At 40.9% G+C, this 72,089-nt stretch overlaps 2 protein-coding genes across 5 annotated transcripts; one reads left to right on the forward strand and one right to left on the reverse strand.

Annotated features, from left to right (window-relative positions):
* Window positions 1-7,172: 7,172 nt before the first annotated feature.
* On the reverse strand, window positions 7,173-24,802 carry ECHDC2 (enoyl-CoA hydratase domain containing 2). 3 transcript variants are annotated; one of them, XM_063427205.1, is made up of 10 exons: window positions 24,491-24,802; window positions 21,201-21,268; window positions 19,966-20,053; window positions 14,290-14,376; window positions 13,539-13,631; window positions 13,136-13,192; window positions 12,244-12,431; window positions 9,445-9,495; window positions 8,955-9,002; window positions 7,173-7,311 (listed from the first exon to the last, which is right to left on the reverse strand). In XM_063427205.1, the coding sequence occupies exons 1-10, from the start codon at window positions 24,612-24,614 to the stop codon at window positions 7,234-7,236; spliced, it is 882 nt and encodes a 293-aa protein (XP_063283275.1). In that variant the 5' UTR covers window positions 24,615-24,802; the 3' UTR covers window positions 7,173-7,233. The 3 variants fall into 3 exon arrangements, with proteins under 3 accessions (XP_063283275.1, XP_063283276.1, XP_063283277.1); XM_063427206.1 differs by lacking the exon at window positions 24,491-24,802 and adding an exon at window positions 24,107-24,454; XM_063427207.1 differs by lacking the exon at window positions 24,491-24,802 and adding an exon at window positions 24,040-24,048.
* Window positions 24,803-25,143: 341 nt separating this feature from the next.
* Window positions 25,144-54,652, forward strand: SCP2 (sterol carrier protein 2). Of its 2 annotated transcripts, XR_010084075.1 has the most exons (17): window positions 25,144-25,267; window positions 27,840-27,891; window positions 33,808-33,879; window positions 35,120-35,251; window positions 35,799-35,863; window positions 36,799-36,925; window positions 38,573-38,636; window positions 38,988-39,074; window positions 40,353-40,503; window positions 41,258-41,405; window positions 41,509-41,616; window positions 45,997-46,153; window positions 48,466-48,556; window positions 52,306-52,435; window positions 52,704-52,783; window positions 53,748-54,312; window positions 54,343-54,652. XR_010084075.1 is itself a non-coding variant. In XM_063427838.1 (16 exons), the coding sequence occupies exons 1-16, from the start codon at window positions 25,217-25,219 to the stop codon at window positions 53,841-53,843; spliced, it is 1,611 nt and encodes a 536-aa protein (XP_063283908.1). In that variant the 5' UTR covers window positions 25,144-25,216; the 3' UTR covers window positions 53,844-54,652. The 2 variants fall into 2 exon arrangements, 1 of the variants encoding a protein (XP_063283908.1); XM_063427838.1 differs by having other exon boundaries at window positions 53,748-54,652.
* The last annotated feature ends 17,437 nt before the right edge of the window (window positions 54,653-72,089 follow it).

Consider the following 72,089-nt stretch of genomic DNA (forward strand, 5'->3'; position numbering starts at 1 on the left):
GTACAAATAGCACTTTGCTATTTCCAAACCATTATTTTTTTAAATTAAAGGAACACTATAGGGTCAGCAACACAAACATGTATTCCTGACCCTATAGTGTTTAACCCTTTTAGGTGGCTTGCCCCCCACACCCTATAAAAGTTTAAAACTCCTCTTATTTCCAGTGCCGCGCGGGTCCAACTGCGCTGGCTCCACCCCCTTTGAAATATCATTAATGGACGATTTTTTCCCATAGGGAAAGCATTGGATTGGCTAAACTTGGCACGGGGGCGGGGCCAAATACCGTTTTGGCCAATTTAGGACCTTAGGAATTTATGATCAATGCATCTCTATGAGAAAAATTCAGCTTCCCTATGCAGGGCGTGGGGACGCTGAACGTCAGGGTTGCTTTTTCGGCAGCACTGGCCCAGGAAGCACCTCCAGTGGCCATCTAAGGAGTGGCCACTTGGAGGTGTCCCTAGAGGCAATGTAAACACTGCCTTTTCTCTGAAAAAACCCTGAAGGGAACTATTATACTCACCAGAAACATAGAAACATAGAATGTGACGGCAGATAAGAACCATTCCGCCCATCTAGTCTGCCCAGTTTTCTAAATACTTTCATTAGTCCCTGGCCTTATCTTATAGTTAGGATAGCCTTATGCCTATCCCACGCATGCTTAAACTCCTTTACTGTGTTAACCTCTACCACTTCAGATGGAAGGCTATTCCATGCATCCACTACCCTCTCAGTAAAGTAATACTTCCTGGTATTATTTTTAAACCTTTGTCCCTCTAATTTAAGACTATGTCCTCTTGTTGTGGTAGTTTTTCTTCTTTTAAATATAGTCTCCTCGTTTACTGTGTTGATTCCCTTTATGTATTTAAATGTTTCTATCATATCCCCCCTGTCTCGTCTTTCCTCCAAGCTATACATGTTAAGATCCTATAGAAACATAGAACAACTACATTAAGCTGTAGTTGTTCTGGTGACTATAGTGTCCCTTTAACGAAAGTTACTTTGTAACACTGATATCTGTCATGAAATGCCTGAATAACCCTTCAAATGTATATATTTTTTTAAAAAAATATATATATATTTGTGGTCAGGGACAATAAGCCGAGTTATGTAAGCGGTGCACAAGTCGGTTGTGGTGTGCCGAAACTGACATTCGGGTAGGCCTGTAAAAAGAGGGCCCACCAATTTAAATGGCTTGATAAAGGGAGTGGTGGGTGGGGTGAACCAGACAGTCTCAGCCCAGAGGCTGTGTATTTATAGCAATATCCCCATAACCATTATACCACCAATCTATGCCAAACGAAAAAAAAATATTGGTGATTTTTTTTGACACACATGGCAATTTAAGAATACATGTACTGAGAACTTTAGGGGTTACTGCCAAAGAACACCCCAATATGTGTTCAGCAACATTTCCTGAGTACAGTGATACCACCCATGTATAGGTGTGTCGGGTTCTCTGGGGGCTAAAAGACCTTATTTGGAGGGTGCGCATCCCAGTTTTCCAACTTGGAATTTTCACAGCTGGCCATCATGCATCCATGTCCTATTTGGAACATTTTTGAAGCCAGCCAATGTAATTTACCCCATCAAACCATATATTTTTTGAAAAGTAGACACCCTAGGGTATTTCAAATGGTGGTATTTTAACACTTTTCATGCACTAATTCTACCACCAGGCTTTGTCAAACTTTTGGGTAGTAATTTTTTGTGTCATTTTTCTCTTACATAGTACTTTAGGCGTGGATTCTCAGTTCCTGTTATGTGTTACTGACAAGGAACACCCCAATATGTGTTCAGCAACATCTCTCGAGTACAACAGTACCCCCAATGTACAGGTTTTATGGGTTTTTGCAAACTTACAGGGGTCAAATGTAGGGCTTTTCCATGTTTGCACATTGAAATTTGCCAGATTGGGTTGCTGGCCCCATGTTGCCTTTGAGACCGTATGGCAGCCCTGGAATGAAAATTAACCCCATCATGGCATACCATTTGTAAAAGTAGTAAACCAACAGTATTCAAAATGGGATATGTCCAGTCTTTTTTAGTAGCCACTTCGTAAAAAAACCCTGGTCAAAATTAGCGTTTATATTTGTTTTTTTGAATATTTCACACATAAACTGCCATCTCACTGGTAGGTTCCCCCCCCCTTATTGTTTTTAGGGCCCCCACCAACCGCCACAGGCTGCTCACTGCTTACTAGACATGCCCCTACTCTTGGTATAGTGAGTAGGGGCATAATTTTTACTAATACTAAGTAATCTTTACTTAGTATTAGTACATTTAGCTGAAAGACCAATTTAGGTCTTTCAGCCTTTTAGTAGATAGCTCCCTGATACCGTGGGAATTAGGGAGTTATCTACTAAGCGGCTGCAAGATGCAGCCACAGCAATGAATAGGATCGGAGTTTCATTCATTAGAATGAAATTCCGATCCGAACAAAGTGCCGAATTGCGTTCCAACACGAATGGAAAAATTGTTAGAAGGCAATTCGGCAGTTTTGCCGGTGTCCTGTCTAAGTGACAGGAAGCATCGTGAGAACAGGGAGGAAAGCTAAGGATCATGGGAAAATTGCTGTGACCACCGGAAACGAAGCACACTTTGCTCCTCCGCTGGTCACTGCGTAGGAAACCTCCAGAAGAGAAATAGTCCCTACTTTTTCTTAAGTTTTATAGAAAACTATAGCAGATAGGAAGAAAAGAAGAACAGATCCTGAGAGAGGGAGAGAAGAGAAATCGATTGGGGAAAGGTAAGTTCAGCATGACAGTGCCGCTTTAATATATATATATATATATATACACACACACACACACACACACTTGTTTCCTATGTATGTATAATTTTAGAATTAAAGCATTTTATATTATGCATATGATTTCATTATAAATGTACAGGCATACCCCACTTTTAAGTACACAATGGGACCAGAGCATGTATGTAAAACGGAAATGTACTTAAAGTGAAGCAATACCTTTTTTTTTACTTCCCAATGCATGTACGACATTGCAATAGTAATTTACAGGCATAACTGATACTGCAGATTTCCAGTGATTTATTTAGTGATTTCCAGTGGGCTTTTATTCAGTTACAACAAACAGTAAAAAGAAAAATCTAATTCCAAATTGTACCATTTATCTTTCAATGTTTTACTCCTCTGACAATCTTGAACTGGGAGGAAAAGTAAAATAAATCTGCCCAATGGGCCATTTTCTGCCAATACAGTGCCAATTTGTATTTGTTAGCAGCTTAGTTGCACACTTTGTTTAGAAACACCTCTTCATCGGTTTAAGCATTTATGGTTTAACTTTGAATCCTCAGAATTGTGGCTAATGTAGCTAAGCTGCTAAGTCATAGTTATAGAAAATGGCAGGGTAAACCCTTTCACTAGATGGCAGGCAATTGCAGAATATGGACAATGTAGGGGCAGCTAGCTGTGTTCAGCTAGGAGTAGACATTATAAATTTGAGATGATTAACCTGTGCCATGTCAGAAGGTGTAAAAGGTTCTTGCCCCAAAGACACTGAACTGAGCTGCTCAGGGCGAGAATAGAACCTTCCATTTCCTGTTCACTCGTACTTGCGAGGCACCTTTACGTACACTTGTGGGTATGTCTGTACTCGAGAGTGTATGTAAAGCGGGGTATGCCTGTATATATCTCAAAGTACACTTTAAAGCATATATATGTATAATATAGTATAAAATGCTTTATTTTATAATATATTATACATATATAATGTTTTACTTTTTAGCTCCATAGACTCCTATTGCAGCCATGTGATCATGGTGATCACATGACCCTGGAGGGCTGGGATGGCCGGAGCTGATGCAGGTGGAATCCTGGGGTCTCTGGCAGTCCCCCCCGACCGTGATCGCCGCGGTCCAGGTAAGTCAAGGGCTCCTTAACAACTTTTTTGTCGGACGTACCTAGTACGTCCACAGTCGTTAAGGGGATAGAATGTATTTATAACGTAATTCTAAATGTATTTTGATTTAAATACATATGTATATTAATATCAAAATAGAGTTAGAGGGGGCGGGGCCTGACCGCTGCAGGGAGAGGATGCAGACCTGGTTAGCTCCTGCAGCAACAATTAAGCTGAATTAAGCCACCTAAACGGGACCTAATCGGCCCAAAAAGGCTACCAACCGGCAGGTGACATCCAGGGGCACACAACCATGCCACCCAAACGACTGAATTGGTATACACCGCCTGCCCTACCTATGAGGCCTACACGCGTGGTCGGCGCGAGGGAGACGGCCGCTCCCCCGCTGACACCCACGGCTGACAAGCGGAGACCAGACCCTCGTTCCCCCCCCTCTGGACCGGTGGGGGTTATCCCGGTCTACCCTCGAGAGACCCTGGCACGACCCGGCGAGAAAGCTGAGGAGACACAGGGGCCTGCAACAAGCGATGGCACTACACCTAAAATGGCGGAGACCGCATGCTCCCCCTGTACTCACAGCGAGCAGCAAGACATAGGGCACCGGCTGGACAGGGCCTTCCAGGCTTTCTGTGACAAGCTGGAAGCCCTTATGTTCCCGGAGAGCACTAGGGCAGTGCCTGCCATCTAAACACATACACACCCAAACGAGACCGCACGGGTGCAGGCACAGACACCTCATGTAGAAGGTTGGCAGCAGCGAGACACTCGCCAGCAGCAGGAGACCGAGGACCGGTCAGATGGCAATAGGAGAAGGCAAGTAATCGTGCAGAGGCACACTAACCTGACCTCCCACCAGCCTCACAGAGAGGGCTTGTCCCCAACGAATATGACAGAAGTGCTAGAGGAGAGGGAGACCTCACAGCATGTACCCCCATCAACGACCATTAACTTTACCGCCAAGTACAGCGCACTTACAGCGGAGACTTTACACGCACGTTCTGCAGTAAAGCCACAACAGCACCAAGTACAAGCCAGAGAGCTCACCTCAACGGCAGTACCAGGGAGTACCCCTCCAGCGACAGTCCCTACCTGCAGACCCACAATAAACCGGGACAGCCTGCAATGCTCAGCTTGGAAACAAGACTCTGTGCACCTCCAGTCGGGAATTGGTTAAACTGTCCTCACCGCATGGACTTAATGGCCATCCACCTTACCCACTGTAAAACAGGGGATATGGCATTCAATTCACCTGGAAAATGAACGCTATCCTGTCTCTCACCACCTTTTATTTTCTCATGTGATGCAAATGTACAGCATATACAGTAATTGCAAGTATACACCCACAACTCATTCAGCGTGTCCTAAAGTATCCAGCATAATGCTACCTATATTGCTCTACTTTACTCAGAAAGCACTCATATGTGGAATACCATGGCACACACACACAGCTCTTAGGTGAAATGGTGTCTCACTGTGTGCTTATAGATAAATGCAACATACCCTGCCAAGCTACTCACACACATGAATAAGCCTATTAGCTAATTGACTAAATCGACTTGATGTTTTTCTTTAATCTAAGTTTCAACGTTCTCGTATGGTCACACAAGTTTAGGTGATCCACACTGACCGCTTAATGTGTATTGTCGTAATGTGTAACCTGTCTGCTTAATTTAAAATCAGAACAACTTTACAAGTTTCTACCTAGCGTCTGACACAGCATATTAACCTACTGCGTAGAAAACAAAAGCGTTGTTTTTATTTGTTATGTTTCTCAAACTCTCTAAGCGATGTACATCATTAATGTTCATGTTCTTACTTAAAAATTGTGTACCCCTATGTTCAAACTATGCCTAACGTGCTAGAGGACTGCCTTTGGGGTACCTCATAAGCAACTGTTATAACTATGCGCACTTCAAAAATAAAGAATTAAAAAAAAAAAAAAAAATAGAGTTAGAACAAAGGTAAACTTTTTTTTTTAATGCAATGGTTTTTTCATATATATATATATATATATAAATAATTATTCGAAGTATTTTAATATTATATATAATGAATTTTAAAATACACGTAATAATGGTGTATGTGTTCGTGTGCATGTAAAAGTACTTTGAATATATATATATATATATATATATATATATATATATATATATATATTTGTTCCAAGTACTTTATAAACTTTTATTAACTTTAACTTTAAAGTTTTTTGTAGGCATTAGGGGGACTGCCTGAGAGCTTAGGCAGGCCCCCTGCAGGCATTGCGCAAGCCGGCTATTCCGGCCATGTGATTGCGAGGACCCCAGCTTTGTATTCCTGGAACTACAGTAACCCTTTAACCCAGTATGTACTAACGAATTACAAATATGACCTTCTGAGAAAACTTTAGTATAAATTACAACATAAATAATGCCTATATTTCACATAGGCATGATTACTTTTTCTTTGCCACCAGCCCGTAAAGAAATACATTTAAAAGTGTGGTCGAAAAAAATAAAAATAAAAAAATCTAACACTGCATATTTTTCTGATATTTTGGTTAATGTAAAAGTTGCCTAAAGGGAACTGGTAAATTAAAATGTATTATTTGCTTATGACAAGAGTACCCATAAACCTAAAGGGAATCCAGACATGTGTCCCGTGCTCATTGCGGCTAGAGAGGCAATAACAGCTCCAACTCACCAATGAGGGCCACCTAGGGACATTGAGGTTCTTATCAGTTACACAGAATTTTCAATTCATATATGTCCAAATAGTATAGGTTTAGACTCTGGGCCCCTTTGTTGCCCTCTATAAACCCCTGTTCTGTAGAGACTCGATGTTCTAAAAATGTCCACATTTGGGAAGCCTCACCAAATTCTGGACACTCGACAGATACTTTTCTCCATACTGGTGTAAATGGAAGCACGTAGCTTCAAGATTTACATTAAGCAGTTAACAAAATGTAATTCTTAACTTCCCTGTACTGTTTTCAAAAGGAAATAGACCAACAGGAAATTGTTCACGTTTATTGGTAATTTTGTGCAATTTTTACACTGTATAAAAGTCATAGAGCAATCGAGAGTTTACACTTTATAAATATATATATAATATAGAGAGAATAATGGTAGTAAAAGGCTGCCAATTTTCATCTACAAAAGGTGTAAGGAGAAGAAAAAAAAAATTTATATAAATTTTGTTACAAAATGTAGATTTTAGTCAGTCAATCTGTTTAGTGGCAGACACGTTTAAACAATGAACAACCCACTTACAAATAAGTTGTAATGTTTGGTAATAAAACTACTAAAATATTGCATGTTTGAAAAGTCAACAGATAGAAATGATCCTTTATTCTTTACTGAACAAGCGCCTGGCGTTACTCTCCGGTATATTGTGGTTTTCGTTTTTCAATGAAAGCCAACATTCCTTCCCGACGATCTTTAGTCGGAATGACCTGTCAGGAAAACAAAAACGATTTCATAAACAATCTAGGGGAGAGAAACATTTTTGGGGCTCACAACATTAATCACTGCTGTGTGAAATTCTTGCGTGATACGAAAAAAAAAAAAAAAAAAAAGTAATCTGATGTTCGCCATCACGGCAGATTTCAAATATTGAACAGGAAGACTATTTGTTTTGGTATTCGTTTTAAAAGAATATTTTCAGAAGTTGCACAATGGACTTCCTTTCTTAAAGTCATGATGTTAAGTACTATCTAAGAGTGTTCCTGATTTTTATTTGGTTTTTTTCTCCGCTCTGAAAATACTTACAACTCTGGGACATAAAGTAAATGGATATTCCTATGTTAAAGGCAATTTAAAGAGCCACATTTAAACACAAAGTCCATGTTAAACTATGCACTAAAATGGCCAACAACCACCAATGCAAAATAATAATATAAAAAATGTATTAGGTATTATATTTTATGTGCCATTTCCTACACATTAAACCTGCAGACTTAATTTTTGCCTACACCAATTTGGACCCTTTCATTCTGGACTACTGAGTTAAAACTGTTGGACATCTTAAATTTAGCACTGCAAAGGGGTTATTAGCAGATATTACAGTTATCTGGGCATTGCCTCAGTTCTGCTCAGAACAGCTCACAGGAAGCTTTGCTGTACTTCCTGATAATATGTACAACTCAGTGGCGTACATACCGGGGTCGCAGGGGTCGCGGCTGCAACCGGGCCCGGCCCATCAGGGGCGGTGACCCCTGTGACCGCGGTATGTACGCCAGTGCATGCAGATACACATACACTTAAAGGACCACTAGACACCCAGATCACATCAGCTCAATTAAGTGGTCTGGGTGCTAGGTCCCTCTAATTTTAACCCTGCAGCTGAAAACATACTGAGGGTATGTCCAGCCTCTAGTGGCTGTCTCATTGACACTGAAGGAGCTGAAGAGGAAGCACTCAGGGGAGAGTGCTCCCTCGCGCGCCCGCCGGGTGACACCACTGGACCCCAGAGAATCCCCTCAGCTCTCCCACAGGTAAGGAGGCTGGGGGGATTAAATGTTTTACAAAAAGTGTGTGTGTGTGTGTGTGTCTGTCTTAAGCACTTACCTTTCTCCAGCGCCGGGGATCTCTCCGACCCGGTTGCGCATGCGTGGCAAGAGCCGCGCACGCATTCAAACCACCCATAGGAAAGCATTACGCAATGCTTTCCTATGGAGGTTCGGTGTCTTCTCACTGTGATTTTCACAGTGAGAATCGCGGAAGCTCCTCTAGCGGCTGTCAATGACACAGCCACGAGAGGCTGGATTACCCTCAGTGAAACATAGCAGTTTCTCTGAAACTGCTATGTTTTCAGCTACAGGGTCAAAATTAGAGGGACCTGGCACCCAGACCACTTCATTGAGCTGAAGTGATCTGGGTGTCTGTAGTGGTCCTTTAAGTGTATGTGTATCTGCATGCACTGGCATACATAGCGCGGTCACAGCCCTGCGACCAGGTGCACGCCGCCATGTGTTGCAGCCCCCATCTAAATTCTAAAGGAGTACATGATTCCCAGAGCAGTTTACCTTAAAGCTCACACCCCTTTCAGCCACCGCAAGCTTTAAATAAAGTATCTCCATCATGGATTGTCACTTACCTGTCCATAGCACAGCGCCTCTATGGCCATTCCTGATGACATATCCACCTGTTTAAAAAGATGATAATCTGTGACATGCATTCACTCTACAGCCACCTTAAAACTAATTAGCCATTTAAATTTGATTAACAATTGGTACTAATTTTAAAGTCAAACCACCTGTAACATACTATAAGATTTTAACGAGTCAGTGTACTACACGGTCAACTTGTGGCTCTGCAGCTAGCATGGATCGTGACATTAGAGTTAACCAGTGACACAGAATCGGAATCACTTGCCACCTTTCTCGATGATAATGTCTGTGTGTTTATGAGGGGCACCGGAATCAAATAAATGAGGAATTGCTTGTGAACTGCCCTGTTTAGTTAATTGCATTCCCAGCTGCAGCATATGAATTATGCACATCGTAGGTTTGAATGAAACAAACATTTTAGAAATCCGGAGTAATGTTAAACTAAATTACGGTATGCCAAAACAGACACAATGTTACCTCAATTCCTTTGTTCATTGCAAGTTTTGCCATTCTCACAGCTACAGGAGCCTGGAAAGGGTAAGTATTTATTATTATGGTTAGTATTCATTACTATTGGTAGTAATATAGCATCTACTTATTCCCTGTTACTTTTGAGAATGCACATATTTTGACTACAAGTTGATTTTCTGGCTCATGTACACATCGTTTTTGATCCTCTGGATATCTGTATGTAATGATTGTCTACACCAGGAAGCAATGTAAACACTGCATTTTCTGGGAAAGTAGTATTTACATGAAAATGCCTGCAGGAACAAACTATACACACCAGAACAGTGTGTCCCTTTAAGTTACGTTAAGCTGCCTTTAGAGCAACCGGTGGTCCGCGGACAGGCTCCGGTCCGAAGAATTTGCCGGTCTGCGAAAGCCTTCACTCTACTATACTGTCGGGTGAAAGCTTTCACGGACCAGCAATAAATTGCAGCAAAATATTTCCCCGGTGCTATGATCATATGACAACTGTGCCTCCTTCTCCCCTGCAGGACAAGAGGGGAGATCAGAGATCTCCCTCTCCGGCCCGCTAGCAGTGTAATGCTGCAGCCGACACGGGTGGGAGGAAGAGAGGACCCGAGGAGCTTTAACCTGCAGCTACGCCTGGTTCTCCTCTCGCGAGTTTGGAGCATTGCCTTGGTTACCAACGGCAACGTTCCGAATCTCACAAGAGCGAACTCTAGCCTGAGCTGCTAGAGTTCACCATCACCACTTGGAACACCAGAGATTAGTACTGTCCCCGCTCCCAGGCAAAGTTAAGCAGGGAGGGTTGAATATCAAATTTATTCATCTACTCTCCAACCCCACATAACCACAATAATTCACACACACACACACACGCTACACTGACCCCCTCACACACATACCATTGTTTTTTATTTCTGGCCGACGCCGGTCCACAAAATATTTCTCCTCTTTTCGCCCGCAGTGTTGAAAGGTTGCAGAACACTGCTTTAGAGGCTCTATATATTCAAGCATCTCACTTTGCAACATTGTTTCTGCCTATCCCAATTCCTTACAGTGTGAGATTCTAAAAAGTCAAGAGAGTAGTAAGGGAGTACAATCCAAGACTCTGGATCTACATGCAGGGCTCATGGCCTGACCTCACAAAGGCCTATTACGAGCTTCAAATAAAGGGGGTAACCCTTACAACACATATCAATATAAAAGGAAGGAATCCCTAATGCCTAAGGGGTCTTGAATAGAAGCTCTGTTAATACAGAGGGGGAAAGGGGTCCCTACCTTTATTGATTCTAGGGACGAAACATTACAACAGTAACTAGAACTGTGGGAAGAAAAAGTGCAGGGGTCCGTGTAGATGTTCTCGGGTGGAGTTGGGTTCAACTTGTTCAAAATATATTGAAACAAAGCAAGGCCTTCAAACTGCACTCCAATATAACACAAGCTAACATGCCCTAACAAATGCCCATTACCACAAGGCAAAGGTAGGAATTTAAAAAATGGTAAATAGGGGGGGTAGGAATATGGGGACCCCACTAGGAGTCTATGCACGGTCTATATGGCAGAGACTACCCCTAACCATACCTCGACACCGTGGATAAATCCACTAGTACCTACCTAAACCAAACTTTCCCTGCCTGGGATAAAACTAAAATGCTATGTACACAAAATCATAGTGCTAATAAGTGCTCCTAAGTTTTGAGTGAAAATGTGAAAAGTTGCACGACGCGCATTTCGGCATGTCAGCCAGTTTCTATACCCTATGAAAATAAGTAATTACTTGGCTGGCTCTACCTTCAACTTGGGGGTGTGTCTGAATCTTATTACGTTCACTCCCCCTATCCACCAGTTTACCATAGAAGCACATTAGAATTCAATGAGGTGGGTACGGCCATTTGTCAATATACACCTACAATGCGTCCTGATTGGGCTATAGTGCTGGTGGGGCAGAGTTCGCCTCCAGAGTCCTGCCACTTTATTTCTCATAGAGGACCAAACCAGTTTCCTCCCACACACGAGGGAGGCAGGCGACAAATCCACCTTCCACCCTCCCACTTAAGGCACGGTGCTACTGGGGCAGGGCCATCCCTCAGACCCCTCTCTCCCACTCCTCAGTGGGGATCCCAAGCTGCTCCACTCCCACAATCGAGAGGAGGGGGGCGGTAGATTAGTATGTCACGCCTCCCACACCACCCGAGTCGTGCTTCGTGATCCCGCCTGCTCGCTCATAGGTGATCATTTACTGTGGAGAGGGTTGAACCACTCCTCCAAGTTATACCCCTTAGTGTCCCGATGTAGGGAGGGCCAAGATATATTCTAAGTTACAAAATATCTACACAGGTTTTGCTACATTTTGTTTGCTCTACAATAAATGGAAACCATGTCTATGTATCCTAATAGTGGAGGCAAAATCCCTATGAAGATATACAGGACTAACAATACTGTACATATCAATCCGAACATGCAATAATATACACGTCTCACTGAATGTATGCTGACCCTGGTTATGTGGATAGTTTAGTAAATACACCCTCCACACAGAAGCTCCAAATAAAGGATATTCCCAAAAGAAGCAGAAATGAGGTGGGATGAGGCTTTCTTCTACTTTTAAACTTTTATATTTATTCTAATACTAAAACGAATTGGTTGTGTTATTTTATCACATTTGAGATCTGTATATATTGGTATAAGCGCTTGAAGTTTCGGTTAAAGTGACTTTCCCTCTTTTTTCCTGCAATTAATACGGTTTTGACATCTAAGGATTCGCTAAGTCCAAGAAATGAAAGATTGTGATATTGCACATACTTGTGGGACTATTTCTTGTGCCAGCTTTAGTGCCCTCTTATACGCAGCGTCCCCATCCTCGTTTTGTGGTGCCATGTCATTCACCAGCCCGATACTCTGTGCCTGTGCCCCATCGATTTGCCTGCCGGTGAAAATTAGCTCTTTGGCAACACCAATTCCAACCAGACGTGGGAGCCGCTGTGAACCACCTGGAAGGCAGGAAGTGTTCGATAATGAGATTATTAATATTAGCATTTATATATAGCGCCAACATATTCAGCCTTACAATTCTAGAACGGGGATCTTTGATAAAGTTTAAATAAAGAAAATCACAAAGATAAGAAGTGGAAAACGCTCTGTCTACGAGCTTACAATAAAATCACTTCTGGCAGAAAAATACAATAACTGGTAATTGTGAATTAAGATTATGCAAGAGAGACATTGACTCAATTTGAATCATATGAATTCCTGCTTCTTACTGCCTGCATGATGCAATAAAACACATTAGGAAACTTCTGACATTCGCAAGACAGTGTTGTAATCACAAGGTTAGGTCCCCTTACAGACAAAAATAGCAATTAGATTATACATTAGTTCAATAGTGCGTTTGTTTATGGTTCTCCACAAAGTACATTTAATGTGATAAACAAACATATGATAATGCAGGATACCCAATAAACTCCATGTATACATCCTACCTGGTGTCCTAGATTAATTTTGCTGGAAGTGTAATGGGGCTGGGAAGGTTTTTTCCTGCACAAAATAGACATCCTAATACCAAGCGAGCGATGTTAGTGAAAAAGTAACAAAGCATTCTGACCGTTATGCAGACAGTATATCCAATAGAGGCAAAGAGGGCCCTACGCAGAACTCCATATGTACACGAAGTGCATACAATGCAACAATTTGTTACCTGCTCCTGGTAGCAATCCTCGTGTGGTTTCAATCAGTCCCAATTTTGCAGAAGAAGCTGAAAATGTGAAAAAATAAAAAAAGTATTTCCTCAAATGCTCAGTGATTACAACTTTAGTATTTCACTCTAGAAAACAAAGTACATTTATAGGAATCATACATTGCAAAAAGATGTAGTAAAATCCCCCATGAAAACATTTTTTTTTTTAAATTATATCAAATAATTTAACAAGGCAAGGTACATTGCTAATTTCTGTGTAACTGTTACTCACTAACCCTAGAATTGTGAAGGAACGGAAAGGACATCGTACAATTTAGGTCAACATTTTAGTCTAACACTTGTAATCTTATTTTCAGTTTCCCCAGTAATGTGAGCACAGCCCTTGGTTTAGATAAATACTTACCGGCTATCCGGAGATCACAAGCCAGAGCCAACTCTAGTCCCCCTCCAAGAGCATAGCCATCCACGGCAGCAATGGTCGGCATTGGGAGACTCTCTGGAAAGTACGACAGTTAGATTTATACAACACATGGGATTGCAATTCAGATATGAACATTTCTGAATTCTGCATTGTATGAAGTTGGGATTGACTAGATGTCAACAATTACTCTTGCCCATTAACCCCTTAAGGACACATGACATGTGGGACATGTCATGATTCCCTTTTATTCCAGAAGTTTGGTCCTTAAGGGGTTAACATACTCTACTAATGGGGAGGGCGGTTACTACATCCGGTCAGCTGCAAGAGGAAAGGTGGAGTAACCAACTACAACTCTCTTAATGGTTCGATTGCCATAGGCTAGAAAGAGAATTTGAGTTGTAGTCCAACAATAAGTGAGAGACTTGAGTCTGACACCCCTGTCAACCTTCTTGGTTTCTACTCCATCTTCTGAAGTTGGTATAGATATGTAATGGTTAATTATATAGCAAATTATTCATTTGGAAAGGTGATCCCTTTATATGATTTTATACTAGGAACATGTAAATTCCACATTCTTACACTTTTAAGCATTACCCCAACAGAATGCAGAGTTCCAAAGTATCCCAATACAAAAATGTCAAAGTATCATCTTGGCCTACACTGCAGTCTTCTATGATGCAATCTGTCTGTGTCCCACTCTGCAAGTCCAACCAGAAAGGTTCTAATCACTCACCAATCTCGCTCATCAGCCCTCTTAGCCTATGTACAAAATACGACGCTTCAGCATTGTCCATCTTTGCTCGCTCTTTCAGATCCGCTCCTGCAAGTAAAAAAATAAAATAAATTATATACATATACACACACACACACACACACACACACGCATATACTATGAATGAGACCTAAAAAGACCTAGAAAAACAAAATATAAAATATTTATCACTACAGAGTATTTGCTTTGTACTGCTGTATGCTGGGAAATAAGGTACTTGGCATATGAGATATATTATATAAAAAAAAAAAAAATAACTCACTTGTTCGTGTGGTTTCAACTATATTACTGTCACTTTAAGATTCTGAGTTTATTCACTTCATTACGGTCACTTTAAGACCTAGCACTTTATTCACTTCATTGCTTATACTTGTATGTATTTTCTTATACTTATATGTATCTTCAGGTTTATTGATATTGGGTTTTGATATGTATATAAGGGGTACTAATGAATCTATGTTTAGAGGAGAAATATATTATATGCTTGATGTATGTTTAATTTATTTTCTGTATTGATAATGCCAGCTCACAGACATTTACCAAATAACACTTTTATTTAGAGCATATTTGGGTTATAATAGTCTTTGTTCATATAGATGCTTAGCCATATGGAAATGTGAGTTGTTGTCTTGTACGGTGGGATCGGCATGCTCCGGTTGCTAAGTAGACGCGTCCCGACACGTGTTAAATGGACGGAGCCTCCGAAGTACTCCACACGCCGTCAGCGGTCCTATGGGCAGCCAATTGCCGAACGCCATCGGCAGTTGCCCCGGCAACGCGGATATACTTTATGTGGAGGCGGACCATTCCTATGACATGTGGGTAATCACTCAGATGATATTGATATGAGCCCAAGCTCCAGAGTAGCCAGACCAACCCACTTAACGAGCAGCTAGGGGTGGTGACTAATTAAACTTACCTGTTTGTTCTGTATAAAAGCCAGTCATTTGTATGATCATTCTTTGTATCCTGATGAAAGTTCCAAGCTAGGAACTGAAACGTTGACATTTGTGACAATAAATACTATTGTTCTTAAATCCAGGAGTAACGGCATTTCTCTATAGAAATGCCGGTACTCCTGGATTTAAGAACAATAGTATTTATTGTCACAGATGTCAACGTTTCAGTTCCTAGCTTGGAACTTTCATCAGGATACAAAGAATGATCATACAAATGACTGGCTTTTATACAGAACAAACAGGTAAGTTTAATTAGTCACCACCCCTAGCTGCTCGTCAAAATAATCTTAGACTCCTCCTATAGGAAACCTATGTGCCTGGTGCTTGTCAGCCAAAAATATAGAAAAAATATCCAAGATAGCACTCCAAGGACTTAATAATGTATTATTATTAATTTATTATTATTAAGTCCTTGGAGTGCTATCTTGGATATTTTTTTTATTTTTTATAAATTCTTTATTTTGAAAGATTTTTGTTTTATGGGGTGGGGGTACAGAAAAGAAAACAGGGAGTTAGCTTGTGGTACAGTATTTGCAGAATATATATGTACTGTTATGGCTGCCAAACATCACAAATATACGTGCTAGTCAATCGTTGTTAGTTTCAGCATATATCAATTGCCAGTATACTATTACTGTCTTTTTAGCGATGTTCGATCTTTTTCCTTGCATTATAAATTCTTCGTTACGGACTGAAGTTTGAGTTACAGGTATGGTATTAGGGTGGGGGTACAGAAAGAAAGGAATGTCTGGGAACAAGGTTATTTGATACAGAGTTGCATTGTGGACATTAACATTAAGAAGCATTTAGTTGAATAGCTTGTGAATTTGCGGTCTGCTTGGTCTTTTGTTATCGTTTTTGGTCACAGTGTTTTTGTGGGGGAGCGTGTCCGCTCCGTTGCTCTGGTTGTGGGTAGGTTCGTGGTGTGTGTGGTCTAGTAGTGACTTGTCTGTTTGTATGATAGATGAGTTGTAAATTGAACTCTAGGGTACCCCTAGCGTCCTTGTTTTCGGGGGTTTTCTCAATCTTGGTTCGTGCTGTTCCCATTTGGGGGTTTGTGGGGAGAGAGTGAGAGTGGGGGTGGGCCGAGGGTATGGTGTGTGGGGTCGGGTGGTCAGTATGGTTAGATTGTCCTTATTCTGGGTGAGTGAGCCTTGTGTTCTGTGGGCTATACTGGTCGAGTTTGTGGGCTCTCAGTGAGGGTTTCTTCCTTGTCGGGTTCAATGGCTGTATGTGAGTTTTGGTGGCCTATGCCCGACTGGGTGTGTGTAAGTCTGTCTCCGGTAGTCCCCAGCTGTATGGTCGCGGGTTTTCTCTGTTTTGAGGCACTTTATCTAGCGGGTTGGGGTAGTCGTGAGCGTTTGGGTTGTGTGCGGCTGGTGAACTTGTGTGAAGTAGGTTGCGTGTGATGTGGTGTGGGTGTCAGATCCCCGTAGGGTGTGTGTGAGTGAGATGGGGGGGGGTGTGGTATGGGGTGAAACGAGGGGTGATGTGTTGTGGGTTATGGGTAGGGAGGGGGATCTTGTAGTATTCAGGGCTGTGCGCCTCGGGTGGGCTCACCCGCCTGGTCTGTTTCTCTGTGTTAAGTTGTTTCAGTTAGGTGGGAATTCGTATAACCATGGGTCCCAAATTTTGTTGAAGTATTTAGTGGTGTCATGTATAAGGGCTGTGAGTTTATCCATATTCATGGCTTCGTTTATTTTTCGTGTTATCTGCGTTATTGTTGGGGTGTCTGGGCTTCCCCATGTTTCGGCTATTGCCCTCCTGGTGGCTAGCGCCAATTTGGCTATGAGTTTGTTCTGTGCTCTAGGGATATCTCTGAGTGGTCTGGATAACAGCCAGAGCCATGGGTCCATCGGGATGGTTGTGTGAAGTGCCTGTGTCGCCTTTTGTGCTATTTGCTGCCATAGTGTGGTTACCCTAGGGCATTCCCACCATGTGTGTAGATATGTACCCCTACTCCCACATCCTTTCCAGCAGAGGTCGGAGTTAGTTTGTTTCATTTGTTTTAAGCGTAGCGGGGTGAGGTACCATCTGAAAACGGTTTTATAAGCTTGTTCTTTGTGGTTGACACATATTGATATTGTTGCGGTGGCTTCCCAGATGTCTACCCAGTCGCCTTGTTCTCTCGTGGGGCCTAGATCTCTTTCCCATGCTGCCACATAAGGCATAGAGCCTTCCCGTGTGTGTCTACTTAATAGGGAGTATATCTTCGATATTTGTCCCCTTTGGAGTGGGTGATTTATGCATGCTCTTTCTAGTGGTGTGAGAGGGGTGATTCTTGCTTGTCGTATGATTGGGGTTTCTACATAGCTACGGATTTGTAGATAGCGGAACAAGTCTCTAGTTATGAGGGGAGTTTGTTGTGGGAGGTCTGTAAAGGGTATGATGTTTTGGTTTTTATAGAAGTGGTGGATGCAGGTTAGGTTATTGTCTTCGAAGTGGGCGAAGTCCCTCGGGGACATACCTGGTGTGAAGTTCGTGTTCCTGAGAATGGGCATTAGTGGAGAGGGGCGTGAGATAAGTTTGTGCTTTTCAGTGACTTTGTCCCAAGTTTTGATCATGGTTAGTATTGCCGGGGAAGTGGTGGGGGTCGGTGGTCTGGCGTCTTTCGGGAGCCATATTTGTAGGGAGGGGAAGTCTGATCCAAATATGTTGTGTTCCAAGTCCACCCACCTTTTAGCGCCTGGGGTGGCGTGGATTTGGATTGTTTGTGTCAGTTGACTTGATTGGAAGTACTGGGTGAGGTTGGGGAGACCCAGTCCTCCCTGTTTGTTTGGGACGTACAATGTCCTGCGAGCTATTTTTGCCCTTTTTCCAGCCCATATAAATTTATCTATCTTGGTTTGCAATTTTTTGAAGTCTGAGGTGTTAATCGGGATTGGGAGGGTTTGAAATAGGTATAAGAACCGTGGGAGGAGGTTCATTTTGATGGATGTCATCCTACCGATCCATGAGATTGCCATGTTGTTCCACTTTTCGAGGTCTTGTGAGGCGGTTTCGATCAGGGGCGTATAGTTTAGGTTTTAGGTTTGTGTGAGGTCTGTTGGGAGTGTGATGCCCAAGTATTTGATGGCTGTGTGCTGGTATGTGAATGGGTGACGTGATTGGAGTGTGGGTTTGTTTACCCGGATCGGGAGGGCTTCTGTTTTCTCGAGATTGAGTTTATAGCCCGAGACTTCTGCGTATTTCGCCAGTTCGCTTGATAAGGGTGGGAGGGAGTGTAGTGGGTCCGTAATTGTGAGGAGAACATCGTCCGCATATGCTGCGATCTTATACGTTTCTCCCCTGATGTTAAGTCCCTGAATTTCTTGGTGATGTCTGAGGGTCTGGAGGAGTGGTTCGAGGGAGAGGGCGAACAGTATTGGGGATAGTGGGCATCCTTGTCTTGTGCCGTTCTTAATGGGGAAGGTGGGGGGTGTGGTAGAGTGCAGGAGGAGAGTGGCTGTGGGGGATGAGTAAAGGGATCTTAGTGCGTCGATGAAGGGTATTGGGAAGCCGAATTTCTGTAGTGTTGCAAAGAGGAAGGGCCAAAGTAATCTGTCGAAGGCTTTTTCTGCATCAAGGGATAAGAGGAGGGTTGGGAGGCGTCTGTGGTCTGCGTACCAGATGAGATCGAAGGTGCGTCGGGTGTTGTCACTGGCTTGTCTGTGTGGGATAAATCCCACCTGGTCAGGATGGATGAGGAGGGGGAGCAGGGGGTTTAGTCTCTCGGCCATTACTTTTGTGAAGAGTTTTACGTCGACATTTAGTAGGGAGATTGGTCTAAAGTGTCCGGGGTCAAGGTGGGACTTGCCAGGTTTTGGTAGGAGGCATATGTTTGCTTGTAGCATGTCGGAAGGGAGAGGGTCTCCTTGCATAAGTGAGTTGAAGAGTTTGCTTAGATGTGGGATAAGTGCTGTCGCAAAGGTCTTATAGTAGAGGCCTGTGAACCCATCTGGGCCTGGACATTTGTTGGGTTTGAGAGTTTTGAGTGCTTTTGCTATTTCTTCCGATGTGATTTCTGTTGATAATCGGTGGGCTCCTTCAGGCGTTAGCGAGGGTAGGGTGAGTGAGTCTAGGTATTTGTTGATTTTAGTGGTCAAGAGTGTGGGGTCACGTCTGTGTTGGGGGCTATGGTCATATAGGTCTGTAAAGTATTCTTGGAATATAGTAGCTATTTTGTCTGGTGACTCCTGTGGTGTCCCATCTTTTGATTTAATTTTGGTGATATTTTTACGGGCTGCTCTGCGATTGAGTTTGCGGGCGAGTAGTGTATCTGCTTTATTGGACTTTTCATAGAAAAGTTGGCGGGTCCATTGGAGGGCTTTGGTGGTATCTGTGGACATAAAATCTTTTATCGCGGTCTGGAGTTGTTGTATTTTAGCCAATAGGTCCGGCGTGGGTTGAAATTTGAAGTTGCTTTCTAGTTGGCGAAGTTCTCTTAGATTATTTTCTAGTTTTGCCAAACGTTGCTTTTTGTGGTGAGCGGCTTGACTTATTAGGGTGCCCCTAATCACTGTTTTATGTGCCGCCCATAGGATTCCCGGTGAGGTGGATATTTTTTCTATATATACACACACACACACACACACACACACACACACACACACACACACATACATATATATATATACACATACATACATACATACATACATACACACACACACACACACACACACACACAAATACTCACCAGCACAGAACACGTCTTTCACGGCACTTCGGACAACCACGACACGGACGCTGGAGTCATGTCGGAGACTGTCTACAGTATGGAAGAACTAGGACACAAAAAAAGAACGTTATTTCTTAAAATTCGTCTACAACTTGTTCTGTAAAGAATGTCCAAATGATACAAGAGCACTGCTTACAGGGTGGCAACAGTGGTAAATGCGAGGACCCCCTACACAGCCTCTCTGATATCCACACCTGTCAAGCACTTTAGCCATACAGAAAAGAGGCCCATATTCAGAGGGAACCTTTATCAGGATAGGAAGAAGGAGAGAGCTCAAGTGGGACAACTAACGCTGATGGAGAACAAGATAAGAGGATATTGAGTAAAGGCATGAGGAGAAGCTTTAGACCGTGAATATTAAAGTAACACTCCTAGTAAGAAGTGAGAAATGTAAATGTTGTGATGGGGTGGACACAGATGAAGGCAAGAGACAAGCCAAATTGAAATAGTTCATATGGAGGTGAAGCACACACAAAAAGAGAAGATCGCTTTATATGGAGGGGGTAGGAGGCAGAATTAGATGAAAACTAACATTAAGGCACAAGTGGTGTCTATAGTTGCCAACTGTCCCAATTTTGCAGGGACAGTCCCAATTGTTGGACTCCTGTTTTGTAAATGTGGGTATCTGGAACTTTCCCGGACTGGACCTTTTTTTTTTTGCGATCAGTACTATTCAAGGAAAACTCAAATTAAACATGCATGTATTTTTCGAGGAGATAATGATAGATATAATAAAAAAAAAAAAAAAGCTTGTAAAAATCTTTGCAAGCCATTTCCTCTTCGCCAGCACAGATTATTTTCCGTTTCCCAGGGAGTACTCGAATTAGAGGTGCTGGAGCCACAATCACGCACGCACACACAATAGTGACTTTGCTATGCGTCTCAATGAGCGGTAGTACTGCTCAATGAGAAAGGGGGAGGCAGGTGCGTGTGCTAGCACAGTGCGCCTGCTGCTTCCGTTAGCTCAGGGGAGAAGGATGAAAACCTTCATAGCTCCTTGACTGACAGCTAGAGAGGTGGTTCTGTCCTCAAATTGTAAAAGTGCTGATGTGAAGAAAATGACAGACGCCAGACAAATAAAGGGCTTTAGCAACACACACACACACAATAAGAAATGAAAACAAAACAAATAATCTTGCAGTTCCCCTCATACGTTTCAGCTGCCCTTTAACATGTACAATTAATGGTAGTACCTCGTTAACAAATAGTTTTCCCAGTGAGTTCCGAGCATGAGGTCTGCACATCACAATTTCCGCAATACCTGTAAAATAGCGATAAATAAGCAGTTAGATATAGACAACCACGCTGTCACACAGAGAATCAAATGAACAGGTTCTGCAGTAAAGCTTAACAATGACAGCAACAGTGGCAGACAATACGGAGTTTTCAATCTAAACTACAATTCCCATGATGCAAAACCAAGCTTCCCTAGAAAATCACAGCTTGTTTAGCTAGACAGCCACCTAGGGCCTATACGTCACAGACAATATACAGCAAAGCTTTGACCTGCTTCATAGGCCGATGAATAAGTGCAAAGAGTACGAATGAAATGTGAAACGCAAAGGGGACATGGTCTAGATTTAAATTGTAGTAGCACATATGGAACATTGGTTTTAAAAAAATAAAATAAAATTTTTATATATAGGTTGAAGATTTTATTTGTCCTAAAGAGTCTTGCCTCAGTCAATCCCTGAAACCACTGACTGCACATTACAGAGCTCAATACGTAAAATAGTCCTTTAAACCTTCACTGCCTCATGTTGATTTCACAAGATAATTTTCAGGTCACAGAGACACTTTACATACAGTGCATTTAGAAAATATTCAAACCCCTTTATCCCCCCTCCCCCCCACGTATGTTGCAGCCTTATATTACAATTGCTTAAATCAGGGGTCCCCAATTCATTTTTTCGCGTGGAACCATTTGACATAGTGTATCTACTCAATGTCATAATCAAAAAGCAAACACACACACACAAAAAAAAATTTCTGAAAACTTAGCAAATTTGTTAAAAAGAAAACAGAAATATCACATTTACATAAGTACACAAGTATTCAGATCCTTTGCTAGGACACTGGAAATTTAGCGGAGAGGCATTCCATTTCTGTGGATCTTCTTTGAAAGGTTTCTACACTTTCTTTGGAGTCCAGCCATGGCTATTCAATTAATTCTAAGGCCTCACAGCTGTAAATGCATCTCAATCCAAAAACAAAGCCATGAGGTTAACGGGACACTATAGTCACCTAAACAACTTTAGCTTAATGAAGCAGTTTTGGTGTATAGAACATGCCCCTGCAGCCTCACTGCTCAATCCTCTGCCATTTAGGAGTTAAATCCCTTTGTTTATGAACCCTAATCACACCTCCCTGCATGTGACTTGCACAGCCTTCTATAAACACTTCCTGTAAAGAGAGCCCTATTTAGGCTTTCTTTATTGCAAGTTCTGTTTAATTAAGATTTTCTTATCCCCTGCTATGTTAATAGCTTGCTAGACCCTGCAAGAGCCTCCTGTATGTGATTAAAGTTCAATTTAGAGATTGAGATACAATTATTTAAGGTAAATTACATCTGTTTGAAAGTGAAACCAGTTTTTTTTTTCATGCAGGCTCTGTCAATCATGGGGAGGTGTGGCTAGGGCTGCATAAACAGAAACAAAGTGATTTAACTCCTAAATGACAGTGAATTGAGCAGTGAAATTGCAGGGGAATGATCTATACACTAAAACTGCTTTATTTAGCTAAAGTAATTTAGGTGACTATAGTGTTCCTTTAATGAAATTGCCTACAGAGCTCAGAGACAGATCGGGGGAAGGCTAAAAACTTGTCAAACCTAATGGATAGGATCTGTTGATATTTCAGCCTTTTCTGTTTAAAGCAGCACTGTCACCGTTTGGGGACTTTGTCGACATCGCAAAGTTCCCTAGCGGTGATATTGCTGCTGGGGGTCCAGTGGCCGGGGAACAGGCAAAGTTAGGATTTACTTAACTGAACCTGTCCCTCGCGTGCGCAGCCATCTTGGTCTGGCCGATCCTCTTCAGAGTAGATGTCATTGCTGCACTCTCGCACATGCGCGAGAATACAGCATTGAGGTCTATGGAGTATCCAGGGACTCCGCGCCATACTCCATAGACACAGCCAATTCCCTGCAGCCGTCCCTGGTGATGGATGTCGGGATTGACACCTGTCTAAAAAAAAAGTCAGGCGGAGGAGAAATACAGAGAAAGTAATCCCTACATCGCTTGGCTGGGTTGGAATTTCAGTTAAATTTCAGTTAAAATCTAGTGTTTGCTTCGTCATTATGAGGATAGTGTAGGTGATGTGGGGAAAAAATATTTTCAACTATAGCAGCTGCAACATAAAACATGTGGGGGAAAAATGTAGGGTCTGGACATGTTCTTAATGCACGTTATATATTGTGGTGATAATGTGACTTCTCAAAATTCTCACTGTCCCCACGTGACACCCTTTCTCAAATTTACTCACAATAATGTGGGAAAAAAAGTTTTACTTCTGCATTAAAGTGTATATGTACCAGAATAAACATTCAAGGGATTTATTCACTAATAAACTGAGAAATATGGAATATAGACAAAGCAAGACAAAATATTCAAGCTGGAAAAAAAACGGAGATGGAATTTTTCCATCTCCCTATTTAGCCTTAATATGCTCAATTATCTAAATGGTCCACACGTCCCGGCTTAATGAATAAACCTCTTAATATTAAAAAAAAAAAAAAAAACATTTTATGGTTTATTCACTAGAATGTGGATTGACCGGAATTTAAACGTTTTTTCACATTTGAGGCCAAAATAACAAACCGAAAACATACGTGGATAATTTTTTTCAGTTCTTATATTTTTACTCAAAATTTTAAAACCACTTAAATTCCAAACAAAACATACTTTAGTGAATAACCCGGTTTGTTTCTTTCCTGGATGATCTTATTCTTTCTATATCCCTCCCATCACTTACCTGCACGTTCTCCCTCCAGGTGGGTGTAATGGACCCCATGCCCCCTCAGCAGACACTTACCTGCATGTTCTCCCTTCAGGTGGGTGTAATGGACCCCCTGCCCCTATACTCTCCAGCAGACACTAACCTGCATGTTCTCCCTCCAGGTGGGTGTAATGGACCCCCTGCCCCCTCTGCAGTCACTTACCTGCATGTTCTCCCTTCAGGTGGGTGTAATGGACCCCCTGCCCCTATACTCCCTCAGCAGACACTAACCTGCATGTTCTCCCTCCAGGTGGGTGTAATGGACCCCCTGCCCCTATACTCCCTCAGCAGACACTAACCTGCATGTTCTCCCTCCAGGTGGGTGTAATGGACCCCATGCTCCCCCAGCAGACACTTACCTGCATGTTCTCCCTCCAGGTGGGTGTAATGGACCCCCTGCCCCTATACTCCCTCAGCAGACACTAACCTGCATGGTCTCCCTCCAGGTGGGTGTAATGGACCCCATGCTCCCCCAGCAGACACTTACCTGCATGTTCTCCCTCCAAGTGGGTGTAATGGACCTCCTTGCCTCCCATGGCTGAGCTCAGTCCTCTCACTAGCCCAGGCAGAGCCATCTGAGCTTTGATCAGCCTTCTCATCAAACTCCCCATTCTGCAATCCGGGTGATCCCTTTACACTGCCTGCGGTCAAGACAATTGTGTCTTAATCCGGGGTGGGAAGAGGGCGGATTCCGCCCCCCCAGGGAGTACTGAGGGCTAGTAACTGTGGCTAGTAGGATGGGTTTCACGATTTATTATTAAACATGTAATTCACACCCTCTCAGGACCCCCAGGGTGATCACCCCTCCTCCCAAACAGTCAATCATAGCCAAGGCTAACAAACTTTCTGAATAAACTATCCCAGAACTACAACTCCCTGCAACCATCACTCAGTGTTTTCAATAGCAAAGCATCACGGGAGTTGTAGTTCTCTGAGGGCCTGATAGATTAGTTACTGTATCCATGAACTACCGCTGGACTGGAACGAGTTACATGTATCACTCTGTCACGTGACCTGGCGGTAGCTGTCAAATGCTGCGTTCTGATAGGTCCGCTCGCTAACGCTTGCTTAAAGCGACAATCACACACGCTATCTGTGCCAAGTGCCAGAGGTTGCCGCTTTAAGTGAGCAGCAGGCGGGTCTCTGGTTCAAGGTATAACTAGTGTCGGGAAGCACAGGGGACCATAGTACAGAGAATCACCTGAACTTCACCATGGCTCCAAACCAGAGGAAAGTGTTCGTGGTGGGAGTGGGGATGACCAAGGTCAGTCCTGTAGGCAAGCATGACAGAGGGGTAGGGGGGATAATAATAATAATTAATAATACTGTGCCTTATTATTATACAGCCTGTCCTATACTGTGCCTTATTATTATACAGCCTGTCCTATACTGTGCCTTATTATTATACAGCCTGCCCTATACTGTGCCTTATTATTATACAGCCTGTCCTATACTGTGCCTTATTATTATACAGCCTGACCTATACTGTGCCTTATTATTATACAGCCTGCCCTATACTGTGCCTTATTATTATACAGCCTGCCCTATACTGTGCCTTATTATTATACAGCCTGTCCTATACTGTGCCTTATTATTATACAGCCTGTCCTATACTGTGCCTTATTATTATACAGCCTGACCCATACTGTGCCTTATTATTATACAGCCTGTCCTATACTGTGCCTTATTATTATACAGCCTGTCCTATACTGTGCCTTATTATTATACAGCCTGTCCTATACTGTGCCTTATTATTATACAGCCTGTCCTATACTGTGCCTTATTATTATACAGCCTGCCCTATACTGTGCCTTATTATTATACAGCCTGTCCTATACTGTGCCTTATTATTATACAGCCTGTCCTATACTGTGCCTTATTATTATACAGCCTGACCTATACTGTGCCTTATTATTATACAGCCTGTCCTATACTGTGCCTTATTATTATACAGCCTGTCCTATACTGTGCCTTATTATTATACAGCCTGCCCTATACTGTGCCTTATTATTATACAGCCTGCCCTATACTGTGCCTTATTATTATACAGCCTGACCCATACTGTGCCTTATTATTATACAGCCTGACCCATACTGTGCCTTATTATTATACAGCCTGACCTATACTGTGCCTTATTATTATTATTATATTATTATTATTATTATTATACAGCCTGACCCATACTGTGCCTTATTATTATACAGCCTGACCTATACTGTGCCTTATTATTATACAGTCTGACCTATACTGTGCCTTATTATTATACAGCCTGCCCTATACTGTGCCTTATTATTATACAGTCTGACCTGTACTGTAGTTGGGCTGTTGCTGACCATATGCTGCATTTTTGGTAAATCATTGGGGTGGGGGTTATGGGTGGATGTATAGTTTGGGCTATAACATTGGCCTGTATCATTGTACAGTTGATGTTTATTTACAGTGACAAGATCAACACACGGTCTTAGTCAATCTGTTAGCTGACATATCAACATATGCATCTTTAGAGCTAATAGGCAATGTCATGCTTTTTTGATAGTGCTTGGACTCTGACCAGAATTGTAGGAATGAACTTACCTTTTATGCAAAAAAAAAAAAATGAGAGAGAGTGTGTCTATTTATTTTTTTAAATGTGCAGTGGTAACTTAATATATGCATAAACAAAGTTGCAGTGATTATAGCTACCATGGCCTCTGTTTAGGGTGAGAGATATATACATATATTATGTATTTTTAGTTATACCTAAAATTGTACAAAACTCACACCCAGTCCGGAGTCTCTCTTCTCGGGCCAATAGTAAGAGATGCTTGTAATGAGAGGTGGGAGTAGCGGCCTGAGTTGCCCTCCGATGGTATATAGAGAGAAGCGGGACAATAGAGGTGTAAATAGTGTAGTATGTTGTAAGTTTGGGATAATGAAAAAAGAGATTCACTTATTGGATATGGAGCAGATCATTTGCCCTGATTTCATGCGCTTGAGCATTCCGATCTCTGTTTAAGGATTTGTAGTGTATCCGCTTGATCCAGGTAGACCGTCCAAGGCAAATATAATAATTTTATTTAATACGTTTTGGACTATCTACTTGGATCAAGCAATTCACTACAAACCCTTAAATGGGGATTGTACCGCTCAAGCATTTCAAATCAGAGCAAATTATCCGCTCCAACTCCTACAACTGCGTTTTCTATATTTATTTATCTTCTGATTAAATAACCTGCACTGAGGTCAGGTGTGAATCTTCGTCACAAGCTGTGCCTTGATGCTTGGAAATAATTCCACAAGAAAATATTTGTCTGTGGCTGACTAAACATCAAACAGAACATACTATTGGCTAAATCTAATTATTCCAAATTTACAGTTCTACCTTACATGGCAGAGTTGTAGATGTGCTCTCTCTCACCTCGCATGTTACTTGATACGCTATTCCTTGTGATTTCAGAGTACAGTGCTTCAGAATTCCCTGTATTGCACGAGAGCTCAGTGGTTATTGCTCCAACTCTAGTATCTCATAATCTCCTGTTAAATTCAAAGCAAGATGAAGTGTCAATAATCTGAGTCCAAAATGCGCCTTAAAAATAAATAAAATATTGAACAACAGTCCTGCAATCCTGTTGCCTGTTTGTGTTTCTTTAATTTTAGTCGCTAAACACAAGGAACTTATTGTCTGTTAGGAGCCATGGCAAATAGTCACATCGGATTCTTGTTCCAAAAATTTGAAAAAATATTCTGGGTCAGCACTATGATGAGACAATTTCCTTCTATGCCGCACTGAGAAAGATGTCTTCTGTCCTGCATCGCTTTGGTCTGCTCTGAGTAACCATTCATCTTCTCTCTCATAGTTCTTGAAGCCTCAAGATAATTTGGATTATACAGACTTCGCCAAAGAAGCAGGTATGAAGTGTTTATATTGTGTGTAACATGCAAACCCCCATATTAAATCACTTGGCTTCATTACATGACTTCCAAGTGGTATTGTCACCTGCATTTGTTTCCGTAAAAGTGTTTGAAACCATGGAAAGAGATCATCTCTGTAAACGATTGTTGTTTGACATTATAATGTACAATGGGCTCAAAGTGCTAGGACAGATTATGGTGTAATCTGTCCAGGATGGATGGAAATGACATTAAAGGAACACTATAGGGTCCGGAACGCAAACCTTTATTTCTCACCCTGTATTGTAAAAGAGATGGTAGTAGCTGCACTCACCCGGTGCTCTGGAGCAGGACTAGCAATCCCATAACCATATGGCAACAAAGAAATTCCCTAGGCACTCAAGGTGTTGAAGCCGCAGGCTGTTTTAACCCCTTAAGGACCAAACTTCTGAAATAAAAGGGAATCATGACATGTCACACATGTCATGTGTCCTTAAGAGGTTAATGAAACAAAAAGAACCACAACATTTCGACCTCCCAAGAGGTCTTTTTCAAGCTTGGTCGAAACGTTGCTGTTCTTCTTGTTTCATTAAAACTGCCTGCGGCTTCAACACCTTGAGTGCCTGGGGAATTTCTCTGTTGCCTATATTGTTAAAAACATCATATAGGCCCCCTGCCCCTTACCTTTAATTGCAGTTTGCTATTGGTGACTCTGCCCCTGATCTGCCTGCTTGGCTGACATCATTAAAAGTTGTGTTCTAAACCAATCAAAAATGCTTTCACATAGGAAAGCATGGGATTGGCTGAGCTTGTCAAGGAGGCAGATCAGGGGCAGAGCCAGCACAAGCCAAACACAGCCCTGGCCAATCAACATCTCCTCATGGAGATACATTAAATCAATGCATCTATGAGTAAAGTTCAGTATCTCCATACAGAGGTTGGAGACACTGAATGTCAGTGCTGCACACTGTGCAGTACTGCCCCAGTAAGCACCTCTAGTAGCTATCTGAGGAGTGGCCAGTGTAGATATCCATAGTCTGTAATGTAAACACTGCTGTGTTTACTTAACAAAGCCTGAAGGGAATGATTACACTTACCAGAACAAATACAATAAGCTGTAGTTGTTTTGGTAACTATCGTGTCCCTTTAATAATATGAAACGTACACTTCAATACCAGTGCAGCTGAATAGGGAGAAGTCTCTGGGTATCACATAACCACTATAACCTGTAATGAGGTGATTTAGAGTTCCCCATTTATGGTCTTTGTTGATGCCATATACAAAGATGTATCCTAAAAGATTACTATAGGCACCAAAACAACAGTATCTTAATGAAACAGTTTAGGGGTATGGATCATGCCCCTGCACTCTCACTGCTCAATTCTCTGCCATTTAGGATCTAAATCACTGTTTATGCAGTTCTAATCACAACTCCCTGTATGTAACTCTTTTCTAAACACTTCCTGTAAAGAGATCTAATGTTTAAACTTCCTTTTATTACACACAAATCCACACTTGGAATGTCCCCCGCTCTGATTATGGCCTTCTAGACCCTTCAGGAGCCTCCTGTGTGAAATTCAAGTTCAATTTACAGTACCGGAGATTTAAAAGGGAAAAAACGCCCTTCTAAAGCAAGATAACATCTGAAATTTTTTTTCCTCATCATGTCAGTCACAGCCAGGGGAGGTGTGGCTAGGGCTGCATGGACATAAACAAAAGTGACTTAACTCCTAAATGGCAGCAAATTGAGCAGGGAGACTGCAGGGGCCTGATCTATACACACAAACTGCTTCATTAAGCTAAAGTTGTTTTGACGACTATAGTGTCCCTAATAAATTGGTATAAAGAGGGGGGGGGAGAGGGGAGGATTCAAAAAGTCACATTCACAGTCTTTCGCACTGTAGGCATGGTAACCAGGTTAATATAATTTAAATACATATGCCGTTTTATGTAGTTGGCGCCTAGAAAATAATTAAGAGGTGTATCACCTGCATTGCTCTGTCAGGATATTTATATCGGCAGACATTTTGTGCTATGATAGAAATTAAAAGTGTATATGGCCTGAATCACTCAGAACAGAGCAGACTCCATTTTGGATTTCAGGCTAACAAAGACACGACATTTCTATCCTTTCTGTAACCAAACACTAACTGAGCTAAGGAATGCTTTGTATAAACAAACCAAGTGATACAATGAGTCTAACAGAGAAGGAGATGGAATACTCTTCTTAATGTTAGCTTCACACAAGAAAGCCAGACACCAGTGACCAGATAAGACTTAGTAATTAATTTTACTTTCTAAATTTTACAAGATTCCCATTGTAAAGTAAAAGTTGAAATTACGTTTAAACTGTCAATTTTAGAAATTACAGCAGGATTTGGAGACACACTGTCTGGGCAAAATCCAAAGAAACTCTTTGAACTGACAAGTAACCTTAAGTTATGGCATAAAGATAAGCCAAATTACGTCAAAATCGTCATCAGGAAAAGTGAACTGTTTCCTGGATAGGAAAGTTTAGTGAGACGAGACTGCCCTCTATGGACCAAATACCTAAATTGCTATATGCAGGGTGACCCCACCTTCGATTTCCTATTGGCTTATCAAGTAATGACGAACAGAAAGTCTGGCCCTTTAAAAATCAGGATCACAGGCTAGGAGAGGTAAGCAACGAAGTAAGAAAAGGAGTAAGCAAGGGGAGAAGAAAGACAAGAAGTAAGAAGCAAGTGAGTCAGAGCGAGAAAGAGACCCATGACAAACATTCCTTGACACTTAGCTACCTGAGAACATCTGATGAGAACATCTCTTTAACTGGTAAATACGCTGGTTTTATTTAATTAATATAAATTAATTAACATTTTTCTAATAGCATGATATATGACTGGATAAATCACGGTCAGATTTCGATATTTAGAAATCTTAATTAACTAATAAATATATAGTTATAAAAATTCCATTCTGCAGGTGGAATTAAGAATAATTATATATATGTGTGTGACTTATCACATGTTAGCATATCGTGGTCAGGGCCATCTTTAATATGGATTGGACCCTGGGCAAACATTTGCTTGGGCCCCGTGAACCCCGTACTCTCCTCCCTGGTACACATACACACACACACACACACACAGAAACACTTGCAGATACACAGATATACACAATCATACAGATGCAGCTATACAGACACACTGACACAGACACAGACACACAACCTGGCACACATGCAGACACAGATGCACACACTGACACACACACACAGATACACTGACAACATACAGATACACAGACACACACAATGACAACATACAGACATACAGATACATAACCTGACAAATGCAGACACAAACACTGACACACATGCATATACACACATTGGCTACATACAGATACATGCATAGGTATACACACTGGCGCACACACACATACATACATACTGACAACATACAGATACATACTGACACTGTGACAGACATACTGACTGGCACACTGACATACATACAGACACAAACTGGCACACACTGACATACACACAGACATACAAACTGACACACAGACATATACCGACACATACATACATTCTGACACACTCAACTATGTAACTGAGATATAGAATTTTTACGCGGTCTGGGTATTTCAGCCTAAACTTTGCAATTTATTCTCAGTTTCCCCAGTTTCCTGGTTTGGTATATCCGTGTTTCTCATCTGATTGTCAGAAAAACAAACCATTTATAACATAGCAAAGAATGCATTAACATGGAAAGCCTCCAACTCCCCTTATATTTTACTTTATGTGAAACTGTGACAGTGACATTGTGGGGTGACAGTGGCGGTGAGTTGTGACAGTGGCAGTATGGGGTGGCGGTGTTGCATTCAACACACACAGACATACTGACACACACACAGACATACTGACACAGACATACTGATACTGACACAGACAGACACTCTTCAGTTTCCTACCGTTGAAAGAGGCTTCCTTCCCTGGGGTCCAGTGTGCTGGCTGGGGTAGTTGGGAGTTGGGGGTCTGGCTCTCCTTGATCCCCCTCCTCACTGGATCCTGGTTCAGCAGCCTCCTGCGCGGCCCGATGTCTGTGAGGTGGGAGGAAATGTTTCGCGGACGTCACTTCCTCCCATGCAGCCTTTAAGCAAGGGCCCAGTCGCGCTGTTAAAGGGCCACAGCACCGACCGGACCCCTGCTGGAACATGCTCACTGGGTGGCCCCAAGTGTGTGGGCCCCCTTAGTGTGTGGGCCCCGGTGCAGCCGCAATACTAGCACCACAGGCCCATTAGGTAGGGAAATATTTTTTTAAAAACATGTTTTATTGCAGGTGGCGGGGCCCACGGGGCAGCTCCTTTGGGCCCCCCATGAGTAACTGGGCCCAGGGCAGCTGCCCCGTTTGCCCCTCCTTAAAGACGGCCCTGATCGTGGTATTTATCCAGGTGTATTGATTTACTCTAATATAAGATAAGATATATTTTTAGGCAAGTTAAAATTCAGCTTATAGAATTTGGTAGATTTCTCTTATTGGATGGTTCCAGCAAATGACTAATGAGCTGGTTTAAATGTTATGTTATTTAAAATTACATGAGAATAGATCTTATATGTCCAGAAAGATCTAACCAGCATTGAAAGGGTTACTCAGTTATTTAGTTAACTGCTAGCAAAAGTTTTATGGCCTTTCTCTGCTGCACTGTGTGAAAGAAAGTTTTCTCTTTCTCTGTGAAGCCCATCATAAATCTTGTCTTGACAATTGACTGTGTTAACCATTGGAATGTGTATTGCCATTGTATTGCATACCATGTTATACTAAATATTCATTGATTATTATCACGCATGTTGCATATTATTATTTAAATTGTCACAATAAATTGTATCTATTTTTATAACAAATTGTGATTTTATTTGTATGGAATACATTTCACTTACATGATAACGATCTTTGGGATCTGAGAATTGAAATAGTGGGCAATTCTCAACTGTTTACTATTATCATCCCATAAATATCCCCACAGCTCAGTTACAGCCTGTGGAAAATCTGAATATTGTACTGCAGAATTTAAAGCCAATGATTGCCACTAGCACCACTGAGCTTGGCTCAATGCACTCGGAAGATTCCAAATTTACCAGCACAAAACATTTAATATTTGTTTCACAATCAAATTTGGCATAAATTTCTTAGAGTCAAATACCCTAATGTGAAGGTAGATAATTTGTGACAAAAAGCAGTTGATGTGTCTGAAAAATCTGCAATTTGAAGGAACACTGTAGGGTCAGGAACACAAATCTGTATTATTGACCCTATAGTGTTAAAACCACCATCTAGTCCCCTGGCACTCCCCTGCCCCACTAAATCTAACAAAATCTTACCTTTATTTCAGTCTGCTACTGCTGGCTCTACCCCTGATCTGCCTGCTTGGCTGACATCAGAAGTGAAAACATTGGATTGGCTGAGATTGTCAAGGAGGCAGATCGGCAGCCGAGCCAGCACAAGCCAAACACAGTCCTGACCAATCCGCATCTCCTCATAGAAATGCATTGGATCACTGCTTCTCTATGAGAAAAGTTCAGTGTCTCCATACACACTGTGCAGCACTGCTCCTGGAAGCACCTCTAGCAGCCATCTGAGGAGTGGCCAGTGAAGTTATCACTAGGCTGTAATGTAAACACTGCATTTTCTCTGAAAGACTGTGTTTACTGCAAAAAGCCTGAAGGGAATGCTTCTACTCACCAGAACAAATACGCTGGAGTTGGTCTGGTGACTATAGTGTCCCTTTTAATAAAATTATTGCGCCCCTTGATATGTAATGTTTGATTCTTCTGAATATAATTTAGAACAGCTTTTAAAGATTCCCCATTACTTTCTGGAATAAGTGGAGAATACTCTATTCTTTATACCACAAATCTCACCTGGGAATGATTTTTGTTCTCTCAAACAGGTCAGATGGCTCTGAATGATGCTGGAATTTCATATTCTGCAGTGGAGCAGGCATGCGTAGGATATGTGTATGGTAAGTTATATCTTTGGCCTGTGTCCCTTGGTGGTATATCATGTATATGTTAATTCTCAATTAACCCTGTAACAAATAAAGCCATGTGTATGAAGTAAAAGCTGCAGGAATTCTAGGACAAAGTTCTACATATTGAGCAGTCCCCAAAAATAATGTTACATAGGCTGAAAATGACTTGCATCCATCACGTTTAGACTTTCTCAAATCTGTTTTTGCTGTTGATCCAAAAGAGAAAAAAAAAAAGTTTGAAGTGCTTTGAATTTTGCAACAAGCAAGCATAAATTTGCCTTATTGACCCCAGAATGGCAGTCAAGAAGCTTTTACCCCACCTATTAAACAATATACTGTATTCCTGAATATTCTGTTTTTGCAAGTATTCATCCAGTTGCTGCATAAACAACTGCACAGACTCTGATAAAACCACCTCTTCAGGCAGAGAGTTCCACATCCTGTGTATAGTCCTGTTTATGAACAGATTTCCAGACAATGGTTTTTATTGGTCCTGAATATATTTGTAAAATGTGATCATATCCCCTCTAAGTTGCAATTTTTCTAAACTACCGGTAAATTAATTTTAATTTGTTAGCCTTTCTTCATAACTAAAATGTTCCATTCCTTTGATAAATTTTGTAGCCCGCCTCTGCACTTTTTCTAGTGGAAAAATATCCTTCTTTAGAACAGGTGACCAAAATTGCATTGATTCAAAGCATCGCTACGAGGAGATGCTGATTGGCACAGCGTTTTTCTGCGCATGTGTGATTATTATGATATTTATAGAGCGCCGTCAAATTCCGCAGCGCTTTACAATGGGTGGACGAACAGACATGTAGTTGTAACCAGACAAGTTGGACACAAGTTGGAGTTGATTGCCTCTCAATGCTTTTCCTCCAGGAAAGCAATGGATTGGCTGGGATCATAAAGTTTGATTTCAGCCAAGGAGACGGGCCAGCAGCAACCAGACCTCCGCGGCACTGGAAAAGGGAGCAAAACACCTTATTAACCAGACGTACACTATAAATGACAACTCTCTGCACTCTCTTTAAGCCAGTGTTCTACCCACTAACAAAAATTTTCATCTATAACACAAGTTCTTTTAGTTTGAACACTAACCTATTGTGTGAAGCCATATCGAACGCCTCTTGCTGATCAATAACATTTTGCACTTTCTGCAGAATTGTTCCAGTTTTTGCCATTCTAACCCATTGTCTTTTTTCTTTTTTTTTTTTCTCTTCTGGTGTAGGTGATTCCACATGTGGGCAACGTGCAATCTATCACAGTTTGGGTCTGACTGGGATTCCCATTATCAATGTCAACAATAACTGCTCTACCGGGTCCACAGCACTCTTCATGGCCAGGCAGCTGGTGCAGGGAGGTGAGAATCAATTCGGGGTCCACAGCAAGTGGCACTACAGGGGTACACAAATTGCTCAGTGTTTCTCTAATCTCTGTTGTCTAGGATGATTTCTTAACTTATATAATGTTCCCAAATACTGTTCTTGGCAAGAGGTCCTACAATATAATCGCCCCTCTGTCCATGTTTCTGATAACTTGGAATCTTGGACTGAACAGGAGTTAATAAATACTGGATAAAAAGCTTTCATGTGGATAAGAGGGAGTTTTATTCTAGGGTCACTATCGCTGCATGTCCGAAAGGGCTGGTAGATAAAGAAACAGTGTTGTCAAGTAGCCTATTTTTAACCGTAGAGAGCCGGATCCCTATTGCTGTCTGTCTCTGTAGATCCTAAATTTGTTTGTTTTCTGTTTCCTACGCAGTGGTTTCAGAATGTAAAATGTTCTTAGAATTTGATATTCAGAGCCGCATTAATTCAGCAGTCCGGCAGTTCAGCAATAGGGTTGCACACCAGTGCCCCTGAGTAGCAGTGCTTTGTCATTTCCAAATTTTACTTTGTGTACCTTAGGACTATGCGACTGTGCCTTGGCTCTTGGTTTTGAGAAGATGGAGCGTGGGTCTCTATCATCCAAGGTAACAACTGTTTTAGTATGTGTTGGTGGAATTATCTGACTGTCATAGATGGGGATGATTGTGCTGGGGCTGTACCAAAATCGGTAGATAAAAAACAAACAAAAAAAAAAAAACATACATAATTCTGCCAAAACCCATTCGGGAAAAAAAGCCATAACAGTGCAAAATTTGTGTTTAAAAAAAAAAGAAGCAGCCAAACAAACCTTTAATGCTTCATTGTTAAAGTTGCAGCTTGGACCAGAATTAGGTGAAGACTCCACCACTATAACACCAATGCATTTCATGCCACGATCAGTTAAAATTATAAAACCTAAAGTATATGAAAAGTTACAGAATCTGTTGCTGATACTGAAAGTGATTTTTATCTGTACATCGAAAAACATACAGGATTTGATTATTGTCTTGTTTGCATAACAAACATCGGCAAGCTACATAAAGATCTAGTAACCATTGTAGGGGAGAGGTCATACATGTATATAATCTACTTTAGCTGTACAAAACTATAATAAGAATAGATCTGGATTAGTGATCAGACAATCTCAGAAAATATGCAGGGCAGAGGTTAACAAACACTGTACACCAGCAAAAGCTAATAAAATTAAAGGATGAGTCAACGATTACAAAATCACATGGCAGCTCACAGCAAGTTGGTGTTTAACCCCTTAAGGACACATGACATGTGTGACATGTCATGATTCCCTTTTATTCCAGAAGTTTGGTCCTTAAGGGGTTACAGTGAATGTCGAACGTGAGGTTGTGTGTGGTGGTTTTTCTCTGTTCTACAAACAAACATTCTCAATGACATAAGGGGAAAAGAAAGTAAGCTATATAGTGTATCCGAAGTATATAGAATGTCTGTCCTGTTACCGTGTTTCTCCCCTCCAGTAACCCGTTGTCTTCCCCGAAATGAACCTTTCTTTCTGCCATTACTGTAGTTTACTGACCGGACCAACCCTATGGACAAGCATATGGAGGTGATCATAAATAAGTATGGCTTGGCGCCTGTTCCTGCAGCTCCTCAGATGTTTGGTTGTGCTGGTAGAGAACATATGGAAAAATATGGTAATTTCTTCTTAATAACCAAAAGTAATGTGTCTTCTAGAGCCAGAGTGAGTGGCTAATACCTGTTTTCTGACTTCTGTCAGCCTGTTTAAAGTGGATTTGTCCCCACCTGAGATTTACCTTATTAAACTTGTGCTACTCAGTCAGTCTTTCCTTTTCGTTTTTTTTTCTTCTTCTTCTTCTGTTTTTTTTTTTTCCCTCAACTTCTGAAATGGGTAATTTTCCACCTACCTGAACCGAGCTTATGTTTCCCATCTCTTAACTCTTCATGCACCTCCTTCCAAACGTATTCTTCACTAAAGTGTCAATTGTCAGGAATTCAAACAGAACTATTCATCTAATTTACAGTAATTATCAAATCATGGCAAAAATAGCCAAGTTGGGAGTATTTCTGAGTTGGAGACTCAATGCTTCAGGTTTTTTTTTTTTTTTTTTAAATTTCACATTTTAGGCTGCAATAGCCCCAATTATTTTTCTCTAGTAACTTTTTAAAAATGTACATTGAAATTCACAGTTTAATGAAGAACCCTGACCAACTTCTGCGAATTGAGCCATTATAATGCAGATTTTAGAATTTGAATAAAGTGGATCTGTCAACTTCAAACCGTAGCAAAAGTTGGCATACGCCTTATGCAAAAGCCCAAAATTTCAAGTTCTAGGCTACTTGCTTTGCACTTGTTGCCTAGATAATCATTCTCGAGCAACCCTCAGGTGTGTTTGACGTTGGACCTCCTGATAATGAAATTTCTTTCCAATAAATTTTTATATTTATTTTCAAGCTAGTTAGTTAAAAAAATGACAGACAAGGTTATTCACGAAGGTGAGATTTGTAGGAAATTTTAAAGTGAATGTCAAACTGTCAGTCCTTACATTGGCTTCCTGTATCCTATTGGAGTCAATTCAAAGTGCTAACCCATACCTATAAAGCACGAAAAATTCTAGCCCCTCTTATATCTCTTCACAAATCCATAGGTATTCTCGGTCTCTCTGCTTTGCCCGTGACCTTCTCCTGTCCGCTGCTCGCACTCGTATGGCCAACTCATGCTTGCAGGACTTCTCGCAGGCGGCTCCCTTCCTATGGAATAGCCTGCCTACCGCCATCAGGCTCTCCCCTAGTCTTAAATTATTTAAGAAGTGCCTTAAAACCCATCTCTTTAGGAAAGCTAATTGTCCCCCAGGTAACAACCTCTACCTCGCATATCTGTCTCTTGCGCTCTCCTAAAGGGCAGCACTCTACTCTCTCCTCCAGCTCTGCTTCACTCCCACCTTTTCTGATTGTTATTCCCTGTCTTATTGTGTTTTACACCCCACCTCCTATAGTCTGTAAGCTCGTTTGAGCAGGGTCCTCTTCAACCTATCGTTCCTGTAAGGTTTCTTGTAATTGTCCTATTTATAGTTAAATCCCCCCCCTCTCATACTATTGTAAAGCGCTACGGAATCTGTTGGCGCTATATAAATGGCAATAATAAAGAGTTTAAAGAAAAAAGAGAGGGGGGGTTAAGAAAGGTCCTCTCCCGCAGGTCCAGCAAAGCGAGAGAAAGTTGATAAGAAGTAGGTTATTTTCTGTTCTTTAACAGTTTGCATTATTCAATTTTTCTTATTTAATCTGATACACCATGTTCTGCCATAATGGCTCTCGCCCCACAGGCACCAAGAAGGAACACTTTGCCAAGATCGCATGGAAGAATCACAAACATTCTGTTAATAACCCGTAAGTGTTGTGGGTCACAGAGCATAAAGCTTCACACACATAGCATGCCGAGCTGGTATTCCCACCAAGGGTCCATGGAATGGTGGGTGTGGCTTACTGCTGCCTCTGCCAAAGGACTATTATAAAAGTATTTGTCTACTCCTAGATTTTATCCATACTCCACCCACTTTTACTATATCCCACCCACATTATTTGATGCCACGCCCATTGAGTTTAATTCTTCAACGTTAGGGGGAAAATTCTGTAGTTGTTCCTTGTCTCATTTGGGTTGCACATCCACTGTGAAGATAAGGTTTAAGTGATACTCTCTGGTTTATTTATGTAATTTTTGTTTCTGTCACAATTTTATAGGAACTCACAGTTCCGCGACGAGTACAGCTTGGATCAAGTGCTGAATTCCAGGAAAATCTTTGAATACCTGACTATACTTCAGTGCTGGTACTAGAAATTAATGTGTTGTAGTTTTGTTAGTGGAAATTTATTTGATTTTTTTTTTAAATTTATTTATTTATTTATTTTGGCGGTGACGGGTTAGGTTTGTGTGTTCTGTGGCAACTTAGACCTCAGTTTAATTTTGTTGGATAATGATTTGCAAATTATTCAATATTTTTTGGGGGATAAGCTTTTAAAATTATTATTTTTAATACAAATATAAAAAATAAATATATATATATATATATATATATATATATATATATATATATATATATATATATATATATATATATAAAATAGCAAAATATGAATACATTTTTTATATTTTTCATAATATTAAATGCTTTTTTTAAAGTTTATTAAAAAAAAATATTAAATCACTTGGAAAGGTGTGTTTTTATTTTTTTTTTTTTACCCAACAATTTTAAATCAAAGCTATTGACGCAATGCTGATGTAACCAGTAAACTGAGAAATCTAGCACTATGACCTTCAATATGTTAATATGTACAAAAAATCAAAAATATTTTAAATCTGATTTCTAAACCAGTCCGTTTTTTTTTTTTTTTTTTTTTTTTCCTTCTCCCTGATGCCACGTGGATATGTTAATATGTTGAAAGCATTTTCTAAATCTGTTCTTGGTCTCAAGACTTCCCAAGTGGATCAAATATCTGTTAATTAATATGATGAGCACACATGCTGAACACCCCATGCACAGGTCTCCAAATTGGGTCTCCAGTCAAAACCAAAAACCAAAAACTGATATTGGAGTTGTCATGAAAAAAATATTTTTGTTGTTGCCTTCCATCCAGTGTGAGCTGCTGTGTTCCCAGAGTATTCTACAGATGTATGACTGAGATCACTGTCAGCAGCCTGATTAGCACTTCTTCCATTAGGAGCACTGACCTGGGTTCACAGGGCAGGATATTCTCGAAATAAGCCAAATGAGAAAAACAATCTATAATATCTCTTAAAGGGTTATGGTCATTACAACTTTGCATAGTAGCCCTAGTTAATATGTAGAGAGCAAAAAACAGAGCGCAAGAGAATACCGAGCGAATACTAGTTAAAATGTATGTGCTGCAATATATCAGAAGTATATGATTCACTATATTTCTCGTTTAAAGTGCCAGATGTTAGAGCAACCGCTATCTTTTTTTTTATAGCTGTGGCTATCTTTATTTTTGAGTGGGTCAGCAACACATTACTCTGTTTCTCTAGACAGCTTTGATTGGACTCCACTAGTTTGTGACAACTTTTTACATTTCTTTTGAAACCCACAGCCCAACCTCTGATGGTGCTGCTGCTGCCATTGTAGTGAGTGAAGATTTTGTGCGCAAGCACAGGCTGGAGGGGCAAGCCGTGGAGATCCTGGCACAGGAAATGGTCACTGATACCAGAAGTTCGTTTGAAGAAGAAAGCTGCATCAAGGCGGTAAGGATAACCACTCCGGTTACCATAACTGTACATTGCAATAAAATTGTTATGGTGCAAAGAGGTCCAATGCACCATCTTGCCTAAAGGGGTTAAACCATTGACAAACAATTCACCTCAAAGCCTAAAAACGAGCACTCAATCACTCTGCCCCTCCACTTCCTCTAAAGGGTTGAAGCCTCGGACCAAGCACTGATTAGAGAAATTGGAGGGGCAGAAAGTTTGGGCTGGCTTTCAGACTTTGGGGTTAAACCAGGGCAAGTAGGGTTCCCATGGACCTCTTTGTACCATAACAACTTAATTACGATTAATTTTTCATGGTGCCCACAGTGTTCCTTTAAAGTGGGACATTTTTCCGTGTATAAAATTCATAAGTTTCTCTACTTCTTACTGTTAAGTGCCTGATCCACCTGCCGTTTTCACAGTAGCCTGAAGAGTTGGCTCCACCATAAGTAGTCAACCATACGGTGATAAAAGCCAAATCCAGTATTGGATTTGCAGATTGCCCATCTTGATTTTTACCACAACCCACCCTATTGCCTTTTCATTTTAGAGTGTGTGACTTCCACAACTGTAAGATCATCTTTCTCCCTACTTGCCTTTGGCTAACTTTCATTCATGTGGCTTCCAGTCTGCTACAGTATTCTTTTCCACTTATGGATATGGAATGGTGTCACCTACAATATATTGTGGTGCCTAAATTACTGTTTCTCTCTATACTCTGTAATGTTCTCTTATTTCCCACCTATTCTAGGTTGGGTTTGACATGTCCAAACTTGCTGCTGAGAAATGCTTCACGAAAACTGGTTTAAGACCAGAAGACGTAGATGTGATTGAACTTCATGACTGTTTCTCTGCTAATGAGCTCATCACATATGAGGCACTAGGACTTTGCCCCATAGGTAATTGGCAAGCACCACCTAGCCATCGCTGTGCAGGAGGACTCCTTTATCCAACAAGTGCTACTCGCGGCCCTTCTTACTAACCCTACTCCATGTTCTGTAGGTCAAGCTGGAGCTCTGATTGACCGAGGAGACAATACATATGGCGGTCGATGGGTAATTAATCCTAGTGGAGGTTTGATCTCTAAAGGCCACCCACTTGGAGCAACAGGTTAGAAATGTACACGTTAATTTCAAAATACGCAAACCTGGTATAATCTAGAATTTTATTTTTGGGTTGAGGGGGGAAAGTAGCAGAAACTTCTAATGAAAAGTTGTAGTGACACGAGAGAGAGTGTGTGTGTCTTTCTTAACCCAACATGGAAGATAACGGAGTCTTTCCCTCCTCTCCTGTCTATTTTTTTTATTTTTTTTTTATTTAGTTTTTTTTTTTTTTTTAAATGGATATTTTATGTGAGCTGAGCTAAAAAGTTTCCTATTCCTGCCAAAAATGGCAACACCTTCACGGTGTATTATGGAAGAAAAATGCATCCATTACTAATAACATGGCATATCTATATTAAAAAGTGGCACAAACAATGATGTGTATCATCCCACTTTTATAATATTATACTATTATTTTTTGTAAAATACAGAACACGTAGTGAAGCGCTGAGGCTGTACTGGTGAGATAAAGATAGTACTACATTTATACCAAGAGATATGATACAAATCCATAAGCGGGGGATTGTACTGCTCATGCACATGAGTTTGAGTTAAACTTTAGCTCCATGAAGCGTATGTGCATCTCTTTATCCTGTTCCCTTAGTGATTATAGATATATTGCACTATCCATTTCTTCTTTTGTCCCATTCATATCATTCCATGCTACTACTCGTAAGGACATCTAAAAGTGCTACTTCCAACTCCTTTTGTGAGTAATTTTTTATTTTCTGCGTGTGTTTTTTATTCTTTATAATGTTTGCAATGAAAATACAGTAAGTCTCTTTCCACTAAGCTTCGGTCGAGTTAGTGCAAAGCAGGTAATGTTTTCTGCTGACAGAGTTGGAGAATGTTTTCATATCTGGTATTTCGCATTTGGATTGTAATTTGCCAACCATGAATAAACATGAGGGAGGGATAAAATGGGGTGGATCCGCCCATAGAATGGACAGGTCAACTGGTGGGACAGGACTAGAAAATTGGGACTGTCCTGGCAAAATCGGGACGGATGGGAGGCCTGAGCCTGCAAGGCAAGTGAAACTTATCAGATTCACAGCAGATTAAAACGACTTTGCATTAATGGTACCTGCAGTAAACTGACACCCAAAAAGATTGACAGAGCTTTTTTGGCATACCTCTACTCTTAAAGGAACACTCCAAATTGGGGGGGAGGGAGGGGGAAATGAACTGTTAAGTAGATATACCCCCAAAGAGAACATGCATGGGAGTGGGGGGTGGGGGGGAGGAATCGAGAGGACAAGGTAAAATGGAGCCGTGTGAACATGCGCATGCTCACAGGGTCATTAGGACTTCTGGGAGAAGACAGGTGTGCTTTAGCAGATGTTGTGGATCGTATGTAAGAGGGAAAAAGCCTCCCCCTGATGTCTGACAGCCACGGAGGTATTACTTGGTTGAGTTATAAAAATTTCAATATCACTTAGAAATAGGCACTTTTATAAAGTACATTTAACATGGGATACTCGTTACACAAGCAAGCTTGTGTGTGTCTGAGTGTGGAGTGATTCTTTAACCATACTATACAATGTTTACGCATTTTATAGCTGAATTAGCTTTAGGGTTATGACTCCATTTCATCTGTCATGCACATTTTTAATGTCTCAATAAAACAGAGCATGACCATAAATAAATAAATTTTGCCTTAGCTTTTTGTATTATTTACATACTATTGTATTATGTGTAATAGAAAACAAGCATTTTCAGAATTTTACATCTTAATCCTGACTACCCCATCCCATTCCCCATATATCCCTATTGTCAAATGATTCCTTATTGCTTGTTCCTGTTGCTGGTTCACAATGTCACAGCTCAGATACTGTTTCTAGCACAGAAAATGGGGGAAAAAAGTGAATTACTGTACTTCGTCTTCCAGTAGCTCCTACTCTATCCACAAGTCCCTTCTCTATCCATAAACCCTGACGTGCTTGTAAGGTTCCATAGTAAAGCATTAGAGATTCCTCGGAGGCTAATCCCTGCCATGTCTGGGTAGTGTTAACGTCCATTATGTGTAGCACCTAGGATGTATTGCGTTTTTTGTTTTAAAGTTGGCCACTTTGGCCTTAAAGAAACACTAGAGCGTTGTGAATACAAAATTGAACTCCTAACACAACTGTGTTCCTGTCCCTAGCTGTGGAGGTGTCGGTCTCTCCCCTTTCCGATTGTGTGTTCTTTATTTTATTTTTTTAAGACTTTTTTTTTGGGGGGGGGATTGCCAATGTTCCCTTTGCACTGTTAACCTATCGTCTGCCACGATGGTTCTAGAAGGGCATTAGGGACCTGATGCACATGCATATAAGCTTCCCCATAGGAAAGCACTGAATCAATACTTTCTTATGGGGGTTGCTGCATGACTTGACCGTTTTACTCCGTCAATGCCTGGGAAGTACCTTTAGTGGCTGTCAGTAACATGGCTACTAGAGGTGGCCTTATCCATGCAATCGAAACATTGCAGTTTCTAAAACCATAACTAACTGCAATGTTATATTATTTATTTATTTATTATTTTCATTGCAGGTTTGAAATGACGGCGACACTGCATGCAGACTACTTCATTAAGATGGAAGTGGCCTGCATGACTTCAGTGGTCCCATATTTTTAATTCACTAAAATCTGAATGGTAGCATTCGGGTGGAAAATGGGTAAAGTGGGACTTGAGGGGGAGAAGGTGTGGTCCTGATAAGCCATTTAACCAGAATTTTGCTATTTGGATTTTGATTCTCGCTTATTAAGATTTTTTGGCGTATAAGCCCCCTTAGTGAGTAACCCTGTAAATGGGCAGGTACAGCCTAAGACACTGCTCGCTCGTCTGCAAATGGCAGAACAACCTGTCAATGGCTCAAACCGCAGTGCACCAACCTGCAAGACAGTCTTTGCAGCTAGTTGTGCAATCTGGAATAATTGAATATTATTAGACAAGCACATACAGGCTTTTTAGATGCCTACCAATCAGTTGGAGACAACTCGAAGCAGACTTGCTTGTGTGATGTTGTTTATTCAATTACTGTCAAACTGATTTTGCAATTTGATCTATCTGCACCCTATCATATCGCAGAAACCTTCAAGCCATTGGCAGTGCTTTGTATGTGAAAGGGCAGACCCTGCTCTTATCTGTTTATTTCTGTCATGTTTTGGGCTCTTTTTATCTTGGTGTTTGATAGCACTTGGAAGACTTTACCCCCCTGAACATTGAACTTAATATAGATCTCGCAATACTGATCACATATAGTGATAAAGGGTTGGTTACTATGTCTCCGAAAACTAACCAAGATTCCATTACATAGACATTTAACCTGTCAATTAAAGCGGAAGTGTTGTATTTCTGTGTGGTCCATTTTTCCCCATTGAATTCTTAATAGTAAAGACTATTGGTATATGTGTTTTAACTTCACTAAGAAACATAAGTGCATATTAAATAATCCTATGAGTGAGATATACACTGGTTGCCTGACTGTGCCTTTACAGACCGCTGTTATGTCAGTGAAGTATGGTAATGTACAGTAAATACTCTTCTGTAAAGTAATCATTTTGTAAACCAGACAGTAATCTTATCTGAGATTAAACACATTTCCCCCTCTCCAAATTTTACGCAAAACATACTTTTGCTTAATTTTTGGAAAATACAGTTTTAAAACCTCTTTGTCCGAAATATCGATGGTTTCTACTACCTATAGAATGAGTGACCACATTTAAAATTAATATATTTGTTTAAATGACACTTTAATGTGTATCTGTGTGTAAAATGTAAACTCCTCATGATTTCATGAATTTAAAATTCTTCATGTTGATGTGGTGTGCATGAAAAGTGCTCCCCCTCTGGAAATCACCGTCCTGTTTGTTTTTAAATGGGGCCTGTGCACATATAACAACCTGCCACGGGATTTTAATTCATTTCTTGTTATTCTTTGTAATTGATGCAATTGCCCCTGGCACTGCCCTGCATGTGTTGGGACAATTCCTTCATTCCTGAAGCAGCACATTCATTCTGACTAATTTATTTCCTGCAGTAAATGCATTCTCCATATTTCATGTGCTGCCAATAGCATTAACAATTGTATGTATGGGAAAAACATGAAGAATTCCTCAAACTAAAAGGGTTTATTTGTTAAACTACAGATTGTAGTGGATTTGTCTAGAGGTGCATTGAATATGTATTGAAAGAGTGGGGTTTGTCTGTTTTAACTAATTACTGGACCCTGTGTGTAACATGGGCTGTATTCTATCCATTGCCTTTGGACACAAGTTTATTATCCCAGAGTAAATAGCTGCAGTGCAGTTCGTGTTTGAAGGGTTAATAAGTGCAGTACCCCGTGCTGGCCAGCAGGGTGTGCCCGAGGGCCGGAAGCACAGTATTAAATGTCTGTGTGTCTCCCAGGGCTGGCTCAGTGTGCTGAACTCTGCTGGCAGCTCAGAGATCAGGCCGGACCCAGACAGGTTCCAGGAGCCAAGATCGCTTTGCAGCACAACATCGGCATCGGGGGAGCAGTGGTGGTCACTCTGTACAGGATGGGATTCCCAGGCTCTGCATCCAGGTGAGAGAGAGAGACAGGGGCTGCAGGCTGCCATGGCCTTATTATATAATGTATACATTGTATCTCTCTCTATCCCATGGCCTTATTATATAATAAATACATTGTATCTCTCTCTATCCCATGGCCTTATTATATAATATATACATTGTATCTCTCTCTATCCCATGGCCTTATATATTTGTATACATTGTATCTCTATATCCTACAGCTTTGTAATATATATTGTATCTCTCTATCCCATGGCCTCACTCTATAATCTTTTATACAATGTATATAATTTATAGAACTATCTATCCCATGGCCTTATAATAAGATGCATTGTATCCCTCTATCCCACAGCTTTATTATATAATATATATACATTGTATATCTCTATCCCATGGCTTTATTATATAATGTAAACATTGTATCTCTCTATCCCATGGCCTTACTCTATAATATTTTTTTATACAGTGTATATAATTTATATAACTATATCTATCCCATGGCCTTATAATAAGATACATTGTATCCCTCTGTCCCACAGCTTTATTATATAATGTATACATTGTATCTCTATATCCCATGGCCTTACTCTATAATCTTTTATACAGTGTGCATTAAAAATCTCTCTATCTCATGGCCTTGTATATAATTTATATAAAAAAATCTCTATCCTATGGCTTTATTATATATTGTAGTGCATCTCTCGATTCCATGGCTTTATTATGTAATCCTTTTATACAATGTATATCATTTTATATAAATATCTCTATCATATGGCCTTACTGTATAATATAATTTTATATCAATATTTCGCTCTCATGCATGTGTCTGCAGTGTTTTATAAAGCTATTATTCAATACTGTATATTTCCAAACACCCAGCACAGAATTGCAGAGTAAAATCACATTGTGATATGTCAGATGTAGCTGTTATCTTAATGCATTTATAAATAGCAGACACTTGCCAGATTGACGGCTAATAACTGCCAAACAATGGTTGCTGTTTGCCCACCCATGGCCACTTAAATCCTTGGGCTCGGTGTTACTTTAAGATCACTATCCCTACAGGTGGGAGAATCATGTGGTATGGTTGGGAATTGTATTTATACATTTATTTTATTATGGTTTCCCTTTATTATCCATTCATGGATTAGATGGGTGTATGAATGAATGGCTGGTATGCAGGCGGCAAGCTGCTCCCTCTGTCACGTGTCTACACTGGGTGGAGAGGTGCATTGTGGGAAGATATTGACATAACTTGCATTGACACATGCAGAGCCTGATGTTACTGGGACAGAGTTCAGTTTGCTTTACATTCTCACGGAGTAGAGTGATGATTATATTTGTACAAGATTTTCTTCCTTTAGAAGTACAGTATTATTAGGCAAGCATTACAAAGTACATGTAAACTATAAACCAGTTTCAAAACCCCACGTGAAATAAATAAAGCTGTGCAAAATTGTAGGTGTTCACAGCACTCTACATTAGGGCGTGCGCCCAGAAAATGTTCCCTAGAGGGGATAGTTTGTTCCTTAGAGCAAAACAATGTCAATGTGGCTTTCTGGGGGGGGTGAAAAAAACAAAACATCCCAGGTCTCTTCAATGGGGGCAATTACTACACCAGTACCTGAGAAGATGAGACACTGGTTATCAGGATTTGAATGTAACTTACTTGGGTGCTCTTTAAGAGAAACCATCATTATAGGTAAAGCACAGCATTGGGTTAAATCAGTGGTTCAGGGATGTCAGAAGTACAGGACATATTTTCTTTTTATATAATTTTCTCTTTAATCTGTGCAATGAGACTTCTCCCAGTTTACATCAGGATTAACATTCATAAAGGCAGCACCCCTTCCCCCTCCCCCCCCCCATATTGATTACCTGTACTCCTACAACTCTGGCTGTCTCCACTTACAGCTCCATGATGTTAATTGTATGTGTTGTATAAAATTACTGCACTTGCCAGATGCTAATGTGTGCAATGAAGAGAATTGGAGGCTGGAGCAAGGAGTGGGGGACCCCAGTAGAAACTGCAATATTGGCTTGTGGGGAAAACGTTGAACTGAGTTGACAACTGACCTAACTGTATTGCTCTGTCCGTTGTACTTTTTATTAGTTGTTTGAGTTCATAAGATTAAACACAGCCCTAAACAGCAAACTTCTAAAGTACTAACTTAGTGCACTTGGACAAAAGCTATGTTAACTAATCCAGTCACACCATACCGTTTATGCAGTGTGTTGCTCTGTATACACCTATCTTACTACACAGAACTTTTCAAAATGCTACTTACAAATATATGACAAATAACACCTGTTTCTTATCCGCAGTACGTCGCGTATCCAGATGGCGCCAACAAGTGCCGAGGACGGATTTAAATGTCAGTTTGTGTTTAAGGAGATTGAGAAGAAGCTTGAAGAGGTAATTGAGTGCTAGAATAGTCCCATTTCTCATGTATAATGGTTTTAGAAGGGATCAGTTAAGGTGTAATCTGTAACACTGTAGCAATGAAGTGATACGAACAGTCAGGGTGAGACCATGGCATTAGCCCCATTAATGTGCTAGTTACAAACTCATATCAAAGATCGCAGTCCTAATCAGTCGGCAATCCACTGATAAGCTGTACAAGGTCTTCGTGCTGATCATAGTCCGGTTTCCTCTCGTGCCCTGGAATAAACTGTTACAAACTGATTATACACACTGCACATATAGGTGAAGGTTATTTGAAATCTCTATACCTGAATCCAGCAAGTATATTAAAACATTGGCATTACTTATGTGACGTTTGTATATCCCTCTCCCCCATTCATATAACATCAGGCTAAGGAGGCCTCGACACCTTTTCTTTAGGATGGAAAATGAAAGGGAAAGTCTGTTAAATGCATATTGTTTTCAATGTGCTTGACAGTAAAAATATATACAATTAAATTTCAACATTATTTTCCTAAAATCCTGCCTCTTCTGTAAGTTCTGCAGCTAAGTTGATATTCTGCTACAATGAATTTGTGTAGGTCAGTGGTCAGTGGTGTAATGTAGGGAGGACCCTGGTGCAATATATTATTTAGGCTCTCCCCTCTAACGCAAGTATTGCCTGTCTGTAGTACAACTCACATGATGCTATGCCAGCTGGAGATATACTATTTGCCCATTATTGCAGTGTTTGAGTGTTTGCATGTAATCATGTTTTTGAGTAAGTGTGTGCGTGTGTAGGGCACTTTTGTATGTGCTGTTGCCATTAGAATGCAGTAGTGTACTTCTATGTAATGTGTGCATTTAAATGCAGGGGTGCGTTTGTATGTAGTGTTTGCTTTTAACCCCTTAAGGACACATGACGTGTGACATGTCCTGATTCCTTTTTATTCCAGAAGTTTGGTCTTTAAGGGGTTAAATGCAGGCATGCATTTGTTGTGTAGTGTTGGGTTTAAGTAAAGGGGCGTTCGTATATTGTAGTGGAGCTTCAATATTTCAGTTAAGTATCTCTGCTTAAAAGGACACTATAGTCACCTGGACAACTTCAGCTTAATGAGGTTGTTCAGGTGAGAACTATAGCTGCCTGCAGCCTATCATGTAAACACTGTGTTTTTTGAGAAAATACAGTGTTTACATTGGAAGCTAGGAACACCTCCAATTGCAGTCACTCAGACTGCCGTCAGAGGGACTTCAGAGTTCATGAATGCCTAATTCGCATTTATCATGTTTGACGTCTTCACGCTTGGGTGAAGACATCAAACGTGCTATCAGCAGACAGGACATAGGAGGCACTATGAACGCGCCTCCTATGTCCTGTAGTAACCCAGGGGCCTGTCAGTGATGAAAGCAGACAATGTGGGAGTAGGCTGGAGCTGACAGGCAGGAGGATGCAGAGATCTGACTTCAAACAGTAAGTACACTTATTTTAAACATTTAGAGAGTGTGTGAGTGTGTGAGTGTAAGATAAAGCGAGATGGAGATAGAGCTGGAAAGAAATGGATAGTGTGTGTTTAACAATATTTATTTAAAATCTGTGTGTTTTTATACAAACACTATATATAGAGATTTCTCTATTTATAGTGTTTGTATACTAACTTTGGGCTGGAGGTTTGCCGTAGGAGGTGGGTGGGCATCGACAGCAAGCTGGGCTCTTGCTCAGCTCGTGAACGTGCATACCGCGCACATGCGCGGTAGAGCGCTGAGTTCATAGGGCGGCATTCAATGCCGCTCTATGAAGAACACGATTGGTGCAGTGCAAAGCCACGCATGCGCACCAGATCGCTATGAGTCTTCTCTACGAAGCGTCTGAGTCCTGCCACTTTGTCATTTTGACGAAAAAGGGGGCTCGGCCTGACAGGGAACTCTGCGCTGGAATGGAGGTAAGTGTTTTTTGTTTTTGTTTGTTTGTTTGTTTGGTTTTTAAATGATAAAGACTTGGATTGATTTATTTTTTAATGGGAAGTTCATATAAAAGCAAGAAAGAATGCTAGGGGACCTGTCTGTCTTGCTTTTATATGTTGACTAGTGATCCTTTAATTCCCTTTGTAGCTGGAAGAAACGCTGTTTAGTAAATATAGCTCTTTTCCCCAGTAACTAGACAACCCAAAGTTCTGGGAGTAAAACTGATTTTTATTGTCATAGCACAGTCTTATATACACCTATTCAACTCAGAGTAAGCCTGCCCTGTTGTTTCTGTGTCTGGAAGACAATAGAGTAAGTACTCGCTAAAACAAATTATCTCCCGGACACAGAGGACACCGCACAACTCCATAAAAATAAGCAGGAACACCAGAACATTATATATCCCCAGATAGCTCTGATCCGAGCGCCCATGTTGGCAAAATAGTGCCCGGATCTATGGAGAATAGGCAAATCGCCACCGGGGTAAATATTTGACCGGCCACTAACAAGGTCCATGCAGAAGTGTTCCAGAGTAAGTCTCTTTGGGCTGGTCAAGTATTGGGAGCTCCTGCAGACAATAAAGGGATCCTTCTGACTCTCAGGGAGCAATTCTTGCCTTCAGTCTATAGTACCTCCCCCTCAAATAGCACTGGCGGGTCGGTCAGGAAGTGGGGGAAAAACTGAAGTAAAAGTTGGCCAGGAAATGTGAGTAGGCGCGTCCGAGCCGGAGTGCCATAAGTTTATTGCAAAGTCTCGCTAGAGTCCTGGCCAGTCGGGGGAGAGAGGCACTCTCGAGTGTTTAGCATGGAGAGGGAAGGAAAGAGAGCTAGGGGTAGTGAATTAGTCTTTCCATGAAAAGATGGTGTAATAACACAGGGTTTGCCTTATATATTTTTGGCATATAATTCAGGGGAGTGTTTGTAATGTTTTCGTTTTAAATGCAGAGGTGTTTGTATGTAGTGATGGCTTTTAAATGAGTGTGTACATTTGTATTTTGGTGTTTGAATGAAGGGGTGTGTTTATACATAACTTTGGCATTTGACTGCAGTAGTGTTTGCATTTAATGTTGGCGTTTGATAAACTTACCCTGCTACATACATATTTACACAGATGCACACTCATACACTGACACACACGTATGTCATAGCTATAATATTTTTAGCCACCTACCTATTAACATACCTTTTTATGTGCTTGAGGGGGACTTCCAAGGGTCCTGCTGGGTGAGGCTGATTGAAGTGTGGAGCTGGGTCTCTTTGCTCTCCTCCTGCAGTTCTTCCTCCATCTCTGTCCTGCTCTGTGTGTAGTGGCAGCCTGGGAGAAAGGGACAGTCTCCCATGCTGCCCATACTACAGGGACCCGGTTGCGCTCTTCAAGGGCTGCAGTGCTCGGCAATACCCATCGGGTGGCCCTAAGTGCATGGGTTACCAGCTGTAGTTCTGCCACTGGTGTCGGTGTACCTGATTTGCAATTTTATTACACTTTCTAAGAGTAGGGCTACCCCAAGGGAAAACCTTGCTTGGAAATGGAACCAGAATGTGCCACAAGAAGATTAGGGAAAAGACAGGTCATTTGAATAAAGCACCCAGCCCATGAAGTAGTCCTATATCTGTGTAATGTTATCAATACATTTTAAAGTTACTTTTCTCATTAGACTAGTAGTGAAAAATGTATTCTTGTCTTGAATGGTAGATCCAGTTTGCTTTGTTGGCATAACTCTGTCCTTTTTACAATACAGTATATATACATTGTTATATTATTGCGCTTAACTTCTTGTTTTGTTTGTTTGACTACTGAAGGAAGGAGATCAATTCGTAAAGAAGATCGGTGGTATATTTTCTTTCAAAGTGAAAGACGGGCCTGGGGGCAAAGAAGGGACATGGGTGGTTGATGTGAAGAATGGCAAAGGATCTGTGTCCACTAGCTCAGGTTGGTTCCAAAACATACATGTGTCATGAACTAGAACATACAAGGATACAGCTGATTGTCAAAGGGCTTGGGGTTCTGGTTGTTGAATGAGAATGTTTTATGTCTTGCATTGTAAGCTTACTTGATCAGGGCTTTCATTAACAATTGTGTATGGTCATTTTTATATGCCAATTACTTGTCAAATCTCAGCATTCTAGAACTGTAAAGCATAGCAGAATATGTTGGCACTATATACCTAATAACCCATAGTACTGTCCATCTCTTTCAGATAAGAAGGCAGATTGTACCATCACTATGTCAGACGCTGATTTATTGTCCTTGATGACTGGGAAGCTCAACCCTCAGACGGTGAGTATTCAAAATGTGTTGCATGAATGAAAACCTCAGAACAGGATTTGAAATTAACAGATCTCATATTGGCTAGAAGAAATTTTCTGTACATTTTGTCTTTGTAAATATTCTGAGTTGTAAGGAATTCGAAGTGAAATTAAAATTCTAGATCAATACAACCACATTAGAAATATTCTCAAATTAACTGTTTTAAGTTTGCATACCTCCCAACTTTGAGAGGTATGATTTGTGTAACAAAGGGGTGAAAATGGATGTACCAGCCTGGAGTGAGTGCACCCAAGGCTCATTTACAGCCACTCTGGCCAGCGCACTTGGCGTTATTGAAGTTCTGTCTATGGGGTCAGAGCTCCAAAGGAGGTTGAGCACTTTCTATTGATGAATCAGTTGTCTCCGAAGTCTTAAGTCATGGAATAAACCAAGGACATAACTCCAAATTCAGGATTTTCCATTCTAAACCCTGAATAGTCGAAGTGTCTTATATTTTGTCAACATAGACAAACTCAATATGTCAAAAATAAATAAATCCCATTTGATTGCTTCCTCCTTTAGCTATTGTATCACTTTTGGGGGCCCATTTTTAAGTAATCTCCTCCATTGTCCTGGAATATCATTTCACGGTAGAATAGAAGCATTGTCTTTGCACTCTGCAAGGGATTCTGATGCGTCTCTGCTTTCTGAATGCAGTAGCTGCTGCACACTATAGAAACAAAGAATGTACTGAACCTAGTTTTTGAGATGTGGCATGCCTTTCCATTATTTGGGAATGGGGGCCACGGGTACCAGCATTTGCAGTGTTATCTCAGTGTTCTACATATTTGGTAGCTATCTGTCTGGCAGTATTCACATAGACTACATTTTGTACTCTATGAAGTCCATCCACACCATGTCTGGCATGACAAGTGGGACTATCAGACTATGTGTCTTTAATATACCATTGTCTTTAATATTCTTTCTCTTGCAGGCATTTTTTCAGGGAAAGCTGAAAATCGCTGGAAACATGGGAATGGCCATGAAATTACAGAGTTTGCAGCTGCAACCTGTGAAGGCGAAGCTGTGAAGAGATATCCATTGTTGGACCCCTTTTTAATTGCAGCCGGGATTGACTTATGTAGTGGATCATAATTCTATCTTCCTCCTCCATTTCCAGACAGGCATTGTGAAGCAGCATCGGTCCGGGAGAAGCGGGATCCATGTGTACTGGATGAACACACTTGTGTCTGTCTCTCTCTCTCTCTCTCTCTCTCTCTCTCTCTCTCTCTCTCTCTCTCTCTCTCTCTCTCTCTCTCTCTCTCTCTCTCTCTCTCTCTCTCTCTCTCTCTCTCTCTCTCTCTCTCTCTCTAAAGCATGAGTATTCTCTAATTATGCAGGATTGCTTGTGCATCGTACTGGGAACATGAATGTCTTTTTTTTTTTTTTTTGTACACACTTCTTGAATACATGCATTGACTCATGCTTTTGCATGATCTCTTTGCGTTTCCCGTATGCCTGTATATGTGGATTACTCTGCCCCACATCTGCAGAAACACGTGTAATACACGCCTGTCTAGCACTTAAAGGGTCTGTAAACTGATCGTGGGTTCCCATCCATGATCAAACATTTTCATCTCTGTGGACTGTCTTTTGCTTCTAGTAACTCTCTTGTCCTTTTTTCTAATAGAGTATTAATCTAATTTCAAAAGACAAAAAAATTACTTAATTTGAATAACTGTACCAGCTAAATACTGATTGCCCTGGTTAAACAGAGCAGACTGTTCCTCGGGAAGAGACTACCAGATCTGCCCTTTTTTGGGGCTTTATAGAATACTTGACTAATTTTGTTAATAGTATGAAAATATTAACTTTAATAAAATCTCAGATTTCCATGTGTTTTTTTTTTTGTTTGATTTTTTTTTTTTTTTTACCAGTGTATATTTTGTGTCTGTCTTAACCAGCAGAGATTAGGAGACCCCCAGGAACTTCTTGTCTACTTGCAACCACTGTAGCTATTCTATCAGTATCCAGCAGTCCTAACTTGATCAAGCAAAGCATTTTGGAACCAAATCCCTCTTGTGGTAATTATTGGTAATGCAGCACTACAGAGTGGACAGAAACATATGTTGGTCTAGCTATGTATGCATTAAGTCATCTATTCCCAGTGTTTTTCCTGGATGCCAAGAACCCCTTTCATACAATAGTTAAGGCAAATTGTAATGTGTAACATTTTGTACTCAGGGGTTAAACAGTTCCTGTGTATTGGGCCGTATTTGACTATATACACTATTTGTCTGCTTCATTCAGCTTATTTATGTCTACTCTACTGGCTGTCTCCCTGCTTCTCTCCCCCTCTCCCTTTTCCTCAGCAAAATTGGCTCAAACAAAAAAAGTTTTTGAATTGAGCTGCATGTGTACTTGGCCAATATTTGATCCTCTTAGCAGTAGATGTCCATTATCATCATGTCTGGTCAATACCACTCTGATATTCAGGGTGCATTAGTGTTTCCTCAAACTAATGGGATACCAGGCATAATGCACAATGTGATGGTGATATTAAATATGAAACAACCGGGATGGAACCCAGTTATCGAGCTGTGATTTCTCATTAGAACATGTCCTGGAAAGGCTTTGTCTGATCTGGGAAAATATTTGGTGGCTGTTTTGATAAAAGGATGTCCGACCAATAGTGTCTGGTTCTGAGCTTGATTCAGGTGAGAGAAAGTTCCCACATTTTCAAGATCAGGTCTAAGGATAAATTCACATGAAATTCAGATGGAGTCACAAGTCTCCATAGTATATAGACCGAGAAACAAGCAGGTTTTAGCAAGACAGGAAAAGCATAAGAGACGCGCAGGTCTCTGATTCATTTTAGTTGAATACAAATATTTAACAAAAAGGGAAGGAAAACACGGAGTGACCTCCACATATAGCAATGTGGATAACTGAATTTCTTGAAATTATAAAGCAAAATGGGCCGTGAAATTATGGCATCTCCGAAGAAGAGGAAACAATTGGGGGTCAAACAATAGTATTTATACTATATAAATCCCAGATTCTGCACAACACATCAAACTCGAACACAATGCACTATGTATGCGGCAGAATATCCAGTGTAAACAATGGACACCATATCAAATCTAAATAATACAAACATTATTTTTTATAAATATATATTACTGTACACCAGGGGTATGCAACCTTCAGCACCCCAGATGTTGTAAACTACATCTCCCCTTATGCTGTGTTAGCATTATGGTTGTAAGAGACTTATGAGAGATGTAGTGCACATCTGGATAAAAAAAAAATACTTTTGGAACAATAGTTTTTTGTTCTAACAACAAATCCAAATGTTTAATCATTTGCAAGCAAAATACTGTACCCTCCATGTGTTTAAAACTGGGTCAGCACAGTGCATCTGGCACACATTGTACGAAGTCCAGGATCAGATTTATGAAGTCCAAATATGTTGCCCTGAAGAGTATAGAAGGTAAAAGAAAAAAAGAAATGTATTTCCTTCCAAATGTAGGGCAGCAGTCGACATGCCGTATAGTCCACAAATAGCACAGTAGCATTTGTGTTAAACCTAATTTAAAGTCCATAGTATATCTATTTGAAATATTTGTTTCATGGCTCTTACTCCATCCATCAGATCCAGTCCATTCACTAATCCAAAACCAGGCTTCACATTGATACATTGAAGCAAAACAGAATTCTAAACTTTTTTCCATTTATTAAAATTAAATTCCATAAAACTGCAAAAAGAAGCCTGTGGGCGGCCACTGCAGTGTTAACATATTTTGTGCAATAGCATATGAAATGCATTATCATTGTAGCGTCTTACCCCAACTCGCTTTCTGCTGTTTTCTGTCTGACTTTTTAATGTGCTGGCCAACCGCTATATAATATCTCTTAAGCTACCAGTGGGCAAATCCTACGCAAAATAATGCCATTGTAAAAAAAATAAAAAATCAAGTGATCGAAAATTAGCAAATCTGCCGGATGCACGGAGTCCTGATTTGGTTAGTTAAACTAGTGCTCAATCCGACCGGATTTGGCTTTAGTAAATATGAGATTTGAAACTGCAGACGGATTTCGGTCATTTTTTTTTACAACCAGGTAATGTTTTTTTTGTTTTTTTTCATAAAAAAGGGGAAACTTGTCTGAGCAAAGAATAATCTTGTGATTATTTTTACCTATTAAAAAGGATGGTGGAGCTCTGGGGGGCAGCATGTTCACATTGAGTGGCGTACTTACAGTGGGATCTGAGATGTGGCCAATGATTTTACTATGCAAACCATGTCCATTCCATTATTATAAACATTCAGCACAGTATGTATGTTACATTACTGCACAGGACACGATATTACTGCATTCAGCGCAGTATGTTACATTACTGCACAGGACACGATATTACTGCATTCAGCACAGTATGTATGTTACAATACTGCACAGGACATGATATTACTGCATTCAGCACAGTATGTATGTTACATTACTGCACAGGACACGATATTACTGCATTCAGCACAGTATGTATGTTACATTACTGCACAGGACACGATATTACTGCATTCAGCACAGTATGTATGTTACATTACTGCACAGGACACGATATTACTGCATTCAGCGCAGTATGTATGTTACATTACTGCACAGGACACGATATTACTGCATTCAGCGCAGTATGTATGTTACATTACGGCACAGGACACGATATTACTGCATTCAGCACAGTATGTATGTTACATTACTGCACAGGACACGATATTACTGCATTCAGCACAGTATGTATGTTACATTACTGCACAGGACACGATATTACTGCATTCAGCACAGTATGTATGTTACATTACTGCACAGGACACGATATTACTGCATTCAGCACAGTATGTATGTTACATTACTGCACAGGACACGATATTACTGCATTCAGCACAGTATGTATGTTACATTACTGCACAGGACACGATATTACTGCATTCAGCGCAGTATGTATGTTACATTACTGCACAGGACACGATGTTACTGCATTCAGCACAGTATGTATGTTACATTACTGCACAGGACACGATATTACTGCATTCAGCACAGTATGTATGTTACATTACTGCACAGGACACGATATTACTGCATTCAGCACAGTATGTATGTTACATTACTGCACAAGACACGATATTACTGCATTCAGCGCAGTATGTATGTTACATTACTGCACAGGACACGATATTACTGCATTCAGCGCAGTATGTATGTTACATTACTGCACAGGACACGATATTACTGCATTCAGCGCAGTATGTATGTTACATTACTGCACAGGACACGATATTACTGCATTCAGCGCAGTATGTATGTTACATTACTGCACAGGACACGATATTACTGCATTCAGCGCAGTATGTATGTTACATTACTGCACAGGACACGATATTACTGCATTCAGCGCAGTATGTATGTTACATTACTGCACAGGACACGATATTACTGCATTCAGCGCAGTATGTATGTTACATTACTGCACAGGACACGATATTACTGCATTCAGCGCAGTATGTATGTTACATTACTGCACAGGACACGATATTACTGCATTCAGCGCAGTATGTATGTTACATTACTGCACAGGACACGATATTACTGCATTCAGCGCAGTATGTATGTTATATTACTGCACAGGACACGATATTACTACATTCAGCACAGTATGTATGTTACATTACTGCACAGGACACGATATTACTGCATTCAGCGCAGTATGTATGTTACATTACTGCACAGGACACGATATTACTGTATTCAGCACAGTATGTATGTTACATTACTGCACAGGACATGATATTACTGCATTCAGCACAGTATGTATGTTACATTACTGCACAGGACACGATATTACTGCATTCAGCACAGTATGTATGTTACATTACTGCACAGGACACGATATTACTGCATTCAGCGCAGTATGTATGTTACATTACTGCACAGGACACAATATTACTGCATTCAGCACAGTATGTATGTTACATTACTGCACAGGACACAATATTACTGCATTCAGCGCAGTATGTATGTTACATTACGGCACAGGACACGATATTACTGCATTCAGCACAGTATGTATGTTACATTACGGCACAGGACACAATATTACTGCATTCAGCACAGTATGTATGTTACATTACTGCACAGGACACGATATTACTGCATTCAGCGCAGTATGTATGTTACATTACTGCACAGGACACAATATTACTGCATTCAGCACAGTATGTATGTTACATTACTGCACAGGACACGATATTACTGCATTCAGCGCAGTATGTATGTTACATTACTGCACAGGACACGATATTACTGCATTCAGCGCAGTATGTATGTTACATTACGGCACAGGACACGATATTACTGCATTCAGCACAGTATGTATGTTACATTACTGCACAGGACACGATATTACTGCATTCAGCACAGTATGTATGTTACATTACTGCACAGGACACGATATTACTGCATTCAGCACAGTATGTATGTTACATTACTGCACAGGACACGATATTACTGCATTCAGCACAGTATGTATGTTACATTACTGCACAGGACACGATATTACTGCATTCAGCACAGTATGTATGTTACATTACTGCACAGGACACGATATTACTGCATTCAGCGCAGTATGTATGTTACATTACTGCACAGGACACGATGTTACTGCATTCAGCACAGTATGTATGTTACATTACTGCACAGGACACGATATTACTGCATTCAGCACAGTATGTATGTTACATTACTGCACAGGACACGATATTACTGCATTCAGCACAGTATGTATGTTACATTACTGCACAAGACACGATATTACTGCATTCAGCGCAGTATGTATGCTACATTACTGCACAGGACACGATATTACTGCATTCAGCACAGTATGTATGTTACATTACTGCACAGGACACGATATTACTGCATTCAGCGCAGTATGTATGTTACATTACTGCACAGGACACAATATTACTGCATTCAGCACAGTATGTATGTTACATTACTGCACAGGACACGATATTACTGCATTCAGCGCAGTATGTATGTTACATTACTGCACAGGACACGATATTACTGCATTCAGCGCAGTATGTATGTTACATTACTGCACAGGACACGATATTACTGCATTCAGCACAGTATGTATGTTACATTACTGCACAGGACACGATATTACTGCATTCAGCACAGTATGTATGTTACATTACTGCACAGGACACGATATTACTGCATTCAGCACAGTATATATGTTACATTACTGCACAGGACACGATATTACTGCATTCAACACAGTATGTACGTTACATTACTGCACAGGACACAATATTACTGCATTCAGCGCAGTATGTATGTTAAATTACTGCACAGGACACGATATTACTGCATTCAGCACAGTATGTATGTTACATTACTGCACAGGACACGATATTACTGCATTCAGCACAGTATGTATGTTACATTACTGCACAGGACACGATATTACTGCATTCAGCACAGTATGTATGTTACATTACTGCACAGGACACGATATTACTGCATTCAGCACAGTATGTATGTTACATTACTGCACAGGACACGATATTACTGCATTCAGCGCAGTATGTATGTTACATTACTGCACAGGACACAATATTACTGCATTCAGCACAGTATGTATGTTACATTACTGCACAGGACACGATATTACTGCATTCAGCACAGTATGTATGTTACATTACTGCACAGGACACGATATTACTGCATTCAGCGCATTATGTATGTTACATTACTGCACAGGACACGATATTACTGCATTCAGCACAGTATGTATGTTACATTACTGCACAGGACACGATATTACTGCATTCAGCGCAGTATGTATGTTACATTACTGCACAGGACACGATATTACTGCATTCAGCGCAGTATGTATGTTACATTACTGCACAGGACACGATATTACTGCATTCAGCACAGTATGTATGTTACATTACTGCACAGGACACGATATTACTGCATTCAGCACAGTATGTATGTTACATTACTGCACAGGACACGATATTACTGCATTCAGCACAGTATGTATGTTACATTACTGCACAGGACACGATATTACTGCATTCAGCGCAGTATGTATGTTACATTACTGCACAGGACACGATATTACTGCATTCAGCGCAGTATGTATGTTACATTACTGCACAGGACACAATATTACTGCATTCAGCACAGTATGTATGTTACATTACTGCACAGGACACGATATTACTGCATTCAGCGCAGTATGTATGTTACATTACTGCACAGGACACGATATTACTGCATTCAGCGCAGTATGTATGTTACATTACTGCACAGGACACAATATTACTGCATTCAGCACAGTATGTATGTTATATTACTGCACAGGACACGATATTACTGCATTCAGCGCAGTATGTATGTTACATTACTGCACAGGACACGATATTACTGCATTCAGCGCAGTATGTATGTTACATTACTGCACAGGACACGATATTACTGCATTCAGCGCAGTATGTATGTTACATTACTGCACAGGACACGATATTACTGCATTCAGCGCAGTATGTATGTTACATTACTGCACAGGACACAATATTACTGCATTCAGCACAGTATGTATGTTACATTACTGCACAGGACACGATATTACTGCATTCAGCACAGTATGTATGTTACATTACTGCACAGGACACGATATTACTGCATTCAGCACAGTATGTATGTTACATTACTGCACAGGACACGATATTACTGCATTCAGCGCAGTATGTATGTTACATTACTGCACAGGACACGATATTACTGCATTCAGCACAGTATGTATGTTACATTACTGCACAGGACACGATATTACTGCATTCAGCACAGTATGTATGTTACATTACTGCACAGGACACGATATTACTGCATTCAGCACAGTATGTATGTTACATTACTGCACAGGACACGATATTACTGCATTCAGCGCAGTATGTATGTTACATTACTGCACAGGACACAATATTACTGCATTCAGCACAGTATGTATGTTACATTACTGCACAGGACACGATATTACTGCATTCAGCACAGTATGTATGTTACATTACTGCACAGGACACGATATTACTGCATTCAGCACAGTATGTATGTTACATTACTGCACAGGACACGATATTACTGCATTCAGCGCAGTATGTATGTTACATTACTGCACAGGACACAATATTACTGCATTCAGCACAGTATGTATGTTACATTACTGCACAGGACACGATATTACTGCATTCAGCGCAGTATGTATGTTACATTACTGCACAGGACACGATATTACTGCATTCATCACAGTATGTATGTTACATTACTGCACAGGACACGATATTACTGCATTCAGCGCAGTATGTATGTTACATTACTGCACAGGACACGATATTACTGCATTCAGCGCAGTATGTATGTTACATTACTGCACAGGACACAATATTACTGCATTCAGCACAGTATGTATGTTACATTACTGCACAGGACACGATATTACTGCATTCAGCGCAGTATGTATGTTACATTACTGCACAGGACACGATATTACTGCATTCAGCGCAGTATGTATGTTACATTACTGCACAGGACACAATATTACTGCATTCAGCACAGTATGTATGTTATATTACTGCACAGGACACGATATTACTGCATTCAGCACAGTATGTATGTTACATTACTGCACAGGACACGATATTACATGGAGTCCATTACTGTACACTTCAGATTCAAACAATTTGAGTCCACTGCTGTATACTCAAAGCACTTTATATTCAGTCATTTACTGTATTCTCTAGGCACAGTATATCAGGTCCATTACTGTATATTCCAGGCAGAGCATAGTGTATTCAGTCCCTCACTGTACTCGCCATGCACAGCACTGTATATCTGGTCTACTGTACACTCCATGCACAGTACTGTAGATCAGGTCCATTACTGTACTTTCCATATACAGCACTGTATATCTGGTTTAATCTACACCAGCTTTTCCCATTTGGGGTTCCGCCGCGATTTGCCACAACCAAGATGGCCGCCGCTACCTGCTGTTCCCGGAAAGTCGGAAACAGCAGAGATTGCGCAACAGTGTTCTTATTAAGAGATTGCAGGAGTGCGATCTTAAGCCCTCCCTGCCGTCTGCTATTTCCTATCACTCATGGTAGAGAGTGGACCTTTGATATGGGCATTGAAATTTTTGTTAGGGACATTGAAAGGCTCTGTTAGGTAGGGACATTAAAATTCTCTGCTAGGGACATTTAAAGTCTCTGTTAGGTAGGAACTTTTTAAATTCTCTGTTTCTCATCCTTTTTTTTGGTTAAACTTATTTAGAAATAATTTTATTTAAAAAGAATATATATATTCTGCTTACTATCTTTATAAATCAGTTTTATACACACACAAAAAAAACATTGCTTTTGCTACAAAAATCTGAACTGTTAGCAAAACAGTGCAGTCAAGAAGTGAGATCTCTATTAAAGTGTTCTTTATACTCCAAGACTGGGCCAAAATCCTACTAATGTTAAAATATTTCTAAGAGCTTTATAAAAATCGCCATCCTTTTGCAGTGAGTTACTGAGATCTGTTTCAAAGTGTTCAAATCTTTTTGCTGTAAGACTGACTCCAAATCCTGCTGAAGTTAAGTTTTATAAAATCAGCATGCTTTGCAGTCAGGTAGTGAGATCTCTTAAAGAGTTTGTTTTAGTCCAAGACTGAGGCATTTAGGGGGGGGTGGGTAGCCAGCAACCTGAGTGGCAGTTATTTGAGTGAGCTCTAGGGACACTTGGAGTAAAATAGAAAAACATTGCTTTAAAAACAATATTTCTGGGGGGGGGGGGGGGGGGGGGGGGAGCAGGGCTTGGACAGCAAGCGGGGCAGTTGCAGCTTGCTTGAGCTTGGAGGCTCGGAATCAGCGGCCTGCATCACCCGCTCCTAGGGCACAATCACCAGTTAGAGCTCCGGCTAGGCACCCCCTCCTAGGCGGAGAACCGAGAGGGTCCATGTACCTGCCCGCAGTCCACGTACCCAGATGAAGCACTGTCCACATTTCCGAGACTCTCTCGGAACGACCACGGACCCTTACAAGAGAGGCACTGGCTCCCTGCATGACCCGGGCAAGAGGTGGTGAGAAGGCATGGAGTACTAAACGGCCCGCTCGGACTGGCAGCAACACTCACCTGCCCTATACTCACCATTCATGCACTCTGCCTGTCCTGAGTCAATGTGGCCAAGAAGCGTCAAAGTATGTTCCAGCGGCTTTGCAGACTAGGCACCGGCTGATCCCAGGCAACAAGGGGGGCATTTTGTTTGTTTATTATCTTTCATGTGTCTAGGGGATGGCTCCTGAAGTCTCAGTTTCTACTCTATTTTAGTCTTGTATAGGACCAACAGTTACCGCTGTATGACAATATGACAAGCCTGTTTAACTACAGAATCACTGCACCACCTACACACACACACACTACATTCCTTGTCAGCAAACACATACAACATTCTCTAAACACACCCTCTCTACAACCCCTACACACACTACGTCACCTATACACACACACTACAGCCCGTATGCACACACTCGCTACATCCCCTATAACACTATGCCCCCTATACACACACTCTCTACAGCCCCTAGCCACACATATTACACCACAAACACAAATGAAATTGACCTATTTACACAATACCACACCACACTCTACACACACGCAATCCCACAAGCAGGCTCCAAACACATGCACCATACACTTTCCTGGCCCTTTTGTCCTCTGGTATCCCACTTGTGGAGACACCAGAGACAATTTAAAAGCAAACACAGCGCAAGCATGTTATTAAATTTGCTTGCGCTGCGCAGAACAAATTCAGGGCCTTTTTCTAATGCCAGAGCTCTTCAGCGGGCCTCTGCGCATTGAACCAACTTGCTCACTTTGAGAGGGGGCATGCTTGTCATTAGTGATGACAAAACACACCCTCTCTGGCCCCGCCCCCTTCTTAGGGGGCCGCTCTGATTGAAAAATGCCCGGGCCTAGTTTTTTTCCCAGTCCGGCCCTAAGGTGAACCTACTGTTCCTCAAATAGCAGAGACAAGTGACAAGTTAAAGAAAAGAACACAATCCTACCCAATCTTCTTCTCAAACAAAGAAAAGAAAATATGATGATAGCTACTTGTCATTTGGATTCACAAGTGCCAAAAATGAAGATTGTCCTGAAGCACAATGCGTATTTTGCAATAAAATATTGCCAAACAGTTTGTTAGCACCTGCTAAATTACATCATCATTTTGAGCAAAACCACGCAGAGTACAAAGATAAAGACATTGACTTTTTTAAGCAAAAGCTTCAGGAGTATCAGAAGACTAAACAGTTTATGAGCAAAATATTTTAAAAATGATAATGAAAAAGCCACAGAGGCGTCTTACAGAGTGAGTTACCGCACAGCACTTGCCGGAGAAGCACACAAATTTGGAGAATCGCTAAAAAAAAAACATGCAAAAGAAAAAGTGTCATGTATTTTAAGTTAAGTTAAAAAAATTGAAGCTGTGCCGCTTTCCAACCACACTGTTTTTCGCCATATTAATGATCTTGCTGATGAGATCCATACTGAATAGAGTTGAGCGGACACCTTGATGTTCGTGTTCGGCCAAACTTCGAAAAAAAGTCCGGGTTCGGGATCGAACTTGACCCCGAACTTGACCCTGAATCAAGCCCCATTGAAGTCAATGGGAACCCGAACTTTTGGGCACAAAAATGGCTCTAAAAAACTCCTGGAAAGGGCTAGAAGGCTGTAAAAGGAAGTAAAATGGGGGTAAGAGTAGGACAAGTGCCCCGCAAACAAATGTGGATAGGAAAATTCCTTAAAATAACCTCAAATAACATAAAATAAGCAGCCGCTTAGTAGATAACTCCCTAATTCCCACAGTATCAGGGAGCTATCTACCAAAAGGCTGAAAGACCTAAATTGGTCTTTCAGCCAAATTTATTAATACTAAGTAAAGACCCCTGAGCGGTGGGTGGGGGTCCTAAATAAAAATTGGGGGGGTCCCCAAACCCCTAGTCACCCCCTACCCCCAAAAAATAACCCCTACCTACCCCCCTCATCCTAAAAATAATGAGAGGGGACCCTTATCTAAATACCTGTAGGGGTTCCAAAGAACTTTCCCACGCTGAGTAAAATGACACAGAGCACTCTGATTGGTGGATTTCAAGCCAACCAATCAGAGTGCTGTGACAGGTAAATGTAGAGACTTACCTGTCAGTCTCTTCATTTACCTGTCAGAGCAATCTGATTGGATGGCTTAAACCCACCAATCAGAGACATTAGGTCCCCCCCCCCCCCCCCATTTTTATTTATGGCCCTCACCCACCACTCAGGGGCAGGGGACGGGGGGGGGAGGACATTAGGTGACCCCCCCAATTTGTATTTATGGCCCCCACCCGACGCTTAGGGGTGGGGGCCGGGGGGGAGGACAATAGGTCCCCCCCTTATTGATATTTAGGGCCCCCACCCACTGCTCAGGTGTGGGAACCGGGGGGAGGACAATAGGTCCCCCCCCCCTTATTGGTACTTAGGGCCCCCACCCGCTGCTCAGGGGTAGGGCTGGGGGGGGGGAAATAGGTTCCCCCATTAGTTTAAAAGCCCCCACTCACGGGTGGGGGCTCAGGAGGGGGGGATGTTTTTTTTTTCATCTGGCGGCCTGAGCACGTAGGGTGAGGACTCCTTCCCAGTACAGCCACTCTGACATACCGCAGTAGGAGCTCCAGCCCCGGCCTGCGGATCGGGCGGCTGTTCCCTCTGGGGCTTCAGGATGGATGGATGGGTGGGGATGGATAGAGAGGGATTGATGGATGGAGAGGTATGAATAGAGAGGGATGGATGGATGGAGATGGATAGAGAGTGATGGAGAGGGATGGATGGATGGAGAGGTATGATTAGAGAGGGATGGAGATGGATGGAGAGGGATGGATGGATGGATAGAGAGGGATTGGTAGAGAGGGATGGATGGATGGATAGAGAGGGATGGTGGATGCATAGAGAGGGATGGATGGATGGATAGAGAGGGATGGATAGATCCATCCATACCTCTCACACTCACTCAGAGAGTGAGTGAGTGAGCTAGAGTGTGTGTGGGAGAGAGTGAGAGTGTGTGTGTGTGTGTGTGTGTGTGTGTGTGTGAGTGACACACTTTTTCACACTCACAATAACTCACTCACACGCACTTACTCTCTCTCACACTCACTCACTCACACTCACTCACACACACACACTCTCACACTAACTTTCTCTCAATCTCTCACTCACACTCCTCTCACTCACTCACTCTCACACTAACTAACTCACACTCACTCTCACACTAACTTTCTCTCAATCTCTCACTCACTCTCACACAAACTCACTCACTCACTCACACACTAACTAAATCTCTTACATACCAACTCACTCACACTCACTCTCTCACTCACACGAACTCACTCTCTAACACTAACTCACTCTCTCACACTCATTCACACACACTCACTCTCTCACTCACACTAACTGACTCACTCTTACACTAACTCACTTACTCTCACACTAACTCACTTACTCACACACTAACTCTCTCTCAATCTCTCACTCATTCACTCACACTAACTCTCTCTCACACTCACTTTTAAAATAAGAGTATTTACTGTTTGAAGTCAGATCTCTGCATCCTCCTTCCTTCTGCTCCAGCCGATCCTGTGTGCAGGAGATCATTATCTCCCACACTGTCGGCTCTGATTGCTGACAGGCTCCGGGTTACTACAGGAAACTGGAGGCGTGTTCACAGTGCCTCCTGTTATCACGTTTGATGTATTCACACAAGCTGAACTCGGAAGTCCCTCTGGTGGCTGTCTGAGTGACTGCAACTGTAGGTGTTCCTAGCTTCCAAGGTAAACACTTTTCAGAAAAGACAGTGTTTACAGAAGAAAGGCTGCAGGGAGCTATTGTTCTCACCTGAACAACCTAATTAAGCTGAAATTGTTCAGGTGACTATAGTGTCCCTTTAAATGTGTTTTTTTCCCTGTGAGAATTGTAACCAGCAGCGAGTGAGTTAACTCAGTGTGATTTAAACTGACAGCAATAGGTTTTATGGCTATAAGTTGTGCTGTTTTGTGGCTGTGAAAAGTTCTGTGTTAAGGAATGTCTAGCTAATTTCAAAGTTGAAGTTTTCTGTACTAATCTTGTTGAAATTGCATCCGTTTATATAACTGTTGCTATTGAACTATCTGTAATTGTGTCATAATTGTTGCCATATTGTATACTTATGTTATACCTAAATATTCACTGAGTATTGTCACGCATGTTAAATATTATTAATTATTTGTCACAATAAAATATATTTTTATTGTATATGTATGAAACACAAATTCTCTAATAAAAAGTACTCCTGGGCCTATAAGAGTTAAAATAGTGGGTTAACTCTTCGCTTTAAATCAATCAAGGGGAACAGCGCCAATATATAACATTTTGATATAATAAAAATTATCAAATTAATTTTTATAAAAAAAAATATTTTAATATTTATCACCCCATAAATATCCTCACAACGTCCACACAAGAGAGCATTACACTCTGCTCATTGAAAGGTTTGTGCTACACTACAGCACAACATTTTTTTAGGGGACGTTCCACAGTGTTGCTATACCCTGTCAACGGGTTCCAGTGTAAAAATGAATTGGGAAACCCTGCTCTACACTCCATGCACAGTACCTGTCAGGGAACTCCTGAGATCAATATGATTTATAGTTCCAAATTGGCATTGGCAGTAACTAGCTCGGAGAATCATTAACACATACACCAAGTTTTCTGTATGAAGATGATTGATTCTGTATTGGTGCTTCAGCACAGCATATTTACACATTTCAAAGAAAGAAGGCTTTATGCCAACGAACATAAATCACTAGTTTCACATGACAATTTGGTGGTTACTCATTGGACATAATGGCGTTGTTTCTTGGGGGGTTTCCATTTCTTATCACCAAAACTGCATCCAGTTAGCACATTCCTTTCTTAACACGCCAGATGAGCACGTAGGCATTGATACTTGGAAAACAGCTTAACTAACTTCTAAACTGGCAGTGATCCAAAATGGAGCAACTATTGCTAATACATAAATCAATGTTTTCACAATCCACGCTTTTGTTCATACACGGACTTCATGCTGGAGTATTTCCAATACTGCTAATCAATATTGTGGGACTTTATTTATTTCTTCACCTCTGTTCCCCCAGCACAGTTCAGTATATGAACATGACGAAATCGGAGTATGAGCAGGTATGGAGATTCGATTGATATTCCTTTGTATCCTGCAAAACATATAACAATAAGCTGTAGTGAGTGTGACAAATAGTAGCAATAGTGGGTGCAGGATTATTTTGAGTACTCTTTTGGCTGATGGTGACATTCCTAAAAAGATATCAGACCAGTGGTGTCCCGTATCAGGTTTCAATCTCTGCCCAATGTGTACGAGCTGTCCTGATACTATAATGGCCTGTTCTTCTACTTCATGCAAGGACATATTGACAAAATCTAAGTGTTGACTCGGTAATTAAGTGTTGTTCATTATATCTATCAGTTTCTGAAGAGACACTGAGATGGTAGCCACTTCTAGGGCCTTAGGATGCCAAATTCTCATAATCATGGTTTCTGCTTCAGGGATATAAGTAATAGTTTTATTATACCACTGGGTCATCAACATCCTTCAAAGGGGGTTCTTAAATGATACATTCTGGTAATGTTAACCTGTGATTGTATAAGGCAAACATACAATGGTCCTAATTCCATATACATTCCCATGTCTCCTTTTGCAACGGTCCATTCACATATGCTTGTGGAGTGTCTCAGCATGAGAGGTTCTTCTATACTAAAATGTTTGTTCACCAACTAGGCCGTCAGTGGTCTGTATGCAATTAGTACTGTGATGGTATCATTATTAGTATTAATCAGGTCTCCATCAAATTTAGGGGGCCAGTACTGGATATCGTATAGGGGTGGTCCAAATATTACAGGCAAAACTATGAATTTGTACATCATATCATATCGCTTTACATCATATACAGTAAACTCTCCAACACATTCAGTATCATTACAACTCTGTCTTTATGGAAATACTTGGATCCAACCATTGCGCGGTAACTTTTCCTAGAATATGGCTCTGATCGTGCTAGTTTTTAAATGTACTAGATTAGTCTGGGCTGTGGCCTTTTGGTGTACTATTTATGTATATATAACGTTGTAAGCTACAGCTAGTGTAACTCAGGAAGGTAGTCATATTTGTAAATCTCTGCAATGTTTCAAATATACTCATATTAACTTAGGAACTGTACTGTTTTGGTAATGTTGTACGTTAAGGACCAGGGCTGTTTTTACATTTAGGCATTTCTGGGAATATTATTTTATATCTGACTCTGGTGGCGCCTGCCTTGATCAGATAAAGGCACTTTTGCCAAAACGTTGGGGGTGTTTTGGTGATTGACTCTGTCCCTGCTTCTCACTATGTCTGGTATGCTTATTTTTTTATTTTTATGTATTGATGTTTATGGGTTAGATTATATTGGTATCTCATTTTACCATTTAACATACTGACATTTTTGTGCTACTTGTTGTGTATGCAATTGGTGTCTATATATACATATCCAGATTTGTTCTGGTTGTTACTTTATAATATGATATGACCCTATATTTTGGAGTTTTATGTTGTGAGATATTCCAATATTGTGTGTGCCCATTAAATAGAGATTTATTTTTTGTATATTAACAGTTATGGTTGTGCTCCTTACTTATTTTGTATCTACATATATTTGGGCTTTTGGGGGATAGAGTCCTATGTAAGTGAGCACCCTATATCCTATTTTCATAGAGCTCCATTTGGGGGCTAATTTATTTCTAATATTGGGTGTGCCTACCTTGTTTTATCTTTTGGTTGATACAATTTGAAAGGTAGCCGGTAATCTGATCAGATTGTCAGTAATGGCTTTTGGTTTTGTTTCTAAATTAGTTATAGTTTCGAGCCATGTGTGTCTATTAGCTAGTACTGAATTGTTTGTACATGCTAAGGTGTACCGTCCAGACATGTTTACCGTCATGCTGTTAGTTGCATTCTCGGGGTGATCCCCAGGCACTGTAATAGTTGGGTAAATGTTCTCCATAGTCAAAATACTTCATACATGGCTCATTCATCCATCCACAAGAGATATTAAGTCCATGTGATATTGATCTCAGTCACATTTCTCACGTACAGTCGACCACGCTTGCCCTTATACCATATTCCATTGTCTTTAGTAAAATTTGCGATGGGACAAGGTGGGGAGGGACGTATTAGCAAGTAAAATTATCCTGTGTCCTGTTGGTGTTTGCCCATCCCCATCTTACTACAGTATGATTTATGGCAGTCACTTATATTCCAGGGGTTAGAGCTTGTGTATTTAATGTATATAATGCAATGGAAAAATACATAAGTATTTGCAGTTTCATCCTACCTTGTCTTTCGATTCCTGATTAGGGATTAGCTTGCAATGACTAGCAGGTTTGATTTCCTTCCAGTTTTACAGATGTAGCTGTGCATAGTAAGATTTGGAAAGGACCGACAAATCTGGGTTCCAAGCTTTTCCTCACGAGTTTTGTTTATCACCACCCTATCTCCTGGTTGCAAGCTGTGGGTAGAAGTGTTACTTTCTGGAATGAAATCAAACACTTGTTTATGGTATAGGGCAGGCATAGGCAACCTTTGGCACTGCAGATGTTTTGGACTACACCTCCCATGATGCTTTGCCAGCATTATGGGTGTAAAAGCATTATGGGGGATGTAGTCCACAACATCTGGAGTGCCGAAGGTTGCCTATGCCTGGTACAGGGTGTGCAACGCCTGACTAATTCCTAGATAGGGAGGCACCGAAATGAAACTTATGGGCCGAAACCGAAAATTCAGGATGCCCTTGGCCAAAAAACGAAAATAACTTTTTTCCCGAAATGATTTTTAAAAGTTTTTTTTCCTAAAATTTTATTAATATTGGACTTTTTAATTAATTTCATTAATCTAATATGAAAAACTTCCTTTCTCTTTTAGTCCCATAGTGTTGCCCCCCCTCCCCCGCTCCACTGTCACATCATTTTCTTTTCTCCCCCCTTCCCAGTCCCATATTGGTCTTTTCTCCCCCTTCTGCCCTGTCCCATAGTTTTCTTTTCTCCCCTGCCCATCCCAGTGTTCTTTCCCCCCCATACCCTGTCCCATAGTGTTCTTCCCTCCCCTCCCCTGT

The sequence above is a fragment of the Pelobates fuscus genome, chromosome 7 (genome assembly GCF_036172605.1).
Source record: "Pelobates fuscus isolate aPelFus1 chromosome 7, aPelFus1.pri, whole genome shotgun sequence".
In the NCBI taxonomy this organism is placed as follows: domain Eukaryota; kingdom Metazoa; phylum Chordata; class Amphibia; order Anura; family Pelobatidae; genus Pelobates; species Pelobates fuscus.

Excerpts from the sequence above, each read along its gene's own strand:
- ECHDC2 (XM_063427205.1), bottom strand. The coding sequence starts at position 24,614 with ATGGGGAGTTTGATGAGAAGGCTGATCAAAGCTCAGATGGCTCTGCCT. Across the intron at positions 12,432-13,135 it reads AGGATTGCTACCAGGAGCAG|GTGGTTCACAGCGGCTCCCA; the intron begins GTAACAAATTGT and ends CCTGCCTTCCAG. Across the intron at positions 9,496-12,243 it reads CACAAGAAATAGTCCCACAA|GCTCCTGTAGCTGTGAGAAT; the intron begins GTATGTGCAATA and ends TACCCTTTCCAG.
- SCP2 (XM_063427838.1), top strand. The coding sequence starts at position 25,217 with ATGGCTCCAAACCAGAGGAAAGTGTTCGTGGTGGGAGTGGGGATGACC. Across the intron at positions 35,252-35,798 it reads CAGGCAGCTGGTGCAGGGAG|GACTATGCGACTGTGCCTTG; the intron begins GTGAGAATCAAT and ends TGTGTACCTTAG. Across the intron at positions 39,075-40,352 it reads CTGACTATACTTCAGTGCTG|CCCAACCTCTGATGGTGCTG; the intron begins GTACTAGAAATT and ends TGAAACCCACAG.